The sequence below is a fragment of the Lepidochelys olivacea genome (genome assembly GCF_965140295.1).
Source record: "Lepidochelys olivacea isolate rLepOli2 genome assembly, chromosome: 11".
Lineage (NCBI taxonomy): Eukaryota > Metazoa > Chordata > Testudines > Cheloniidae > Lepidochelys > Lepidochelys olivacea.
Genome location: NC_140421.1, coordinates 43663471 through 43735559, shown reverse-complemented (window position 1 = coordinate 43735559; position 72089 = coordinate 43663471). Strand labels below are relative to the sequence as shown.

Genomic DNA, 72089 nt, shown 5'->3' with positions numbered 1-72089 from the left:
TGCTCTCCCTGCAACAATGGACACCAGCTACTCTGAGGATTGTTAGATCTATCAGAAAAGGCTTGAATACAACCACCCGCTTATTAACGTGCAGTCCCATCTCAGTTTGGATGCCTGCCTGATTCTCCCTTCGGGAACCCGTGATCAGTAGTATTGACCAACAGCCTTATTTAACAAAATATTTTTTATTTAACTGTTTAACAAAACATTAGCAATAAACTGATTTTAAAACAAGCAGCCTACCCACACATCTCAGGTGAAGCCTAAGACTAACTAACCAAAAGCTAAGTTAGATAGGCTTTCCTCTTCAGTTACAGCAACAGAACTAAATCAACTCACATTCTTTTACAAAGCAAAGATCCTCTTGTGACCTAACCTGGTCACCACTGACAGCATGCCCTACTGTTCTTTTAGCCCTCTTGCATTCCTTCTGTGAGAGTGTCTCAGGCTTCTTTACATGGGAAAATTGACCAGCATAGCGATAGCAAAATAAACTATTCTCCAGGTGGCCACTGTATTCCAGATAAAAGTGACTCTTTTTTTGGATATGTCTACACTGCGAAATTAGGTCAAATTTATAGAAGTTGGTTTTTTAGAAAGCGTTTTTATACAGTCAATTGTTTGTGCCCCCACTCAGATGCTCAAAGTGCATTAACTCGGCGGAGTGCATCCACAGTACTGAAGCAACCATCGACTTCCGGAGCATTGCACTGTGGGTAGCTATCCCACAGTTCCCACAGTCTCCGCTGCCCATTGGAATTCTGGGTTGAAATCCCAATGCCTGATGGGGCACAAACATTGTTGCAGGTGGTTCTGGATACATATCGTCAGGCCCCCCCTTTCCTTCCTCCCTCCACGAAAGCAACGATAGACAATCGTTTCGCACCTTTTTTCCTGGGTTACCCATGCAGACGCCATACCACAGTAAGAATGGAGCCTGCTCAGCTCACCGTCACCGTACGTCTCCTGGGTGCTGGCAGACGCGGTACTGCATTGCTACACAGCAGCAGCTCATTGCCTTTTGGCAGCAGACGGTGCATTATGACTGGTAGCCATCGTCGTCGTACTCCCGGGTGCTCTTTTAGCTGACCTCGGTGAGGTCAGTCAGGGGCACGTGGGCAGACATGGGAATGACTCAGCCAGTCATTTCCCTTTTTATGTTTCGTCTCATGGAGATTCAGTCCTGTCGGCAGTTGTACTGCACCGTCTTCTGGTGAGCAGCCAGATGACGACACTGGTCAGCAGTCATACTACACCGTCTTCTGGCGAGCACCCAGGAGATGACAATGGCTAGCAGTCATACTGCACCGTCTGCTGCCAGCCTAAGATGTATAAAGATAGATGAAGTGGATCAAAACAAGAAATAGACCAGATTTGTTTTGTATTCATTTGTATTCATTTTCTCCTCCCTCCCTCCGTGAAATCAATGGCCTGCTAAACGCAGGGTTTTGAGTTCTATCCTTGAGGGTGCCATTCCATTTCTCCTTGATGCAAAGCCACCTCCTTTGTTGATTTTAATTCCCTGTAAGCCAACCCTGTAAGCCATGTCATCAGTCGTCCCTCCCTCCATCAGAGCAATGGCAGACAATCGTTTTGCGCCTTTTTTCAGCACAGACGCCATAGCACTGGGAACATGGAGCCCACTCAGATCACCGCGGCAGTTAAGAGCACTATAAACACCGCACACATTATCCAGCAGGATATGCAAAACCATAACCTGCAACAAAAACGAAACCAGGAGAGGAGGAGGCGACTGCAGCGCGGTGACGAGAGTGATGAGGACATGGACATAGACTTCTCACAAAGTACGGGCCCCTGCAATGTGCACATCATGGTATCAATTGGGCAGGTTCATGGCGTAGAAAGCCGATTCTGGGCCCGGGAAACAAGCACAGACTGGTGGGACCGCATAATGTTGCAGATCTGCGATGATTCCCAGTGGCTGCGAAACTTTAGCATGCATAAGGGCACTTTCATGGAACTTTGTGACTTGCTTTCCCCTGCCCTGAAGAGCAAGAATACCAAGATGAGAGCAGCCCTCACAGTTGAGAAGCGAGTGGCGATAGCCGTGTGGAAGCTGGCAATTCCAGACAGCTACCGGTCAGTTGGGAATCAATTTGGAGTGGGCAAATTGACCGCAGGGGCTGCTGTGATGCAAGTAGCCAACGCAATCACTGAGCTGCTGCTATCAAGGGTAGTGACTCTGGGAAATGTGCAGGTCACAGTGGATGGCTTTGCTGCAATGGGATTCCCTAACTGTGGTGAGGCCATAGACGGAACCCATATCCCTATTTTGGCACCGGAGCACCAAGGCACTGAGTACATAAACCACAAGGGGTACTTTTCAATGGTGCTGCAAGCACTGGTGGATCCCAAGGGACATTTCACCAACATCAGTGTGGGATGGCCGGGAAAGGTACATGACGCTCGCATCTTCAGGAACTCTGGTCTGTTTCAACAGTTGCAGCAAGGGACTTTCTTCCCAGACCAGAAAATAACTGTTGGGGATGTTGAAATGCCTATAGTTACCCTTGGGGACCTAGCCTACCGCTTAATGCCATGATTCATGAAGCCATACACAGGCAGCCTGGACAGTAGTCAGGAGCTGTTCAGCCACAGGCTGAGCAAGTGTAGAATGGTGGTAGAATGTGCATTTGGACGTTTAAAGGCGCGCTGGCGCAGTTTACTGAGTCATTTAGACTTCAGCGAAACCAATATTCCCATTGTTATTACTGCTTGCTGTGCACTCCACAATATCTGTGAGAGTAAGGGGGAGATGTTTATGGTGGGGTGGGAGGTTAAGGCAAATCGTCTGGCCGCTGATTACGCGCAGCCAGACACCAGGGCGGTTAGAAGAGCACAGGAGGGCGCGGTGCGCATCAGAGAAGCTCTGAAAACCAGTTTCATGACTGGCCAGGCTATGGTGTGAAAGTTTTGTTTGTTTCTCCTTGATGGAAACCACCCCCATGTCCGGATTGACTCTACTTTCCTGTAAGCTAAGCACCCTCCCCTCCTCCCTTTGATCACCGCTTGCAGAGGCAATAAAGTTATTGTTGCTTCACATTCATGCATTCTTTATTTATTCATCACACAAATAGGGGGATAACTGCCAAGGTAGCCTGGAAGAGGTGGTGGAGGAGGGAAGTATTGGGTGAGGTGGTGGAGGAGGGAAGGACAAGGACACACAGCACTTTAAAACTTTAAGACTTATTGAATGCCAGCCTTGCTTGGGCAATCCTTTGGGGTGGAGTGGCTGGAGGCCCCCCAACCACGTTCTTAGGCGTCTGACTGAGGAGGCTATGGAACTTGGGGAGGAGGGCGGTTGGTTACACAGGGGCTATAGCGGCAGTCTGTGGTCCTGCTGCATTTTCTGCAGCTCAACCATACGCTGGAGCCTATGAGTTTGATCCTCCAGTAGCCTGAGCATTGACTCCTGCCTGCTGTCAGCAAACTGACACCACCTATCATCTTCAGCCCACCACCTCTCCTCGCGTTCATATTGTGCTTTTCTGCACTCTGAGATTGTCTGCCTCCACGTATTTTGCTGTGCTCTGTCAGTGTGGGAGGACAGCATGAGGTCAGACAACATTTCATCGTGAGTGCATTTTTTTCGCCTTCTAATCTTCGCTAGCCTCTGGGAAGGAGAAACATATGCAGCTGGTGGAGGGGAAAAAAAGGGAGAGTGGTAGTTAAAAAGACACATTTTATAGAACAATGGGTACACTCTTTCACGGTAAATGTTGCTGTTAACATTACATAGCACATGTGCTTTCATTACAAGGTCGCATTTTGCCTCTTATTGAGTGTATGCCGGTTTGGTGTTAGAGATCACTCACGCAGGGCCGGGCAACAGAATTCAGCTTGCAGGCACCCATGGTAAGCCACAGTCTTTTGGCTTCTTTAACCTTCATAACATGTGGGAATGGTTTCAAACAGCAGTGCCCTCATTTCCCATACGAAGTAGCCGTTGGGTTGGCCATTTAAAATGGGTTGGCAATTTAAAAGGAGGGGCTGCGGTTTCCGGGTTAACGTGCAGCAGAAACCCAACTAACCCCCTGCCACACACACACACACACACACACACACACACTTCTCTGGGATGATGGCTTCACCCCTCCCCGCACTGCATGGCTAACAGAGGGGAAGATTTCTGTTCAGCCACAGGCAAACAGCCCTGCAGGAACGGGCACCTCTGAATGTCCCCTTAAGAAAAGCACCCTATTTCAGCCAGGTGACCATGAATGATATCACTCTCCTGAGGGTAACACAGAGAGATAAAGAACGGATGTTGGTTGAATGACAGCAAACACAGGGACCATACGCTGCAATGCTTTGTTCTGCAATGATTCCCAACTACGTGCTACTGGCCTGGCGTGGTAAAGTGTCCTACCATGGAGGACGGAATAAGGCAGCCCTCCCCAGAAACCTTTTGCAAAGGCTTTGGGAGTACATCCAGGACAGCTTTATGGAGATGTCCCTGGAGAATTTCCGCTTCATCCCCAGACACGTTAACAGACTTTTCCAGTAGTTGTACTGGCCGTGAATGCCAGGGCAAATTAATTATTAAACACGCTTGTTTTTAAATTATGTATAATATTTACAAAGGTACACTCATCAGAGGTCCCTTCTCCACCTTCAGGGTCCGGGAGCCCACCTTGGGTGGGTTCGGGGGGTACTTGTTCCAGATCCAGGGTGATAAACAGATCTTGGCTGTTGGAGAAACTGATTTCTCCGCTTCCTTGCTGTGAGCTATCTACAACCTCCTCATCATCATCTTCCTCGCCCCCAAAACCCGCTTCCGTGTTGCCTCCCACTCCTTGAACGGAGTCAAAGCACAGAGTTGGAGTAGTGGTGGCTGCACCCCCTAGAATGGCATGCAGCTCATCATAGAAGTGGCATGTCTGGGGCTCTAAACTGGAGCAGCTGTTTGTCTCTCTGGTTTTTTAACAGGCTTGCCTGAGCTCCTTAATTTTCACATGGCACTGCTGCGGGTCCCTGTTATAGCCTTTATCCTTCATGCCATTGGAGATTTTTTCAAATGTTTTGGCATTTCGTTTTTTCGAACGGAGTTCTGCCAGCATGGATTCGTCTCCCCATACAGCAATCAGATCCTGTACCTTACGTTCGGTCCATGCTGGAGCTCTTCAGCAATTCTGGGACTGCATGGTTTCCTGTGCTGATGGGCTCTGCATGGTGAGCTGTGCAGAAAAGCTTGCCATGCTGGCCAAACAGGAAATGAGATTCAAAAGTTCGCGGGCCTTTTCCTGTCTACCTGGCCAGTGCATCTGAGCTGAGAGAGCTGTCCAGAGTGGTCACAGTGGAGCACTCTGAGATAGCTCCCAGGGGCCAATACTGTCGAATTGTGTCCACACTACCCAAATTTGACCCAGCAAGGCCAATTTCAGCGCTAATCCCCTCGTCGGGGATGGAGTAAAGAAATCGATTTTGAGAGCCCTTTAAGTAGAAAAAAGGGCTTCGTCTTGTGGATGGGTGCAGGGTTAAATCGAGATAACACTGCTAAATTGGATCTCAACTTATAGTGTAGACCAGGCCTTTGAAAGCAGATTGATTGTTCTGGAATAGTCACTATTATTCCAGAACAGTGTGTCTACATGAGGAGGTATTCCAGCATAGCTATAGTAGAATAATTTATTTCTACTATGCCAGTCAATTTCCCCATTGAGACAAGCCCTTACTCTCTCCCCAACCCCCATTATGCCAGTTAAATCCATTACCACATTGCTCAACAGTATTCTTTGTTTCAGGGCCAAGCTGTGAATCCTCCTGGTCCTTCAGAGAGGTTTGTCCCTGTTGGTCAGAGCATCCAGTTAGGCGGATGCAGAAAGATGCCCCTGTGATTGCTGCTCCATTGCTTTAGTGGTTGGACACATTCAGTCAGAGTTTGTCTTCACAGGAAAAAAGAAAGGGTGATTTGGTTTAGTTTTAACAGTAAAATAACTAACTCACTCAAGCTATCCTGCTGTCAAATCCCAATGAAGACAAGTAGTTTTTATTGTGAATATATAGGCAAGGTCAAGACTATATTCCCTGTTGGTGATTGACCTTACCTAGTTTACTTCATGGTCAAACTACAGACCCTGGCCTGAGTTAGGATTTTACAGTGGGATAGCAAATGTGTGTTAGTTATCTCATGGTTAAAACAAAACAACAACAAAACCAATCAAACAAACCCACCGCACTTTTTCTGGCAGTGAACACAAAGCCTTAATGGATTGTAACCCTGGCCTGAGGGCTGGGTCTCCTCCATGAGTGATGGTGATGAAACTGTGGACAGAGGACCTTCTCACTCCCTTTTGTTAGCTTAGCATCATCTTACACATCAAGTATTATGGCGGGTGTCATCCCTGAGCACAGCCCTTTTTGTGGTACAGCATGGTCATGCAGACCCAAGCCCTCTCCTCTCCCTCTTGGGTCTTGCAATGATTTACTCCCAGGCCAGTGTATTTAGGCCTCGGTTCCTCTTTTGTGATGCTTATTCATTAACTGTTGTACTGAGACCAAAACTCTTTGGGCCCTCAGTGCTAAACCCTTCTCCTATGATCAAGAATCCCACTTCTGGTCCTGGGTCCTTAAAGAAACAGTACTGTGGATTTTTCCTAAATACTAATCTCCTGGAACCACTTCTTCTCTCCCTTCATGTACACCTAAACTCCTGGAAACTTACAGGGCCATGCCATGGCCATGGAACAAGGATTGGCTGACCTTCTGCCCTTGAAGGGGATAGATCACCTGTTACATGCACAAAAATCACATTTTTACATAGCTCAACATATACAATTAATACAGAGATACTTAAGGTCATAGATTGTCAGAAACATTCACTTTGTCCTTTAACAGCTGTCACATAGGAGAGTTCCATTTTACCCCACTTCTAGCAATGACATGGGGAGTTGTTGAGATCTGCAGTTTCATATAAATGCGGTGATGTCCAGATATACATGTCTTTTTCAACAAACCTAGACACTGTGACCCAGACCCTTACAGGTATCTAGGTGCCAAAATGCATTTGAGGATCTGTGTCTGTTGTTTTTTCCTTTCCCAGGTGGGGATGAAAGCAAACTCACTCTCAAACCCATGTAAAAGAGGCGGTAAGGCTGATAGGCATGGGAAAACATAGTGTATGTCTGACCTTTAGAAATATAGTTCTCAGTCTCTGGGGTAGGTTGGAACCACCACTGCTCTTGGATCACAAATGACTCTAATAATACATAATACATTTGTTTCAGTTATGGCTAGGCCCACAGCATGATGGTTCTTTTTCACGTGGACCTCACATCACCAAGTCACACCTATGCAATCTCATGGCTCGATAACTGAAACATATTCACTTGAAAACCAGCAGGAAGCACCATCTGGCCCATCTCTTAAATTGCATATGACAACTGTGCTTCCATTTTCTGCACTGGCTACCTATTCACATCCAAGTGAAATTAGAGGTCTTGATTACAATTATAATATCATATGTGGTCTTGCACCCAGTTATATCCAGGGGTGCTGGAACAATTTGTACAGTGGCTGTGCTGAGAGCCATTGAACCAAACTGTAAACCCCATATGATGGAAACCACTTCAACCAGGGGGTGCAGCAGCAACCCCAACACACCTAATTCCAGCACCTGTGGTTATATCAGAGATCTCTTCTGTCCTGTGAAGACAGTCACAATCTATTGGTTCAATCTTCCTGTCAGTTCTTGCAACTGAACAATCTAGCACCCGCATTGGGGAGTTCTTAGTGGGTGGCCCATGTTTTGGGATCTACTCCCTCTGGCGTGTAAGGCCAGGTTTGATAAGCTTCAGGGTGCAATATAATGGAAGTTTGTTCTGCCAAGTTTTTTACTTGACCTCTGAACAGTTTTTAAGAGCAAGATAGATAGGTTTTTATTAAGAGCCTTTTTAACTTACATTTTGTGAATTTTATAATGATCTTTTAATTTTAGGCACTCATGTGATGAAGAGAGAGTCACCATTTATAAATCAGAGAATATATGAATGCATGGATTTTAAAATAATAATCCTATACCTATGTTAACCACCGGATTTAATACTAAAGATTACCAGAAACTGAAATTGCATCCATTATCTGAACAGTGGTTGGGCAAAATCCAATCTTTGGTAGTCATTAAAAAATGTATTGTTAGTGGGCTTTGTATCATCTATTTTCAAATACCACTCTAAACTTGATTGTGTTTAATCTAGCTTACTTGTTACGGGAACATAAAAAAGAACATTAAGAATGTAGATTTAGTGAAGCAAGACAGTTAAGATGAAGAATAATGGCTATAAAGCCTTCATTCTCAGGCTTCACTGATGCAGTAACATAACAAAAATCAGATTAGTAGGGTGCAGACATTTCTACAAAGGGTATATAAACAAAGTGCACCTTTTTTCCTCATAAAGAATGGTCCTGATCCAGCAAACACTTACCCATGTGAGTAACTTTATATACACTGAGCCATGAGTGAAAACAGTAACTGCTGAAATCATAGCTGACACTGCTGCAGTGAACTATCTAGAAGTGGAACCCCTCTGCTCATGTAGTGCCTATTAAAGTCAACAGAGTTTGGTGTGGGTGAAGAGGTCTCATTGCAGGGGTGTAGGCTGTAACAGAAAAGTTATTCTTTTGATAACACTTTGGTAAGAAATGCACTGTTTATGCCACTGTTGTTAGGGTGCATCAGTGGTTTCCATTATAAACCTATATTTTCTGGACTTTATAACTTGTTGTAACAATTTGCTCTGTGCTTAAGTGTAGTAGCAAATATATCTTTTTGGAGCATGGTAGCTGTAACTCAAATGATGCCGCTTCAGGTTGGTAGTTTTTGTTTGTTGCTACTTTGCAATCCATTAATCTCCAGTGGCTGTCACCTTTGTGTGTTTTAGGAAACAAAAACATAAATAAAAAATAAGCAAGTGAATTTCATTATGAAGCTATGTTGTGGAGATACCTACTAATTTCGTTCAACATATAAAGCCCTGTCTACACTAGTAAGCTTACAGCAGCACAGCTGCACTGCTGTAAGATTGCTCAGGTAGCCGCCCTATGCCAACAGGAGAGAGCTCTCCCGTCGACATAATAAACTACTTCAGTGAGCAGCAGTAGCTGTGTTGGCAGGAGAAGCTCTCCCGCTGACACAGTGTGGTGCATACTACCACTTATGCCAGTGTAATTTATGTCATTGAGGGGTGGGTTTTTTTCACACCCCTGAGCGACATAAATTTTGCCGACGTAAGTGGTAGTGTAGACATGGCCTAAGAAGCCTAATCCTGCATCCCATGTTCACACAAAACTCCCAAGACTACACCATTATCTGAGGTTTTAAGTTTATGTATTGGCAAAACACATAAATCAAAGATGGTCAAAACTTTGTGCAACTGAGGATTGCATTGACAACTTGCCAAGAGCACAAGGAAAGCAACTAATGTGTTTAAAATAAGGTAGATATTAATAAATTATAATAGTATTTTGCACATGTCTAGCATTCTCATCCATACAGTGCACAGTGGTTATTATTATCCCCATCTTACAGATGTGACTAGTGCACAGAAAAATTAGATAACATTCCCAAGGTTACAAAACAAGTCAGTGGCACAGTCCAGTATAGGACCTAGGTTTCCTGATTCCCAGCTTCTTGCTCAACCAATTTAATAAGTAAACATCACCTGTTCAGATAGCATCCTGGGACTTATAGTCTCAGTGGGTCAGCTTTCCGTATTAAAGAAGAGTGGAGCCATGGGTCAACAGCAGAACCTTGTGGGCTGCATTTTGTCCCCCCTCCTGCTATAAAGGCTTAGTGCAAACTGTAATTGATTTATGCATCACACTATAAATCTTTTCTTGGAAGCTACAAAGACCCACAGATGCAAAAATCATCTTAATCAAAAGTATTCTAATTGTATTAGCACAGAGTGACCATCTATTGGGTAAATAACAACTCATTTTATATTTGGTTTGCATACCCCATTACATACTTAATTGCCCTACAGCTTAGAACCACTAAAATGTCAATGGAATAAATAGTAAATTACCAGCAACAAGTATTTATTTAACTTCCTAACCTGAACTGAGTTGTCTGTTATGATGAAACAGACATGGGGCAGTTTGTTCTCTGTTACTGTGTGACGTAGACTGGTTGTTATCATTATAATTTATTTGTGTTATCATAGTGCCTAAGAGCCCCACTGTCCTAGGCACTGTACAGAGAACAAATAGATAGTCAATTTAATCTCTCTCTGATTCAACAAGGTGCCTTATCCCAGTTAAAAACCACAGTAATTATAAGTATGTGCAGTGGAAAAATCAGTCAAAACGGAAGGCCTACGTTTAAAATGCAAATGAAGAAACAGTTGACTCTAAACTTAAGGCATCTATTAATGACATTGTGACAATGTATATGGCTTATGGGTAGTTTTTCCCATATCTATCTCCCACTGCACAGCAAACAAATGGACTTGTAACAACTATAAGTATTTACTTAGCATTTAGGTTAAGAGGGGAATATAGTTTAAAAAGTATAAAAATCATCCAAGGTTTTTAAGCTTTTATGAGAAAATATTTGATACCACAAAGCAGGTCTTTCCATTTGTAATTTTGTCTGATAAGAATTTTTGTGAGAGGACAGTTAATAATTTGTTTTATTTTACTCTTTCATGTGTAAATTATTGCTCCAATTTTTACTAAAAAATAGAGTGAGGGCTCACATTTTTAAAAGGAGATAATAATATAGTCCGTATGTTTGTTGTCTGGTTTACCATTTTGTTCCTTGATCCTGAAAACAGAGCTATTTATGCAATCAACAGTATATTTCAAAGTAGTCTGTGATGACCCTAAAGGAAAGGTCTGTGGTATTGTAGTGCAAGTGGCCCACACACATTCAATTCTGTGTGACCATTTCAAACTTGATGTGTTCTTATTGCCTGCATCTGATTTCCAAGGAAACAAGACTTTCCATGATTATTTAAATAGCCAAAGCGCACATTATCCAAATGTTTATTTATCCCACTCAGACATAGCAACTGCATGCCATTTTTCCTCCATAGAAAATGACAAATGCACCTCCAGCCTTCCAAGCCAATGGTTTTGTTACATCTTCTCTGACAAAAATATATAATTTTTTTTTGGAGATCCTTTTGTGGACTGTGGGCTTAAGCCAATAGCATCTAGGTAGAATGTAATCTATGACTGATATAGTCATTTCTTTTTGGGTTTCTTTTTTAATGATGTCTGGGGGAAAAATAAAGCAAAAAAACCCCATAATATTAATTATTCTTAATAATGCAGAGCATGGTAAGTATTTGCTAAGGTCAGGCTGGAATACTGTACTAATTCCAATGAGAATTACGAACTGTGCCTTTATTCCTGTTAGCATAACCAACAACCTGTTTCCAACTGCTAGGCATCAAAGTGAACATATGCAACACCCAACTGCTGGGTTTAATGTTGAATGAATAAATGTTAGACCTTATCTATCATTTATTTGTCTCATGTGTACGCCCATGTATATTACAGACATTTTTATTCAATTATTCAGGAATTGGCACATGAGTTGCATTATCTCATTCCTCTGGGTATCTTGCTGACAGAATAATGCAAAAGAACAGGAACTAACATGTGTACAGTTAAGATTGTTCATGGGGATCCAAGGTGTCATTAAGCTGCCCATATCATTTGAGAAAAAACTATATTTAAAATAAGCACTAGGTTTTAGCATAGAATGTGATTATGTTCCTTCCCATGAATTTTTTCTGACTCTTGTAGAAGAGTTGTAGGGTTTAGTCTTAATTTGCAAGCACATCCCGATATTCAGACTATGTCATTCTGATAGATACAGAGCCATGCACTGCTACAATGCAAATGTGTATTTATTTATTCAGGAAAATATATGGCATAAGACAATTCATTGTAAGTGGCTTGGTGTGGTCAATGGCCTCCCTGGAATCTTTCCTTTGACTTCAACGGAACAGGAGCAGCCCCAAAATGAGGAATTTACCTGGCCTTTTTATAAAATTGATACATTCCTCAAAATCAAAGTGACTGGCATGAACATGGAAACCATTACGAAAATGAAAACCATGACAAACCACTAACCCCTAAGCCATGTGACAATCTTAGAGGCAGAAGCAAAAACAGCTGGTTTTGAAGTTTGCGTGAGAACCACATGCTGCTAGGAAAATATGTTACTGTGGCTGTATGTGCATGTGTATTTGTAGTTAAAATAGAAGGAATACTAACAGTAGGCTTGGTGGGGGAAATGTGTTTTAAAACAATAGAAATTATTTGTAAAGGAATCCAGTCATTTTAAATATTTGGATAAAAAAGTTTTGATTTGGATTTATTTCTCCAATGCTTGTTGTATGTCACTTGTTTTGGATCTTCCTTTTTTATTTATTTTCTCTTTTAAAGGAGCAGTCAGAAGTCAGTAGCTATTTTCCTAGTGTTTTAGTGAGTGATCAGCACAGGCTATGAACATTCGGTTTTGGTGCCATTAATTTTATAAGAAGCTGTAAACATTTATTTTGGTTGCAATTAGTTTCATGCAGGTAATCCAATGACTATGTTTTTTTAATGGCAACCTAAGAAGTGAATCAGCTATTTACGGATAAATGGTAACATCGTGCGTCGTAGAGGAAGTGTCTGTGCATGTGTGTGTTTGTGTTTGTAAGTATGTGTAATTTGGGGCTTACAATCTCATTTTACTTTGCAAATGCACGAAAAATACAATGCGTAACCTAACACTTCAATCTTGGGAGGTCACATCCCTCAAGTACTAAAGATACTTACACCATACTCATTGTCAAGAATCCCTGATGTGCCCCCAGTGCAGCCATCTGTCTTTCACCTCAACATTCAGCCTGAGATATCTCGTCTCTTTTTTACACTGTTTGGGAAAATTCTGTTTCCTGTGATCTCCCATCTGTGATCTCTCTATCTGTGTTAGCAACAATCAACAGAGCAGCCACTGGTGATGATTATACTTGATGCTTCAGAGGAAGAGAAGTTCCAGTGAAAAGAGAAAGGCCTCTATTTCAACCTTTTTCTGAAGGGCACCTCAGGATGGAAGATACAACATGGAGGTTGCAACTTCACAGCCTATCTGATCAGTCTAGTTCCCAGTCCTGGTTTGATTTCTACCTCTTGGACCTAAACAACAACAACAGCCATTTTTCTTCAAGGATGGGGCAGATTCAAGGTATGATTTTTGGCTTGCTTTTGGGCATCCAAGACATAATTGTGAACATTAACAACTTTCAGGGAATGTGTTCTGGGGCACAACAGTGTTAGCCGTGCCACAGAGTATACTAGAAGGTAAAAATTAAAATGGAATTTTAAAATCAGCTGTTGGAATATTTATAGCCCTTTGCCAGCCACAAAAAGACATTTCAAGTGAGGTGTAGTGCTAATCACAGACCAGCAGACTGAACTTCTCTCTCCACAGAACTGGCATAACAGGAGAAGTGCTAGCTTCCCCATGCTACCTAGACAATGTACTGCAGCCCTCATCTGCAGAGAAATTCAATCTCCAGGCTCATCAGCCCCTCAGAGCTCTCTGTCAAGATTATCAACAGAATGAAAAGTAGTGCCAGTTGTGATAGTGGTCATGTAATGTGGACAACTGCCAACTAGGAACCACAGTGAGACCACTACACCTATTTCACATAGGCCAGCGAGCTGCCAACAACAGACAATGACTGTTGGATCTAAGCTGGCTTCTACCCAGAAACCCTAAAGTCACAAATCCCCTAACATTCATCCCCCTTTAAACTGGGATTTTATGTTTAACATCTATTTAGTTTCATTTTCTATTTTAAAATTCTGTTATAAGCTTATTCTGACTTCTCAACTAAACCCAGAAAGGAAGAAAATCAGTGTAAAATCCGCCCTTTGAGATTTCCTTTGGCTCTGTTTTACCTTGCTCTTTATTTTACAAGCGCTGACTTACAGAAATCAGATGAGAGAGATCAGCCTTGTTCACACTTGGATGAACTTCACTTGGCTGTTCCTCATTTTGAACTTGGAACTGCACAACAAAGAACCATCAATCCCATTGGTCTTTTGCACAAAGAGATGTCTGCAGGCAAACCAAATCTTTCTGAACTTTAACAGTCGGAGGTTTTCAAATTTGATAAGATTTGATTGTAAACTAATTTAGTATGGAGCATTAATTTATCCATACGGCATAATCAAGAATCTGAGAACTAGAAGATGATATAAGAAACCAGATCAGGCTGCAAGTGCTGTGTGAGGCCTACGTATTTACCATTCTTGCCCAAGGGCCCCTGGGAGAGGGCAGGAGGTAAGAATCAATGGGGCAAAACAGAGTAGAATGGGAGCTTGTGACGCAACCCAGGGTTGGGACAAGGTAAACTCCAGGCCCCTTCCTAATATCATTGCATTTGTTTAGTTTTGCCTGATAGCCTCTCTCTTCGGTACTGTGTTTATGTCTTTTCAAAGGCTTATTCGAATTACTGTAGGGATTCTGGAGTAAGGCAGTCCCCTTTGGGAAAGCAAAGCAGGGATCCAGGAAATGCTACAGCCGCCCACTACACACCGGCATACATTCTTGCAATGGACCTGCGGAGAGCAGATAAGCTGCTCCGGGCACCTTTGTTTAAATGGGGACCTTTTAGACATATTGGTCTTTTTGGAGGTGGCAACGGATACCTTGCAAAGGATCAAGTATTTTCTATTCTTCCTTGTCTCTGTCTCTTCTCTGTCTGAACTCTCTCTGACCCTGCTCTCCTTGGAGGTCTTTGGGTGGGATAAGAGCGGTCTACGCCCCTTTTAAAAGTTCAGTTAAAAATGAAATTAGGGGACCAAAACTTGCTGCATTCCCGCTAACTGCCAGTCCGGTCAGTGGTGATGTTGTGTGATCAAGGCGAGCAGAATCTGGCCCTTGGATTCCTACACTGAGGCGAAAGGCTTTGAATGAGCCGGACTGCTAGGCAAGACACCATAACTTGGAGGAGATCAGATTTACTCCTCCCTCAAGATGTAAATGTGAAGCCACCGGGTGTTTTCATACGTGTGTTTGAATGGGCAGGCGAGAGACTTTCAAATAGCTCCCTCTGGAAAAGGAAATATAGATCAGGGGTTCCGTGAAGTTGTTTCTCTTTGCATATGTGTAGATTTCAGATTTTTTTCAAGGCAGGGTGCATTGCCATATCAAAGACTTCTGGAGGAGAGACCGGAGGTCATTGAAAATGCGTCCAGCCTGGAGACCCTTTGAAATACCGACACATCACTGTGGGTCCTCTGTTGTTTTAACCGAGAGCTAATTAGCATTATGCGGTTGAAAGACAGATGGCCCCAATATATAAGAATAATATTGACAACATTACATTGAAAAGTGTGACGTCGTTTTCCAATCAGGTTATTTTTTAATTTCTGAGTTCACTATTGCTAGGGTTCTGCTTTTATACAAGTGATTGCTTTTGAGTGACTGACTTTTCAGTAGTCTTTTTTTTTTTTATCAGGAGAGTATTATGAACATATTTCCAAGTGGTTTAGGCTTTTTTAAATAGGATTGTGATGTCCTGGGTAATTAAAATATTTCATCCATGTGGTTTGATACTAGGATGTTTTTCAAAGGTTTGTAGTTCAGGGATTTACTAGAAAAACAAGTGGAGATTCCCTAGCATGAGTCTTACTCTTGGTTCCATTCGAGACTGAAGGTCATCCATTGAACTTCGGAAACAAGAACATGCACGTGTTCCTTTTTGCTTCAACTCTCTTTTGTGATTCTTGACTTTGGAAGTGTGAATTCGGGCCTTCGCGCCCCTTTGATGTGCTGGTACCCTACTGCGAACCACCCTAAAAGTTTTTTTTTTAAATTAAAACTACCCTATTTGCAAATCACGCTTCTTTAGGCTTTTGCACTGTAAAGGTGGGAAACAGGAAATATGTACCTCTTGTTTTCGTAATCACATTGCGTCAAAATCTTTTTTGTAAGCCCCTGACATCGGAAAAGGGACAAAAAGCATTGTATTTACTGTTATAACTTGTCAAACATACTAAAGCAAAGTCTGACCCTGGCAGAAGGCATAAAGACAAGATAGCAATGACGCTATTAGCGTTCACCAAAACTTTCCCACATCCATTTCATTTGAATCTGTTCTGTAACTATGTATTAATTTTGACTAATTTTCAACTCTGGGTGATTGTGTATTTTATTTTTCAATAAAAACCAATAACCATGCTCTAGCACTTAATTAAATTCAGAATTATTCAAGACAAAGCCTGTTATTCACAAAATATAAATACAATGCAAATCCGGACACCGCGTTGATCACTCGGAGTATTGACATTTAACAGGTCAGTTAGTCCTTGATAGTACTGGAACTATATGAATGGTGATTGTCTCCCGCCCCCCCCCCCCCCCCCATTCAGGCACATTGAAAAGTAGGAGCAATTTAAAACACCTTGTAGTGCAAATGTTAAACTTCTCTGCCAGTGCAGAAACTCAACTGAACCAGCCAGTTTGCATCTTCTTTGGCTTTCTTACGAATAGCAATAATCCTCCTTTAACTTATTTTCGTTGTATATATATTACTAAGCTGGAGGACTCTGCGTGGTCTTGTTTGACTTTTTAAACAGACACAGGCTCAGCGTGTGCCGGCTACTTGACCAAACAAGTCATAAGACCTATGAGGAAATTAGCAGAGTGTTTTGACCGTCAGCTTTCCCTGATAGACCCATAAATAAAATGTAAACAAGTTGCAATAAAGAGCAATTGTATATTGTTACAGTCCGGCATTAAAAAAAAAATAGCTACATCTAATTCCTTAGGTAGACACAGCCCAAATATTTCATTGGCAGTGATAGTCTTCGTGAAATGATTATTTTTTTTGGCTCGGGTTGTGCAGGATTAACACTGTTGCGATGCTTTATGCATTCTATAAAGTGTCTGAAACGCGGCCTTCCTTTCCTGGCAAGTAGCTGTCACAACAGCTGGCGTTGCCGCGATCAGCAGGAGTCTTTGGCAGGGGAGGAGGGTGCAGAATTCCTGCCTGGCTTGGCGGGGCTTTGCACGGAGGGGGATGCGGCAGGTGAGGGGTTCAGCAGCCCTTCTCTTTCCCGTTTCTTTTGTTTCATTCTTCTGTTTTGGAACCATATTTTCACTTGAGTGTCGTTGAGGCGGAGCGAGTGCGCGATCTCGAGGCGACGGGCCCGGGTGAGGTACTTATTGAAATGAAACTCCTTTTCCAGTTCTGTGAGCTGCTTGGTGCTGAAATGGGTCCGCACGGTGCTGGGGGGGGCATGGACCCCGTGGGCGGAGAGTTTGCCTGCAACACAAAACGTTTGTTCAGTAGCAGTGAGAGCTCTGGGCACAGCGCACGGGAGCCGGTTCTCTGGGCATTACGCCGGCTCCAAGGGCGAAGAGGTAACGCTTTGCATGAACGTCTCACGCGGGCGCCCGTTGCTCACAGGTATTTGAGGCGAGAGAAGGAAACAATAAGTGACCCTGCAAGCGATCACATCCTCCTTTCGCTCTTAGCGCTTAGGGCGCGCCGCTCTCCTCCTCCATAAGCGCTAAGAGCGAGCTGTGCCCATGCAGCCCCCTCGCCGAGGTTCACACTTACTTTTCTTGGGCGCATTTCTTTTCACTTTCATCCACTCGAAGGTGCCGAGCGCGCCCCCTGAGGCCGGAGAGGTGGGCTTGGGGTAGGTCCCCGGGGAGGGGGAGGCGCTCTGGAAGCCCCCCGGCTGGACGCCAGGCGGTTCTTTGAGGCAGGGGTGGAAGTGGCTTTGCCCGGCCAAGGCGCTGTAACTCACCGGGAGCGGCGATCCGCTGCCGGAGAAGATGGAAGTTGCATAGCGCAGGTGGCCGCCGCCAGCGTCCTCCAGCTGGGCGCTGGCTCCGTAGGGCAGGGCGCAGCCTGAGCCCGGAGACAGGACGTTGAAGTCCGCAGCAGCTGGACCGGAGTCGTAAGCCCCCGCCAGAGCGCAGGCAGCAAAGCGAGAGGCCGCGGCTGGCAGCGGCTGCTGCGCAGGGCGCTGGGCCGGGCCGGGCGGAGTCCCTGCGCCTGGCACTAGCCGGCGGCCCAGGTACGCGCTCTCTCCGCCCAGGGGGCACGAGGGCTGCAGGGCGACGGCGCTGGGGTCTGCAGGGCAGAAGCTAGGCGGGGCGGGCAGGGCATCGCCGCGAGCCAGGTACTCCAGGTAAGAGTTCATGTCCTGGCGCGGCTCTGGGCCAGCGGCCGGGGGCGCGGGGCAGGAGCCCGCTGCTGCCCGCGGATGCTGCCCGGGCCGCTCTCTGGACCTGCCCTCCACCTCCAAGGGCCATCGCGGCGGCGGAGGTAAATATTGTCCTAATATAGAGCCAGAGGGCTGGCACGTGCCGCCCGGTGGCCAATCGTAGCCCTCCGTGGAGAGCCCACCTCAGGGATGCTGGGTGCTGCTCGCTGCCTTCTGCCCCGGCGCAAACTTCGCCCAGGGAGAAGCGCGCTGCGGCGCGCAGGACCCGGGGAACCTCGCAGCGCCGGTAAGGCAGAGGAGGCAGCGCCGGGCATCGCCCTGAGCCGACCCGGGCTGCCCCCGCAGAGGTACGGGGCCAGGGCCAGGAGGGAGCTGAAGGTGAGACTGGGAGGGAGGCGCTGGCCACTGGGCTTAGCTCGGAAGAGTGGGGTAAAGGCGGCTGGTGCTGTGGGTGCAGAACACACGCGGGCCTCTCCAGCGTGCCCCAGGGACGTCTCCTATTTTCATGTGGCCTGAGTCTTACCCATTGCCTGGCAGAACCACTATAATCCTGACTGTGGTTATAGGGAGCCTGGCTCGGTACCGTCTGCAGTTTTAGTTCGGGAGGCAAAGGGGGCTGGCAGTTCCCTAAACTGAAATCCTAGTCACTTTGAGCACTGCCAGGAGGCTTTCAAGTGCAAAGAAAATGCTCAGAAAGCTTTACTCCTACGCTAATGCACCTGGCCAAGCCTAGGTCGACTGTTCCAACTGTTTAGGGGGGGATAGGGCAGTAATGTTTTATGTATTTCAGTGAAAGGCGGAAGTTTCTTGTACGTTGTAGTGTATCATGTATTTTAGAGGTGTTCCTAGGTTTCCCTTTGTAGTTTAATCTAGCCTTGCTTGCAATAAATGGCGAAAACTGTCTTTTGCCAGCTTTGTGGTATCTCATCCTCAGCTGTACCTGTGTTTCCTTTCCGAGAGGATCTTCGTATATGCAGATGAGTTTTTAAGAAATCCGAGGTTAAAATGCATCCGGAAGACAGTTCAGATCTGGGTGGGGTTCGATGTTACTGCAAGTCACAGCAATTAATGGACCTGCTCCATCAGATAAGTGCTTTGTAGTCTCTTGAAAGTGAATCCGAGGGCTCACAACGTTAATGGGCTCTCATGGTCCCCAGGGTGATACAATAGTGTTTACTGAGTGTTAATGACTGGCCCAGAAATAAATAAAAGGAAACAGGAAAGAGATTAGAGTAAGTTCTCTGCTCTACCAAACTTTCTAACTTTGTAAACTTCATTTCCCTTTGGCAGAAGGGAATTAACCTCGTGGAGGGAAAGATTGGACTCCACAAGGCAAGTGATGGTGTTTTCCTAAAGTCTTACAATGCAAGTACTTCAAAATTTGACTCATTAACTATTGGGCTCTATTCCAATCCAAGTCTAGTAAACATGAAGTCACTACACGCTAAAAAGGCAAGTATTTTAAATATTTTGAGTACTCCTTAGAGTTCAAGACACATGACAGAAAAGGTGGCACCTGTCATGTAGCCCATGGGAGGAAAGGGAACGGAGCTACGGTTTAAAGTTTTGAAATATGCTTCCTTCTCTATAAGAGAAATCTACAAAGTTCAGAGGCAGACCCTTAAAAGAGAGTGGGGAAGCACATTCATAATTCAGTCCTACTCTCACCCCAAATACAGTAATACACTCTCCATTGGATACATACACCTCCCACCGAATACTCAGTTCTACCAACGGTCCAGTCCTGTATTCAGTTAAAAGGGTGCAGCTCCCACTGAAATCATGTAGTCGAGGCAGAATCGGGCCCTATCCCAGCGATTTTTCATGGGTCTTAGAGTTAAGGGGTCATGCCTAAAACTGACCCCTTGCTTCTGACACAAATGATGATCTACTCCCCAAAGCAGCAGAGCACCTGCAATTCCCATGAAGCAAAGTTGCAACTTTTATCCCAGTGCTCTCAGTGGAAGTTGTAGACCCCAGGCCCAATCCATACCTTGATGAAAGAACAGATTGCGTTAAAGAAGGCAGGGTGTGGGACATGGTCTTAGAGAAGGAAATTAGTAGGGCAGCAGAAGTGAAGCATTTAATTTAATAATAAACAAGTTTTTAAGCTTAGGAACTTCTGTTAGACATTTTAGCCATTGCTTATGTCCACTGAAAAGCTTAGCCAACTTCAACCCTTCAAAATAAGGACTTCATTATTTCCTCTTCAATAAAAAGGAAAATTGCTGCGATTTGCAGCAACAACCTAAAGAGTTTGTCTCTCCCCCCCCCCCCAAAAAAAAAAAAAGGCCCAGTATCCATTCACCTGAATAATCGGGTTTGTTGAGTAGCTGGCCATTCTAACAGTAGAACAATTAGAGCTCTGCCCCATTCTTTCTCACAAACCTTCGCTTTTAAGCTTTCAACTCAATCACAGTTGGGGCTGAAATTTATTTAACATCAGTTTTGTCCTTTTCTAATGCACAGATGGCAGAAAAACAGAAGTGTTTTGGATGATATTTTTCCTAAGTCAACATTTTCTAAAATAAAGTATTGCAGGGACACTGGACCACAATGTTGATCAATGTTTTTGTGGTGCAGTTAAATCAAGAGTTACTGCAGTTAGAAAAAACACAACTACATTAAAACTAACCAACTAAGTTTTTGGTTACTGTGAACACATTCCTGGATTAGATTTTCCCTGAATACCCACTGACAGTCCTCTTTTAACAGTTACAAACTATGTTGTCAGTGATTTACCATAATGAGAGTCTCATATTTCAGTTTGAAGAGGATCCAGCTATGAACTCAATCATTATGAGCTGAGAAAAAAAAATTATTTAACCAACTGAGGCCCCCAGCTGATGTGTGGTCAGGAAATTTAGTTTTTGGCTTTATGTCCATTCAAATCCAGACTGTGGTGACAATGAGGGTCAACACACCTGTCTGGTATAAACTTCCCAGACACAGTTCACTGAGATCAAAAGAGTTTTTGGAAAAAGGCATTTTCATTGGAGTCGGAGGTGCTCCGCAGCTCCAAGCAAGCACGGGGGTTTCCTAAAAGGGGGTTGTCTGGAAAAGAATCCTGGGAAGTTCAGGGATGGAGAAGGGAATCTTACAGCTAGGGGGAAAGGAAGTGTCCGTAGGGAGTGCTAGGGCGGCTAAGAGTGTGGATTGGGCGCACAGTTTCTGGCAGGCTTATTGAGTAGCTGGCACAGCCCAGAGAAGACCGTTTGGGTGAAGTCCTGGCATTTGTCCAGAATAGGTGGAATCTGGCCTTCCAGTGCCGCTGCGCCACCCACGCAGAGAACTAGCCTGGACCAAACTATGTTAGGTAAGGGTGCGAACAATGGCGCCAGTAATCTTCTCAAACGCAAGTCACGTAAAGGAATTCGCTCCAAAGCCACGATGGATTCATGAATAGTAACATAAAATGAGAAAGTCTGACAAACCCTTGGAGTGAAGGTACACATGTAAAAAGCATTGGCACTGAGAGCACACCTCCACTAAAGTCAAAGGTAGCTTTCCCAAGGAGAGTCAGAGGACTTCAGAATTTGACCCATTTGTCCTTTTGTTCATTCTCCTTTTTTCCCCCTCCAGGATGACTGTTTGAATCCTTTTCTCCAGAGGAAAACTTACATTTTCCAGGTGCCAGCTGAAAGAAAAGTGCTTTCCTTGCCCTGTCATCCTTGATGGTTCCAATATCATAACCTATATTGACACTATGATTATTTAAGTGTGACCTTGAAATGCGCTGAGGAAATTTTACACCACACTAGCGTAGATACAATAGATTCTCCCTGAAATCTAGGAAGTGAAAGCCCTAGTCCAGATATGCACTTGGATTCTCCCAGCTTACTGTCTGATATTTTATTTTTACAGAAGTTGTTTATTAGAGACGGTTACTGATGGATCTAGATCTATACTGTGTCACACACATTCTCATTTGAAAATACTCTTAGGAATATGTTTTCAAGTGGCTCTCCAGGAAAACTGACCATGTACATTTCATGAGGGGTAGATATGAAAAGCTAATGATAAACATTTCAGCAGCATTTGCCGATATTCTGAATTGTTGTGGCCCTGGTGTACAAGCAAATTATAGGTTCCAGGCTGTGAAGGTTAATAGTGGTATTTGGAAAAAGAAATTGAAACGCAGTGGAGGCGGTAGATTGTTTCTGAAAGTTTTGGATAAAGTAAGGACTACATTTGGACAACTGGCATTAGCAAAAATGAAGTCATCCTAGTGGAATCCAAATTCAGCTCCAGGAAAAGCATGGATGCCCTGTGAAGGCAGTTCACTTCTTCCGATTGAGGAAGTTGTATCAGTCTCCCTCGGCTGACCTTCAGAGTAGTTTTGAGAGGCTTCGGAGAGGATTTCGCCCCCCCCCCCGAATGTGACAGGTGAAGGTGAAAAGGGGAGATTAACGGAGAACCTCCCACGCATAGAGGGAAAATCTGTCTTCAGAAACTATCCTGTTATGCATAAATAGGGAAAGTCCCAGTAATTCTCATCAGTATCACTGAAATAAGACCTGGGCTGGTGACTCGGAGTCTTTGCTTTCCTTCATCATGTTACATGGACTTTATAGACATCTGTAGGAAAGATTAAGTGGGGCAAGTCCTGGGAACCAATGGCTTAACAACATGGGAAAGTCCTGTTAGTGGAGTGCTAAGAAGCACACCTTCCCTGTAGCACCCCTGCTAGCCAAGCATGAGGAAGTAGGTGCTACAGAGGTTTACCCTTTCTAGGGCTCCTTAAATAAACTCCACTACTCCAGAGGCCTTAAGACACTCCCCTACTGAATCTGTTTATATTACTGTTCACACCAACACTAAATCCTGGGGCTTCTCCCCTACACCCAGATGGGAATCCTCCATTCTCCAGCCTTCCCACCCAGCCTCTTTCCCCCCTGTTGTCTCAATGCAGACTAGGGTTTCTCGTCTTTCCCCCAGAGGGGATCCAATCCTTCGAGCTACACCCATGTTCTTCCCTGCTTTGGGAAGCCACTCCCAGCCTACCTGGTTGGTATATTGGTCCCTGAAAGGCCAGACTCTCCTACCGCCTTCTATTCGCTATAGCCCTAGAGAAGACTTCGAACGCTCTACAACTTCACTGTACCACGCAGTTCTCCTCTCCTGTTTCTTTCTACTGTCTTCATCTTCTTCGCCCCCACGCCCCTTCCCCCTTTATAAGGCCCAGGTGCTTTCCCTTAAGCCCAACTGGACAGCAGGTAACCAGTCACAGGTGCACTAACCCCCCTCCCTTTTAAAGGCAACAGGTCACCCTGTGACGGTGAGATAATGCAAAAATCTCACTTTACAATGGTCAGCTAACACACACACACACACACAAATTTGTTGGATTGTTCCTACATTGACAAATTCCTTTATTTTATTTTATATTAAAGAAACACCACAAAGTACTTTAGGCTGATCAGAGCCAAACCCCGGTGTAGATTCGTGGGACTCCCTGCCCTGAAGCAATAGCACAGAGCCTGTACCTCTAGGGAAGATTTTTTTAAATTGCTCTTAACAGCTACGGTTATTTTCAAGTCCAGTTACAATTTTTCCACCAGGGAGCTTGCCAGGCAAAACTAGAATAAATTAATTAATTGACTAATTAAGCGTTTTCACTTCTGTACACGAATGTGAGCCCCTTAATTAAGTACCCAAAAGTTTGGGGTTTTATTAAGGAAAACGTTTTAATGAAATCGTGTGTGCTAAATCCTTCTGGCTGAATTCCAGATTTGTTTTTATAGGTGAGATGGGGGGCAGGAAAATATGAGCCAATGAAGATGTTCTTCTCAGAGCTGTCGCTTAGAGCGGTGGCTCTCAATCTTTCCAGTCTACTGTACCGCCAAGTTTCGCCTCATTTCAAAACTACTTGCTTATAAAATCAGACATAAAATACAAAAGTGTCACAGCACACTATCACTGAAAAATGTCTTACTTTTGCATTTTACCTTCTTCTTCTTATTAAATAAATCAATTGGAATATAAATATTGTACTTACATTTCAGTGTATAGTATATGGATAGGTATAAACAAGTCACTGTCTGCATTAAATTTTAGTTTGTAGGGACTTCACTCATGCTTTTCATGTGGCCTGTTGAAAAACGAGGCAAATATCTAGATGAGTGGATGTACCCCCTGGAAGACCTCTCTGTACCCCTGCTTGATCACCGACTTACAGGTTCATAGAACCTATAATGGCTTTGTATAGAAATAAAGTAGACAAAGCCCATCTTGCTTATCCTGGGCATACTTGTGTATTGACTTCAGGGGCAAGATTACCGGGGGGAGGAGGGGTCACAAAGTCTGAGGAGGCTGTTATCCCGACCACAGGGTCACTTTTTGCATTTCGTTTTTTGTCACTAAAGGATTCAGTTGCATCCTCCCTGCTGGAAGCTGAATGCCGAGCGTCAGCCCGTGAATATTAGATTGCGGTGTTCTGAGCTTCGGTTTCTGTCTCCTCCGGCTGCGGTTTCTGGTTGAATCCCAGCTGGCCCAGACTCGAGCTGAAGTAGGAGGAACCGCTGTCGAGTGAAAAGTGCACATTGTGTGATTGATGAACTCTTAATAGAACCAATCCCCCTTTCCTCCCCCGCCAGCCCCGCTCCCAGCAAGGACCACAGCCTGCCCACTGCAACTGCTCGCTTGGTAATGGAGAGTTGTTGTCTGTTCAGTGATTAACTTGGTATCTAGTCTCCAGCAGTGTCAGGGGCCAACGTAACTCTGGGCTAGCCCATCTACCGACTTTTAAAAATATAGGTTGTGGGTTCATAAATATATAATAGCACGTGGTCCTAGAGCCAACCACCACGGCCCGCTAATTGTACACGTAGAAGAAACCGGCTTTTCGTGCCGCCTGTCTGCCACAGAGCTATTGTTTCTAGCGAGGGATTTCCAACCTTCCCTTGGATAGACGCTGGCCAGCGTTAATGCAGTTCTTCTGAGACTATAGAGTATTTGCTGTGGCTTTCATTGTGTCTTATTATTGGCAGTCTTTGGAAATATAAAGAGACAGGAACTAAAATTGAGTGTCCTTGTCTCTTTTCTTCTTCTTCTTCTTCTTCCAGCTTTTATTTAACTGCTCAGACATCTTTCTTTACCAGCAAGAGCCAAATTAGTCTGTTGTAGAATTTGAACCAGAAGGCAGAATTTCAACAATTTGCATATTGCAGAATGTGGATCAGCCAGGGCCAAATCATGCTTGAGCTCAGCGGATTGAGTGGAGCTATTAGCATAAATCCGGAGAGCAAAACTGGGCCCTAACAGTGACCCTTTTTTGCTATATGTTCCTTTGTTCTTGTTTAATTCTCGCTGAATTAACTTTTGCTCATGAATCTACCTTCCAATCAATGTCAGATGGTTTCCTTGGTTTTCCACCGGGCTGACTGAGTGCAAGGAAGTCTGCTTTGTGCGCTGGTTTATTACTTACAAACAATTCACTACCGAGGTTTTAAAATTAGCCCCCTCTCTTTAGCCCCTTCTACATCAATAACTTTTGCAGGGTTTTACAGCGATTTACATGCCAGCTCTGCAACCCTGACCTTATTGGCACACTCTTAATAGATAGATTTTTAAGACTGTTTGTTTGGCAGGGTTGTCTCCCTCCAGCTTCCTCTTTATGTTGCTGCTGTGCAAATGATTTGATATTTATTTTACCCTGATCCCTCCTGCTATTTTAACTCCATTCGCCAAAACTTGCCACGTCCATCTCTTAGACCTGAGTCCGTGCCAAATCTGCTGCAGCCTTTTCAGAGGGTTGCGAAGTCTGTTCCAGCATCAGAGGAGCCAGTTCCCGCAGTCCACGGGGCCTTAGCATTGAAAAGGAACGGCAGCTTGCAAGCCAGAGAGTGTGCAAACATAATGCGGGAGTGGCAGGATGGCTTTGAAAAGCCAGGGCTTTCAAATCTGGAGAGCTCCCGCCAGTTTTAGTGTGAGGCTGTTACTGATGCGTTCTTCTAACGAGCAAGCTAGGGAGCTAATCATAAATACATCGGAAGGAGACTCAGAGTATGATGAACCCTGCAACAGTAGACATTTTAGTGATGTTTCTAAAACAGATATAAGCGTCAGACACCGGTTATAAAATCATCTGGGGGGAAATAAGGTTCCCGGCGTCAGCTATATGAGATAACTGTTTCATGCATTATTTCTTTTTCTATGGGCTTGCATTGTATTTTCCTACGGACCATTTTAAGATGCACTACCAAATACAAACAGAAAGAAAGGGTTTCCAGAAGAAGAGGACCACGTGATAGGCAGGATACCGGGATATAAAGAATACCACTTCCACATTTATTTCCAAACAACAAGTTACAGGAATTGTGCCTATAAAATATTAAAGTAAACGATGTAGAGCTATTAACACAGAGATTATGACAAAGTCCCCAGCCAAAAGATTGGATGTACAGATAGGTATTTCTCCGAGCTTTGTCAAATACAGATAGGTCATGTGGTCATTTACAGAAGTTTTAGTCTCCAGAATTTTTCTCTAACCCTCCCCCCGTCCCCCAACCGAGAGGACATTTAAACTAACTAGCTGCTTTCCAGGGCTTTGCAGAAAAGTCTGCTGCTTTTGCAAGGGTCCCTCTGTTGAATGTGAGCTGTGTAGGAGCCGTATCAAGTGGGATGAAGGGAATAACGCTTAGTGAAGGTGGTCAGTAGACATGCTAAATATCTTGCAGAGTGACTGGTTATTACCAGCCCGTAGAGCCTCAGACACCAATTCTTTCTCTGGTATAAATGATCTTTGCGGGGGGAGAAGGAGTTGATCTTTACAGTCCCTACATTCAAAGGCATTTGCTGGTAACGCACAAAGGGTATCTGTCTTTATTTTTCCATGATATGGTTTAAAGGCAGGTTCTCGTTTTCTTTTAGCTTGTTCTGTGGATGCTAATGGAGTTTTCGGGGTCTAACTGGATGGCTGTGTATCAGAATAGTACAAACAAGTGATCGCTCTCCTGTAGCTTTGTGGCGATCAGGACTCTAAGCAGTCTTTGTACCGATAGAAAATATTATTACAGCGAAAAGAGCATTGAGCATAATAAGTGATGATAAGCACTAGTCCAGCCTTTAAATCAGCCTCAGTATACAGGAATATCCCATTCAGTTCAGTGTTTCTATGACCACTGAGGTCGCCTAACTACAGTGTGTAATTCAAAAACAAACAAACAAAAAAACCACCCAGGGAGGAGGTACTTCAAGGTGTAATTTCGGAGTTCTTTTTCCTGTGCACAGCTCCGTTTGAAATGGTAAATAATAAGTGGGTTATACTGGACAGAAGGTTACCTGCTTCTTACATTCAAAAATAAAGGAGCTTTTTAGGTCCCATTTATTGACTTCAGTGGGGCCAGGATTTCCCCCGGTGAGTTTTGCTACTGACTATATATGGACTAGGATCTGGCTCTAAACCTTTTACTTTAGTTTATTACTAATTACAAGAGGTCTCCACAATCAAAACGCTTAAATAGAGGTCACATTGTTCCGTCAGCTCCACACTAAATATCTTCCTTTAGCAGGAATTAATCCCTATCAAATTAATCGCCCCCCTTCGCTCAATGAATAACCCAGCAGAGATAGCAGGCACAGTCACTGATTAGGTTCGGGTTATTTGTTTAAAACTCTCAGTTTCTCTGGTTGTTATTTTGAATGCCATTTTTAATCAAACAAATAAACAGCGAGCGCTATTATAATAAACTCATTGGGGCCTGATCCAAAGGCAAGTGAAATCAACGGGAGTCGTTCCATCGACTTCAATGGGCTTCGGGTCAGACTTTAAGTAGCCTGACATACAACGAAGCCATCTTTGTCTCTTCCTCAGTAGCACGTCAGAAGGGGTTGTTTGGTCCCGCTTAGAAATGAATTTTCAGGGCTGATGAATTGTCTGTGACTGTCACTGTACCAGGCGTTATTGAAATGATGCCGACAGGAATTGAAAGACCAACTTCAGCCTTCCTGACCTGGTTTGCTGCTCTTAGGCTATTGGTTTCGCGGGAGGTTGGGAGGGAGGTTCATTCCTGGAAATGAATGAAGGTTTGGAGCCTCACACAGCTCAGCCCTTGCACTCGTGTTTTGTTTCATCTAGGTTACCATGGCTCAGAAAACTAATTGCAGGCTCAAAGGGAACTGAACGCATGTTGAAAGTGAAAGCGGGTTGTATAATTTATGAAGGTTTAAACTGCGGGCCAAGGAAAAGGAGGGCTTATGCCAAAGTGTCTCTCTCTTAGATTGCTGGTGCTTGTACAAACACTGTAAAAATGCCAACACTTTAGACAAGGTAACATTACTTCCCATAATTAGGTTGTGACCATGGGGTTCTATCGCAGTTGCATCAGATTTGCCTCTACCAGAATAAACCAGAAGAAACGGAATTTATTTATCACCTGACCCCTCTCCCACCTCACCTCCCACACACAACGGTCAGAACATTCGGAGAAAGAGATTTGCAAGCTTTGCCCCCAGGCCATACAAAGATATGATATACCAGTGCTCACCGGTAACATTATGTTTTTATTCTAAAGCACTTTCTTCAATCCCCTTTTTTTTAAGGGGAAGTGTATAATAATTTCCCTGGTTACATGAATTTTAAATGAACTAATAATAATATAACCCAGCCCAGACACTATGTGAAGTCTAGCCCATAAAACATTAAACAGTAGACAACACTTGGATTGTAGACACCCGCAGACTCAGAAAATGCACGTTGAGTAACATAAGATACTATAAAATGCCAAATGGAATACACTGGATTATTCATTTTTTATTTATAGGCGGATGACGTGAAATATACTTTAGCCTGAAGAACATAAAACTAATCTACATGTACCAGTTCAGTTTTTGATCTATTCCCTGCAAACTGTAACACAAAGCATTGGATCTGTATAATTCACGAATAGAGATTATTACTATTTATTTTATTGATTATTTATTTAAAATATTAATAGCTTAACTCTGACGAAATAATCGATGTGTGTGTCATAGAAAACAATGGTAGGTCTCGAAGTGGTTAAAATATGTCTTCGCTCAAAGTAGTTTATTCTGTTTTGTTTACAGATCTACAACACGTATATTCAAATCTGCTGGGGTAAAAGTTGAAACTTAACAAAAGGATACACTTCTTTTCTCAGCGTAACGTGACACTTTAAAAACAACACAGAGGGAAAACTAAATAATATTTCGAAACATTGTTGTCCAGCGAAACACAACGATCAGAAAATAAAGATTTCCCGTGTTGACCAGAACTCTCGGAGTTAATATTTCTCACACTAGGAATTCCAGGTCTTGTCATCAGGGGATGGCGCAGGGGCGGCAGTTACTTGTCAAACTAAAAAGTGATGCGTCGGGACGATTTTGCTGGGAATACAGAAGATCTGAATCTTAACTGAGCATTTTAAAGGCGGTAAGAATAACGTCTTCCTGGAAGGACATGTCTGGTTACTAACCTTGCTAATACCATTTCTACGTTTACAAAATCGTTGTAAATCCGGCAAGAGATTAAACACAGTTATGTAAATAAAAAGGAGGAAACAAGATGTTTGTTTCTTTTATGAAATAATCTGTTAATGGCAGTAAGATTTGTTTTCACAAGGAATGTATCAGTGTCTGTCTGCTACAGAAGATTACGCGGATGGAGATAACTTTCCTAACTGAAAGCTATTGTGGAATAGTTTGTTTACCTACTACTGTACCTCAGTTTCTACACTTAGCGGCTTCCTTTCATTTGTATATATTTGATTGTCAATTTTCTTTCGTTTTTTTAAAATGCGCGAAATTAAGCTCGGGCTTCCAATGGTGTCTAAAAAAATTGATTTATGGTTAGTATAAAGACAACAGTATAAATAACAAAGGAGACGGGCAGCTGCAGCTCGGATTGCTATGGAAACCCTAATTAAATTATCACTATTAGGCGGTTTCTATTTTTTTGTTTTTGCATTCTAAGCTTTTTCTATTTCAGATAGTTAGAATGTAATACCAACAAAATAGCCCACCGAATTAATGTGTGCAAGAGATAGCGAATCAATAAATAAATGCCAACCTCTCGGAGGTTTTTGTATGTAGAAGTTTATCAGAAACAAAATGGCCGAGTGTTCCGCTTTGCAGCTTGCATGATTAAAACAGACACTTCCAACTTTAAAAAGTGGCTTATTTTTTAAATCTAAATAGATGTTCAAACGGCCCCAGACAATTTGAAATAAATACACTTTATAAAAATGCATAAGGGCTATTTGTGTGATGCCACAGTTTGTTTTACTCTATTAAAGACTTACAGTCTTAATTAATCCTTACATAAACTACAAACACCAGCCACTGTTACAACTGTTCAAAACTACTCTCTCAACTAGTTCAGACCAAATATACTAAATAGGTGAAATGCAATAGTCACCAGGGACCTGAATCAATCTCCCGAAGTTATGGTGAATAAATTCTACAAATATCCACATAAATACAGTAAGACGAGGATAAATAATCAGTGATACAAAAAAATGTCTCGCTTAAAACAATAAATACATATCATTTAGTCCAATGCAATCCTTGCATTACTGAAGAATTCATAAATTAACTTCTCTGAAATAAGTTTATATGCAGGCAAGATCCCATCGTTCACAATTGGTCTAAAAACACCTCAGCATGACGCGCTGCTACTTCTAATTGATCTATAAGACTTACCTTCAAGTACATCATTACCAGATTATTAGCCCCTTGGTTTGCAGTATATTGCACTGTCATGCTTTAAACAGCTATAAAAGAAAGGATCCTTTTCACTGACTTATTTAGAGTCGCAAAAAAAGAATGTGGCTGTTAGGGGAGAGAAATCCGCTAATACTGTTGACGCTCAGAGGAAAGTAACGCTGTAACGTCAGAAAAGTGAGGTAATTTAAACGTGAGTACATTTCGCTCCCTCAATCCGTCCCGGTCCACTACAGATGCGTTAGTTTGGGTGCTTCCTGAATCCTTCCCTGAGATGTGTGGTGAGAAGTAAGATCTGTGTATGTAGGATGAGGGTCACAAGGTCCATGGTGATGGTTGCCTGGGATCTGAGCAGCGCAGCTGTAGTCCACGCTAGCAGATGAAGGATGAGAAAGATGGCCGATATTGAACATTGGGCCAGGAGCTGGCATGGAATCAACAAAATTACCTCCCACATAAACGGGGCTGCCCTGCAGATTGGGATTGGCAAAGCCGCCGCTGCTTTGCATGGTGTGATGGTCATACTCTGCTCCCGGGTACCGTTTCTGCTGGGGTAAGCAGCTGCTGAGAGGTGCTGTGTAAGCAGCCAGGCCATACATGTTTTGCTGTGATTTGGCAAAGGATGTTGGCGAAGGCGCATCATAGCTAAGACTATTTACAGTTGGAAGCTGGCTGGAATATCCTACGTGATTTGGGCCACTTAAGGGTGGACTTCGGTCAGGGGACTGTCCTACAGGAGAGTGCATGATCCCTTTGGCTTTCTGGTCTTTTTTGTACTTCATTCTCCTGTTCTGGAACCAGATCTTTATCTGGCGCTCCGTCAGGTTCAGAAGATTGGCCATTTCCACCCTGCGCGGGCGGCAGAGATAGCGGTTGAAATGGAACTCCTTCTCCAGCTCCACCAGCTGCGCACTGGTGTAGGCGGTGCGGACTCGCTTGGAAGCCGGGCCGGGGGGACTTTTATCTTCGCAGTTGTCTCCTGCCGAAGGAAGAGGAACAAAGAAAGGGTGATTCCTGTATAGACCCTGACACAGCAGCCCGCTAAGGACGGGCCAGTGCTCTAAAGATCGTTCTGTACAAACCAAACCAACACAAGCCACTCTCCCAGTTCCGACGAGGCAAATGACCCGGCTCTTGCCAGGAACTGGAGCGGTGTGCCTGGCCTGCCTATGCAGACTCAGTCACACCGAACCTGTGCCAGTGGTTTGACTAGAAACGGATCAAATCCCCTGTACTTTGGTTTTGCTTTCCCCTGCTCTCTTCCAAGGGTGTATATTTACCACGCCGATGCGTAGTTGATGTAACATAGCCCTTCAGATATTACCAAACTGGAATTCAAAGTAAAACGAGACTTAATGGGCAGAGTACTGACCGTTTTAAGGGAAAGGCTGCGTCAGAGATTGCTGATGATTTCAATATAACCTCCTTTCATATCACAGTAATTAACGATGAGCTACACACTATTCCAGCTTTTGATAAGTATGCCCTGAGTATGAGCACCCTGAGGTACCCTTCAGAGAGGCTTTGGTGGCATCATATCCAAGTCCCTCTGTCCACGGGTCTCTCTCTCTCTCTCTTTTTTTTTTTTTTACTACTAGACCCAACTCCCGATCCTGTTCCCAATTTGCACAAGGTCAAAACTCCTATTACTTCAAATGGGAGCAGGCCAGGCTACTTTATCCGGATTCTGAAGCACCAGAGGCGGGGGAAGTCATTAGTAATTAGCAATAGTGGATAATAAAAGGGGTGAAAGTAAATTAGACATTGGGGGATTTCTGAATAGACTCAATTTAGCTGAATGGAGAAAGAGGGGGAGGGATGAGGGGTCCCCCTTTCTTTTATCCCAAACCAGAGGAAAGGCCAAATGGCAGGATTTTAAACCAGCAGAACTGCTAGCAAGAGTAAAACAGACGGGGGATTGGCTTTATCGCTTTCAAATCAGAAGAGATGCTCCCGTTACTGGAAAAAAGATTGGGGACCTTTCCAGGGATGAGTGTTAGGAGTACGTGGTTTTCAGTGCTTGTGCTGTCTACATTTCTAAAGACTCTGTACTAGAAGCCATTTCGGAGTCAGGGAGAAAGGACAGATTGAAGCGTTTAGACGGAGGGCGAGGAAATGCTGTTTTCCTCTGCACGTCAGACTGGCTCGAATGGCCAGCAGGACTGTAAACCATAAGTCCAGTGGCCCCTCCCTGTAGCACTGCATTGCCTCCCCGAAAAGCCTCGATCAAAGCGCAGGGGACCGAAGCATCCCGCGAACTCAAGTTCCAATGGACAGAGTTGTTATTTACAGTGAAACAGGCCCCCAGCTGCAGAGGACTTGGCTAAGGAGCCCCTCACTCAACTATGCCAGAAGCCACAGAGTCGAGCACGTCAAAGATTTTAGGGGCACTCTTTCCCCGTGCTTCATTGGCCCCTCTGCCTCGCTGGGGAGGGGCTCTGGCCAGGCTGATCAGTGTGCTGCTTAGCAGAACCAGGGACAGCTGGACTTGAGGGGGACGTGAAGGGGTGACCCCAGGGAGGGGAGCGTGTCGGGTACCTGAAGCAGCGCAGGTGTTTTTCTGCTTGGAGTTCTGCCGGGACTCTTTCATCCAGGGGAAGATCTGTTTGCTAATGGTGGCCGTGGAAGAGCTGGAGGAATTGGGGCCGCCTTTGGTTTTTTTCGGGGGGGCCGCACTGGTGGGGTTCGGTGGGGAGGAAGGCGGCAGCGCAGGCGGCTGCTGCTGCTCGCCTATACCCGGGGGCTGACTGCCTGCTTGGCTGCCGCCGTTGGTCCGCATGCAGCTGCCATTCAGCTCGCTGCTCTTGTGGGTTGGGGCTCGGATGGGAGCCGAGCTCTGGATGGAGCAGGCGGAGCTCGGGTAGTCTGTGTCCAGGGCGGCTTGTGTATAAGGCTGGTGGGTCGAGCTGTAGCTGTAGGCGTCGGCTTTGCTGTACGTGTAGCCCCCGAAGAGCCCCGAGTTATCGTAGTAAGCGGTTTTCTGCATCTTGCTCTCTGGGATCGCCAAGGCCTGGGGACCCTGCTCAGATAACATTGACTAGGTCCCAGCGGCTCACGTGGTCGGCCTGGGCCACTCACTGCCTAGGAAGCCACCTATGGGGAAACAGCGAGAGACAAAAGAAACTTTAATTGAGAAGAACTGGTGTGATTTCGTATATTTTAAGGCCAGAAGGAACTATCCTGATCATCTAGTCTGGCCTCCTGCACATGGCAGGCCACAGAACCTCACCCACCCACTCCTGTCACAGGCCCATCACCTCTGGCTGAATAATGAAATCCTCAAATGTTGATTTAAAGATTTCAAGTTACAGAGAACCAGCCTTTTACTCCAGTTCAAACCAGCAAGTGACCACCGCCCCACATGCAGAGGAAGGCTGTAAAACCCTCCCTAGTATCAGGAAGGCAGACATCTCCTTTAGCCACACACACCCCTTACAAACACACTCCCTCACATGCTTACATATAGACTCACATACACGAACTCATTCACTCATCCTATACTTTGACACTCAGACATGCTAAGATTTGGCTAGTATACAGATTCTTTTCAGACCCTTCATCTGTAAATTGCACAGGCTTTCCTTTCAGATCTTTTATCTTCAAGAAAGAGGGAGACTATGGATTAACTTGACTGAGAAGCTACACTGAACATAAAATGGGTGAAAAATACATTAAATACTTTTTAAAAGAATCCTAATCTAGTTGAATAGTCAGACAGATGCCTCAAAGTCTTTGAGGAGTTTCCTTCTTTCTCTCTAACCAAAAAGCATAGATCAAATCACCTAAGTGAAGGGATGAGCATTAGGCCCCATCTCTTTAAAATCTGAACAGATCCTCTGATAATGGCGGATATAATGTGCGAACAATCGCCCAGACTTTAGGAACACATTTCAGGATGTGTTTAATTTCCTCTTGTTCTAGTTTTTTTAAACTTTGAACTGACGCTTAATACATTTACCTCAATACACCTGAACCATTAAAAATAAATGTGTTAGGCTTTCAGTGAAAATTGTGAGGTTACATTGTCCCCCAGTATCATTCTAGTATAACTTTAGAGCGTTTAAAAATCCCAGACGTACGGAAATGAATTAACTACTGTATTTCTTTAGTGTATTATATCTATGCATTTTTCCTTCCCTGTGTTTCCCAGAATGTGTGCAAAAACCACATTTACCTCTCTCTCTCTCTCTTTTTGTTTTTCCGACTGCACTGTCATATTATCATTTATATTGTCATCATATATGTGTATATATTTATCCATAATATGCATGCATCCTATACCATTTTGGTATAAAGATTAACCCACATCCCTACTTTCCCTCCCCCCTTTTTTTTCTGGGCACGCAGGCGCAAAAGTGTGAAGTGTGAAGCCCCAGATGACATGATGGATTGAACCCGAATTAGAACCTGAAAAAAATAGAAAATTCCATCTCTATTGTAAATTCTGCCTCTTTTTTCCTTGAAAGATTCCTAGGAAGTTAAAGTATAACTAACACCATTCAGTAACTTAAGTTTGCACTATAAAGAAAAACGCTTAGGTCAGCTACCCTATCTTAACTCTTTGATTAATTTTACCCTGCTCAAAATCTTTCACCCAACGTTTCTTGTTAGTTCTTGTCAATCGAATCAATCTGAGACCATTTATATGGTTTGGTTTTCATTACAAACCATGTTTTGTTTATGTACTAGCATGCAAAAGTTATTTCAGATTTCAGTATTTTCCTATCAAACTGCTTGGTCTGGAAAATGTAGCCAAATGAAAAGTTCTCCATATAATCAATATTTTTACTCGGATACAAAAGCTATATACAATTTGTTGAATGTAAATCTGTATTTTATAGCTTACAAGATGGGAACTAACACGTAGTTTTGATAAATGCTATAATATGGCTGATACAACTTCTCTACTGGTACCCTTAGTATTTTTATGCGTTTTTTAAAATTGCATCTTTTATCCCGTCTAGCAAAATAAAGTACGGAATATTTCACCTGACAATGTAGCCTGTATTTGAGAAAATCTCAGGCGTCTCTCTTTATTATATAAATGTATTAACATATTACAGGAAAGTGGTTCTAAAATATTAAAGCAGTCTCTGTTAATTGTTATTCTTCAGTCAATATTTATGCAAAGCTTTAGTAATATGTTACCTTTAATTTTATTTGTCTGCTGCTTCCCCAATAGTAATTGCTATAACTAAGTAGCATTGGCATTCTTTCTAAAAGTTACCAGAATATCTATTCTGAACTAAAATAACGAAAATTCGAGGTCACTTTAAATTGTTTATCCTGCCATCTGATCTTAAATACAGCTTCACCAGAGGAGTTATTTTCTTTCATCAACATGGGCTGATAACTCTTTGGGAAGCTGGTAGGGGCAGAAAACCTGCGGCTTCGCCCCAACCCCATCCTGAAGAATGCAGTAACCAGAGGCCTAAGAAGTAATAAGCGAAGATAATTGTGAGTGCTAAGAAAATACAACGATCCAGACTAGGCCATCTATGGTTTAACTGTCTTTCATAATTTACTTTTTGCAAATAATCCACTCAATTAATAATTTTCTACCTTTATCATTTACATTTTCAGGCATAGTCTGGACTGAAGCATTTTGTTAACACAACACAGCATTGTGCCTATTCTTTTATATACAAAATAAAATATAGTCCCCAAAAGAATACACAGAATCTTAAGAAACAATATTACTGAAAAACTGTTAAAAGCCTTATTTCTTTTCTGAAATACCAACTACTTGTGAACTCTGCTTGAACCTAAAAAGGAGGCAATGGGCCATAAATCACACGGACAATGCTCAACTGTTTGGTGGCTCATCTTTTAGATCTTTTTTTTTTTTAAATCTTTACACTTTTTGACTTTACAAGTGCAATGCATAAGGCGATGTTTTTGTATGTAACACCAAAAGCACGGGCTCAACACTTCTTGGTTTGGCCAAAGACAGTCTGCAGCAAAGTAACCTCCAAATGGTTTGCTAGCGTTGTGGGGGGTGGACTGAAATGCAGTAGGGCTAGGCAACCACAAAGTACCCATGTCTGTGTTTCGAGTTTCCCTTCCTACTATCCAGAGAGGTTAACCTCATCTGAACCGTTATACATTACATATGGTAATGGGGCTCTTTGTCCTGTCTCTGTTTTCCAAACGCTTGGAAGCTACTATGCTTCATACAGTTATATCTGGAAATCAGACTAGATATAAGAGACGCAGGTTTGTTAGACAAAATACCCCATTCTTCCACTTACACACACACACACACACACAAACACATCCCACGTGTGTGCACAAAATACAACAACCTCAAATGTTGACAAGTTTCCAGTCTCACAATTGTGTTCGATCCGACACCCAAACATATTCATATTAAGCAGTTCTCTACTAATACTTCCACTACACTTAATTCTGCTTAGGATCAATATCTAATATGATACGGAATAAATAACAGGCAGTAAGAGCGGCCAGTGGAGTGGTTATTAAGCAGCCGGAGCTCTCACGGTGCATATCAATGCACCTGTCACTGTGGTTTGTAACAAAATTTATGACTGCTAGTACTATGGCAGTAAACGCTTTAGTAAGGAATGAAAAGGAAAACACTTCTCAAGACCTAGCACTTTCAGAAGGGTAAAACAGGCTACGCGTAGGAGGAAGACCAGCAAAAGAATTCCCTACTCCGCAAATTTTCCTTATTTGCAGCCTGGAAGGGGACATATATATAAAGTAGTCAAACAGTTTCCTTCTTTACTGCGTCTCTTGTCAGAGCACAGACTATTTTCCTTCACGTTTCCAGGGACTTTTGAACCCCTCTCTGCTTATCTGTTGTTATTGTTTTTACCCTGCTTCCCCACCTCCCCCAAATCACGTTCTACTACTGGTCGTTGGATTTGCTGGAATATAGTTTACCAAACGGACGGATAGACTGCAACATGAAGACTTCCAGGAAATTAACTCTCCCTCCCCCCAATTTTTGTGCGGGAAGAGTGACTGATGTAATTTGACCATGGCTGCCACTGATACTGAAATGTATTCGTGTTATAGATTGTACACAATGGCTCACAGAGGGAGCCGCGTTTTAATAGGTGTATGTTCTGTTTCTCTTCCAGTGATTTAAGACTCTGTGAGCCACCTAATAACATTGGTAAATCAGGATCTAAATGCTGGTCTTTCTATCTGACCGATTTCAGAGTTCTTCTGAGCGAAGCAGAGGTCTTCCTGAAATATTGTTTTGGAGCTTTAATATTACTATTTGTAACCAGCCTTTGGTACATAAAAGCAGCATTAAAATGTTACTGGCTTTTAAAGAGCCCTACTGAAGATGGTGACAAATTCTCATTCGGTGGGAGCAGGACTGGTTCGAATGTGGTTCTATTAAATGCTTTTTTTTGTTTTCCATTGGAGTTTAAATAGGCTTAATAATGAGCTACTTTAAATGGGGCGACAGCATTTTAAAGAATGTTATTTAGGTGAAATAGCTTTTACAGTAATAACATTCTTCGTGTTTGAAGTTTGGGGTTAACGCTATTAAACAGCAATAGATTTGGAAATCGATCATCAGGTACCATGTTATGTATGTTAGCTTACACTAGAGAGATAAACTTTCAAGCATTTTTGTTCTTTACATATGATAAATTATCCGTGGCAACTACTTCTGTAGCAAGAGAGGTGACAAACTATAGAGACAAAAGTAAAAACTCACCACGCTTATGTTTTTTCTTGATTTTTGACTTTAACTCTTTTTGTAGGATCTTCGGATTCCTTTGGATAATCCGTTGGGACGTACCTGAAACAAAAGTGAGAACTTTCAGTGGAAGCTGCTTTGTTTTGTACTTCCTTCTTGATAAATATCACAATAAATTCACGCCTTTTATGTAGCAATTCTCTCTGACTCCAACTCCACATTAGCTCTTTTACTAGACAGATAACAGGTGCTTCACATGTATTTACTGTACTAACAACACTTTGAAAAGAAGCCTTTGGTTTTTATACGATTCATCGGCAAAACTTTATAGAGGCCTTGTTCGACTTTTCCAGACAATACAGTACATACAGGGCGTGAGTCTAGCGCTCACGTAATCAGAGCCCCAAAGCTTTTTAACCATTTGGCGGAACATTTGATAAAATAGCTCCAACTCAGATCGAAATAAAAAACAATTCCACATTCTCATGGCTTCTTTAATGCTTCCAGCACCTCCACTAGTTACTAGCTACTGTACCAACGTTCTTTGCCTCTTAGGGGGAGGAAGTGCAAACATGGCAATTATGAATTGTAACCCCCCCCCCCCAGCAAAAGGATGTAAATCCATCTAGCGCTGTACAGTGTAAGTGATAACTGCATGCATTTGGCATGGGTAAGGAAAAGTATGCACAGGTCCAGTCATCACACTAAGAAGAATGGAAATTTACTAGAAAGACCACAGCGCCATTACCACGGCGCTCATACATTATGTATATCTGTGGTTATCTCGGGTTTGTCACACCAAGAAAAAAACAAGGCACAGCACTACTGTACAGATCTGCCACCCCCGGCTCTGATCTACTAATTTAGGAAAGAGGTATAAAAATCCAGTTGGAACTACCTTTTAAATTCCCTATTTAAGATACATAGAAAACTAAGATAGAAATTTAGCCTGCTGTACACACACACAACCAATATTTGTGGATCAAAATGAACATTTTGCATTTCATTCTGTAATGTGTCGACTAAGGAATTTGAGAACATGAAGAGTGTCAGAAAATCCCCCACAAAAAAAACCCCAGGTCATTATAAAGACGATATCTAGCAACCATAAGCCTTTGAAATGACCTTTGGCTTGTAAAGCAATAACTCACCACTTAATGAACAACCAACGGAAGCGCCTCCAATAGCTCACAACATAACAGAGCTTGCAACTTTCCACCAAATCTTCTCTGTCCCTGTCCAAACCCAATATGATGCAGCATTCCCCCTCCAATTCACCTTAATTTATGCTGGCAAACTGGAGTTTGGGAAGTAGAGCTTCATGATTACACACGATGTTCTACCAGGTTCCTGGTCCAAGGCCTGTCCCGGTAACGTCTTATATAATATATTCACGTGGGCGTACGTCAACTTTAAGTGCTTTATTTTTTTTTTATAACGGAGTTCATTAGAAATAGAATAGTACGTTACAGTGTGTAAGAAGAAAGCATAAATTCGGTACCCCTTAGCTCTTGACCGGAGAGATCATAATATTGTTATCAAGTCATTGTTATCCGCTGTTGATTAATATGGTAAGTTTTCATTTTGTGTCTAATTAATTATCGACTTCTGATCCTTTTCGCAGCAGCACTTCAGCAGTTCAGTGATATCATCCTTACTCTAGACAGGGGTTACTTTGCAACCAATTTTGCAAAGATATATTTTCTACCCTAACTGCCAGCAACATCCGAAATTTGTATTTGTAAGCATCTGATGGTTAAAGACGTTGGCTTTATACCATCTTACCGAAGCTTCGTCAAAGAAAGAGAACTGAGCTCTGATAAAAAGTTGCCAGGGATAAATCTTTAGAACTATTCAGGCATGGACCCAATATAGGTATTATTGAAATTTTAGGTGAAGTTATAAGTGAGTGCTTCCATCGAGCCAAATGAAATGCTGCTTGCAGTAATTGGATTCAACTGACTAACTTGGCAGGCCAGCAGCTTGGAGGCATCCAGCTAAGAAAAATGTTCCCTGCCTTTAAGTTCTGATCGAGCAGAGCACACGCAATTGACAAAACAACTTTCTTTCAGTCTTTTCACTGTTCTGCATAAATATGGATGAGCATCTAAAATGAAGGAAGATTTGCCTAAGAGATATAAAGACTTCTGTTCAGATTTTGTCCAGCAGTGCCTTATTCTGAGCTTCTGTTACCCAACACAAAGGTTGGATGTTATATTATGCTCATTTCAATAGGTATAATCGGGAAAGATCTTCCATAATTCATACATTTTAAAAGGTAGCAAGTTATTTAAAACATGAACTTTGCATTTAGTGGGAGGTTCTGGCTATTTTAAACAGCAAAAAGTTGAGTTAAGGTTTACACATATTTCTGTGAGATCCATTTACTTTTATTAAGCAAAATAGGTATGAAATTTGTTTGTATTTTATTGGTTTTAGACCCCAAACCCTCCACTAAATATCCTCACGCTCTCTCATTTATCACTTGATCAAACTGTGGAAATAGGCTTAAAGAAAACTTCTTGGTGCATGAATAGCAAATAGTACTTCAACAGCATGTGTGACTGAAATAAATAAATAAATAAATAAATAAATAAATAAATAACCAGTAGCTCAGATAGAAATACAGCATCAAATGATAGGTATGAACCAAAGGCTAACCATACGTGAGTATGCGAGTGGATTTGCGAAGAGCATTCAAGAAACCATATGTGGAGGCTCCCTTACCGGTGAATTTATTTCAAATCGTACAGTAAAGATCAACCCGGCTGCACCCTGCCCAGCAGTCCAAGTAAGCGAATTAATAGGATGCTCTATAGTATTTTGGCAGTGACAGTACATGACAAAGTTTTTCTTTCTTTTATTTGTTCAATTGTCATTCCATACTTGAAACCACCAAAAACAGGTCCGGGGCAAATATATTCTCCTGAACGTTTGTAAAATGTTTCGTTTCCAAAAACAAAACAAAAAAACCCCCAAAAAACAAAAAACAAAAAAACAAACAACCCCCCCCCACATATCATTAAGATGATACTGCTATAAACGTAGATGGAAACATATTTCTATACATATTTTTCAGTCAGATCACAGATTACTAGCCAGTTATATTTAGTCTCGGACTAAAGGCGATAATGCAGATCTATGGTTAAAGGTTCCATTTTGTCATGCAATTGCTTACCTGTGTATCAATTTATCATAAACCTGGGCTCCTCGGTCTCAATATCTGTGCTTGCAGTTGTTAGAATATACCCTTCACCCTTTGTCCGCAGACAGTCCTGTCCTAAGCCTGGGCTTGCGGTGTGACAGGCATTTTCATACACCAGCATTCCCGATAGAATGAACAGAGGTTCAGCCTCAACTACCAATAAACGAGGGCGAGTGGAGTTCGGAATCTGTTGTTGTTATTGTTGTTGTTGTTTTGTTTTTAATTCATTACAACAGTCCTTGGCAATCAACCCCAAGGAATAAAAGTCAGCAATTGGCCGGCGAGAGTGCTTTGTTTTGGTTTTAAATCGTGCGGCCATTTATGATTTTTTTTTTAGAAGAGCAACAGAAACCCCTTTATAATCAGACATATAGGCGCTGCCTTAAAATACAAGCATATTTGTTCACGTGACCCTGAGAGCAGATTGTTCTGATTGAGGCTGGAACTTTCACAATGTCCGTCCTCTCTAAACCCCCCAGAATTCACATGTTTGGGGGTATTACACAGGGATCCAAAAGCACCCATAAGCTTCACTTGAAAGCAAGGCAGCAGTCCAATGCAAATCCGTCTCACATTCCTGGGTTGTATTATTGTTTTAGGTACCAAATGGCAACAATTCCTTCCTGACGTGTTACAAATCCCTTTGGATAAATTGATCTTTTAGGTAAAGTACTTTGAAGACCTTCTCTTCCTAGATAAATCAAGCATTCTTAGAGCTTCTGGACAAATTGAACTACCACAGCAACCCCTCAGTGGAAGGGTCCCTTAGTCCATGAACACTCTATAATCTCTATTATGTCAATCTTTTTTCCTTGTGAGTAAAACAAATACACAAGACATTAATTTGAATGGTAGATTTTTTCAGCCATTGCCGATCAAATACATGATTAAATCAGAAATGTCCGATAGAAGATGAAAATAATGTTTGGATTTTATGTAACCGAAAATATGGTTTAATAAAAACTCTGATGCACAAATGTACACTACAAAGCTGTCTGAAATGTTCTAGGTTTTACTAGTATGCACTAATCTTTGTTTTCTCCTTCTCTATAGGAGGAAATATTTAGGTAAACTCGGATTTTCCAGATCGGAAGACTAAAGAAGCCTTAGAAAAATCGCCTTACTTTTCTGTTTGTGCACTGAGTCTGATCTCGCTCTCTCTTTCTCTCTCTCTCTCTCTCTCTCTCTGTGTATATGTATATACATATATACACAGAGAGATAGAAAAAGCACTATATGTATATATGAATACCTATACATGTACACACAGAGTTAGAACACTCTTTCTATATGTAATGAGTGCATACAAATGTCCTGAACAGCTCAAATTCTGTAAAAATGTATTTTAGTTCTTTTGTTTGATTTTCTAAGGTGTCTGTAGCTATAAATACACCACATCTAATCTAGGATCTACTAAGATTTCATTACCATCCAAAGCATTGAGATCTGACAGTAACGTATTACCTTACAATACTACCCTTAAGTGTATTGTAACATTTATCTAAATTACTTTGCTTTTCCTGACTTTGCAAACAAGTTATAAAAAGATTGCAGTCCAGTAACTGAAGCACGCGTTCAAGGTAAATTATTGTTTCGGACTCCGGATTTGTAATCTTGTATTTCTTGGAAATGATGTACTTGAATCTTGCATCAGGTAAAAGTCAATTGTTCTTTGCATCATTTTCTGCCAGCCATATATTTCACTACCAGTGTATCTATCTGTATATCCATCTGTATTTATATAGAGGTATGTATGTATGTATGTATATATGTATGTATAGAATAGGTTCACACATTTTCTAATGACGAAAATCTCGTTTGCTCCTTTCACAAAAGTGAAAGTGCAAAGTGCGCCATTAATCAAGTAAAGATCAAGAGGAGGGATTGAGAAGGAAAATCTCCCTTTTTATGCTTAATTTGTAAATATCTCTTAGCAAAAGTCACACTCCACCGACGGGTTCATTTAAGTTATACTGCATAAACATAACAACAACAAGAACAACAAAAATTAAGACAGTGAGCGGGGACAGCAAAAGCAATAAAGAAGTGTGAAACTCCCGCCATACTAGGACTCAAGCTTTGAGTGAATTTGTCTCCAGTAAAGGATCTGAAGACTCCTTCAGTCGGAGCATATGTTCATAGAGCAATAAAACAGAAAGATTTACAGTCTTCGCCCGCCCCCCAGCAGCCTCGCACCCTTTCAGGAATTACTTACGATGATTTATAACAACAACTCTGGCAATTGTCAAACTGATCAAATATCCCAGGCTATATACAGGAATAAACGTTATTATTAAAGGGTTTCAATTTATGTTCGGGGCCATGATACCGCGTGGCTTTATGGAGTTTGGTTTCTTTCTGGGCAAAGAGGATAATATAAACTTCATTGATGAAAACAGAGGAGTTATCGTGAAGCAGCAAAGCTGGTTTTTAGTCACCACCAACGCGCATACGCGTTTGTCATCTTTGAATAATTGAATTAATGTGTTATTGTTTGAATGTATAATTCATAACAGAGGAAACTTTGCCTCTGTCCTGCCACCGAAACGGAAGTCATAAAAGCTACAATCTGGGTTTTTAGAAATTACTCCAGCGAGGGATAATAAAGAATATCCTGTTCGCAGAAAGTATTTCCAACTGACTATGGGGTTTAACAGAGAAATCTCAGCCTTGCGGTCTGTGTTTTATAGGATGGGGAAACATGGTTTCTATATAAAAACTGCAACCCTCAGTTTTCTTTCAGCGTGGACTACTGGTTCAAAGTTCTAAGAGTGTGTATCTCCCGCAAAATGACCTAAAAACTGGGGGCTTTTCATAGGGTTTTTTCCCCGTTTTCAACATCCTCTCCCCGCCCCCCCCCCCGCCCCGCCACTCTCTCTCTCTCTCTCTCTCACACACACACGAATGCTCTGCTAATCATTTCAGATAGAAACCGAAAAGGACCAGATCAAAACTGGGCATTTATCTGACGAAAATAAAAATAAAAATAAACCCTTCCCTTTGTGTAACGGTAGCAGTAATGTCAGGGGAGGGGGAGAAGCAAGCTCGGAATTCATTATCTGCTGCTTAAAACCTGCCTTGGGTAAAATTTCAACTCAGTTTTATAGCCTTCTATTATGACGCAAAGAAAAATTTACGACCCTTGCTTGAAAAGGAGTTCAGGGCCTTTTCTCACCATTTTAAGAATGGGCAGCAGATGCCCTGACAGCCAGTATTGTTCCCAGTAAGACATAAGCAACCAGTAAATCTTCTCCCATTTCACCACACATACAGCTCTTAGTAAACCCTTTCCTTTTCTTTTGCCTTCTTGTTATCTCTACGTATACACGCACACACATAAACAAAAAGAGAGCCTTTGCCCAACATCATAATTTTTCATAAAGTGTAAATCTTTTCCTCTGAATCTAAGGTCACCACACAAGCCTAGACCAACTTCTGACTATTGCATGGTTCCAAATCGGAAAGCAAAGGGTCCTATTTGTCAAGCATTTGACAGCTAAGTTCATTAAGGATTAAAATATGAAGGAATAAAAAGTAAAATGTTTACATACCAAGCTTCTCTTTTTCGGCTGCTACCAAAGATATAGGTGCGCAGGGAAAGAGCCTGCACCCTTTGTATATTATATTCTTGGGATCTCTTCAGTTTTCAAGTCTGATAGAGTCCTTTGCTTGGCAGATTAATGACGACTCCGTGTTTCTTAAGGGACGTGCTGAATTAATTATTTCGTAAATCACGTGGTCAGGACTTGTAGAAATCTATTCTTATCATCTTCCTTGCACTTTGAATTCTGCCTGTTATGACTGTTCCTAGCAAGACCGTTTTGGTCTATACGGTTACAAAAATCAGGGGGGAAGGATAACAAACATGGCCGTTGGAAGCTCTGTGGCTCTGCATTAAAGGTCCCTATTTACTGTACTGTACAGTGAGTGGTGTTTGCTATTGACTCTGCCTTTGCTCCTCATTCTTACCTTAACGACTAGTGGTGATATAATATACAGAATTGTATTGATGTATTGGTAGTAACAGGAGGAGCCATTAGACACAAGAGGGTCAAAGTATAATCAGAAAATGTGTCTGAATATTTAAACTTAACGTCTGGGTACTTAAAAATACACGTGCACGCATATCTTCTCCCCCTGCATTCCATTGTGTTCAGGGCACAAGCCTTATTTATTGCATGATGTTCATTTCACATTCCAAGAAGGATAATCTATTTTTGGACTCATGCCTTGGCCACTCTTCAAGAAAAGATAAGTCATATGTGACATATATCTGTGCTAAAAATAGTGCAATCGACCTCTTGTAGTAAGAAATTGTTGTCGTTGTTGTTTGAGGTGCTTATATCAAAAAGAAAGGAGGAGTCTGCTACAGGTTTATAGGAAAGTTCAACACTCTATATTTGGCTTTTATTTGTGTCTTATTGAGATCAGCAGAAATAATTAAGCCTACTTCTAATTTTAAAAAAACCTATCCCCTTTCACTCCGATTTTTAATTTAAAATTAATTTATGTCATCACCCACCTAAAGTACACGCCACTTGTGTAGGGTTCGAGGTAACTTCAGGTGTGGTTTCTTAATACTTACCAAGCGTGCATGCATCCGTGTGTCACTTAAGAGTGGCTTGTTAAATGTAAAACATTAACAAATGGATGATGGGCACTTTCACTGCGGCCTGAATGTAAATACAAACTTTAGTTTGTCCCAAAGTCACACCATTCTAGTCAATGTCATTAGAAAAACTGTTCAAAGGGACAGTTGGATATATTACTTCGGGATTATAGATAAGCTTCCATGTTTTTACTATATTATGCAGGGGAGGGCCTGTATGATTACAGAATGGAGATCCATATGATAAGGACTATTTGGCCAAGGTACAAAACAGAATGTGTTTCTCTACACCTTTTATTATTTCAAATATATATATGGAGGACTTACATCAAAACTACAGGAGACAGTTAGTATAAATAATACTTTAATCAATGGCAGCAAAACATTGATAAAGTCCATAAAAAGATCCACACGCTGACAGATATCATAGTATTGTTGGACAATGCATTCTTATAACAAAAGGTTACACAACATAGTATCCGTGATAAGCAAAAAGAAACGTCTTTACTTCTTAAGCTATATAACGTAACCTCTCCGGAGAGTTAAAAACACTTCTGTCTTTTCTATGGAGTAAAACGGGGATAACAGCAAATTAGTGTTTGTAGTCATCGGTACACAGAAATTTACATTCCTGAACCTTCAGAACACTGGCAGAAATATAACTAACATATTTTGGTACACTGGTGCCTCAATTCAAGTATTTTCAGAGTTTACTAATGTGATTGTAACCAAGTAAACTTAAATTCCTGCTCAAACTGGACTGGCACATAGGATTTTAAGAGCTGTATCTGAACCAAACATTCGTCCAGAAGATATTAACATTTCAAAAGACAATGGGTCAACTTCTGCTCTCAGATATATCCTTGTTTTACTTCAGTAGATTTCAAAGGGGGAGCGGGGAGAGGCTGCACCTGAGAGCAGAATTTGACCCTTTCACTTTAGGTATTCATCTCAACCTAAAACATACAAAACAAGAATTTGTTTCTCTGAGCAAGTTACTTTAAAGAATATTACACAAAGGAAGCCAAAGTTGTGGACTTCCCCCGCAAAATAACGTCTGCATGGTTCACAATGTGCTCAGCACAGACATTAGGTAAACAATAGCAGGATTTATCTTAAATCAGACTAACCGGGGCTTCTTTTTCAGATTAATTTTGACAGAAAATACATGATTTGTGACAACTGTGTAGAGTTAACCTTGATTTTAAAAAGAATTGCTTTCAGCAACTTCGAAACTTGTCTGAGGAAAGCCCTTCCCAAAGGCTGCATCTAACTGCTCTCCATGTTAGAAAAAAGGAAGAGTAGTTAGGGTCCAAAAGGTTAAGGGTTTAGAGGTCACTCTTCCCGGCTGAAATACAGCTAATCGAATAGAAAATTTGTCCTCTGGATGAACCTGTTTCTGCAATTTAGCCGAACTTCAGTAAAATACCTTTTCAGCTTCTCAACGTGAAAGCTTCAGAAAAAAGACGTCTTTACTATGTATGAACTCTGTGCTTTTTGTATTAGAAACAATGATGCGAATAATGCAGGAATATCCATCTTTAATATCACGACGTGGAGATTCAAGTATGGCCATGTGCAAGTCTGAGAACTAGGCTAACCCTAAGGAAGAACAAAGAATTGTCTCCAGGCTCTAATACAAAAGACCAAGGCTCGTAAGATACTTTACTGAATTCTAGGGATGAGCAAAGGGCAGAAATTAATCCCTGACCACAGTTAATTTTGCCAACTAAATTATTTTTGAAGCTCTTGCCTTTTTAATTTCTAACCTATATTAAATCATTTTTCCTACTGTTTTCTCAAGTAAAATGTCCAGATAGTAGTTTATTGTCAACATAGTCCAACTAGAATACACTTTTGAACTTTCGAAATAACTCAGAAATGGCTCTCTTTTATATCTTTGTATAGAAATAAGAAGGTTAGGTTAAAAATAGAAGCAATGTCCAGTTAAAATAGCTGGTGCACTGGTATAACCTCTTGACTGTTTTCAGAGTGCAAGAGTAATGGACTGATCTTTAAATCCGTCTATATTAAGGTGTAAGTTAAGAGGGCAAGTTGATTTTGCTCAGTTTATTAGCATTTTAGAAAAGAAATAAGAAAGGCTCATTGATAAAAACTTTTCAGTGGTGCAAAAGACATCCCCGAACAAATCAAAGTACATTAGATTTGTTCAGTTATTATAAAAACGTTACATTTTCCCCTGAAAATAACTTTATTTCATTTCTAAACGTTCAATCCAAGCTCATTTTTCTTCTTAAAAACGAACACCCCTCCCCAAATCATATTTCCCATCTCTCCTAAAAACAATACTTTAATTAAAAATAGGACATGAAGCAAAGAGTATGTAATCTATTATGAAGATAGAATGGCTTAAATAATGCCAGAAATCGCTTTGGTTTTCACTCTGGATGTTTATTTATCTATTTTACAGCTTTCTGTTTGTTTTTTTCTTAAATTAGGAAACGCTGCTTTAAAGTATAGCGCCGAATAAAGCAGGCATTTAAAATACAATATAAAGAATGTAACTTCTTGATGATACATTTTTAAGATTTAGGAACGCTTTCCTATTTACAGAAAAGGAAATCAGTAAAAGAGACAGAAAAGTTCTGTATGTTCAGGTTAACTGATCATGATGCATATGGATACAGAAAAGAAGGAATACTGGATTTCACCTCTCCTCTTGAGTATTTTTGGTTTGACTGTTTTTCTTTTCTTTCTTTCTTCTTCCTCTTTCTAATTAACAATAAATAAATACGCTAACATAAGCAGAAAAAAATAACCCGTTTTCACTTCATGTCTATGCATTTGTTCTGAGGTGTTATGGAAATGAGCAAGTGTTTTCATCACACCATGAAATGTAAAGCAGCACAAAAAGTTCACAAATACTAGTCTCCTTAGTTTAAATAAAAAGACTAAGCCATAGATTTCTGTCTTGAATTTGCCCAAACGCATAATCCCAAAATTGTATGGGGCAGAAAAGGCAACAAAAGCAAAATACCGGAATAAAGCATTAAATCTCAACTTTAAAATTCAAAGCTGAACACAGTTTCATTTTCAATGATTTAGTACTTTTTTATGGACCGAAGATCTCACTTAATATTTTTCCACTTCCCACTACCTGTAAGAAGAGTTTTTAGGCTGTGCTAACGTAGGTAATTCAAATAAAGTCCGAAGTATTGTCATTTTGTCTCCTTTGTACAACAGTACCTTAAAGCAAGATGACCCTCTTGAGTCTTTAGCTGCTACATGCAGGTTCTGCTTGGATAATGGCAGTTATGTACAGTACAGTTCCGAATCAAAGGATGAAATGGAAAATTTCACCTCTTCTATAAAGTTGTCAAGTCCGTCTGATGGTCCTTGGAAACAGTCTGTAAATGTTGGTTTGAACCAGATGAGGAAGACCTGCCCTTAGTGTTAGGCAGTTTGTGGTCTTTTTTCCACTTCATTCTTCTGTTCTGAAACCAGATCTTGATCTGGCGTTCAGAGAGACACAAAGTGTGGGCTATTTCAATACGACGACGCCTAGTCAGATACCTGTTAAAATGAAATTCTTTTTCCAGTTCTAGGACTTGCTGCCTTGTGTAGGCTGTTCTGGAGCGTTTAGGTTCCCCTCCGGTGGAATTGGGATTCACTGAGGAAAAAATACGTATAACTTTAAACAATCTAATCTTGGCTTTCTAGTTACACTTCATAAAACAAACCTCCCAGGCTACCAAGTGGCTGCTATGTCTGATCACATTTCCCTACAACAAGCGTGCATGTTTCCTCAGTCTTTATATAGATAGATACTCTGGAAATCTCTTCCATGCTCCTAAAATGGAGTTTTCTCCTGCACAGAAAAGAGCCACATGGCCAACGGCCTGCTTCCTCTGCAATAAAAATTTATGACGAGTATAATTGGCTACCTCAGTTTAAAAACCTCATCTCGTACTAGTCTTGGAAGGACTTTAGTAAACATCTAACCGGATTAGCTTAATCGGGGTAGAAGAGCAAAGTAGGAAAATAATCCTTACCCGAGTTAACATGGACTTTCTTCATCCAGGGATAAACTACTGCTGGCTGTTTAATTGCTGACCCGTTTGGGGTTTTGAGGTTTTGCTGCTGGCTGCAGGCTCGCGAGTTGGATATTGGAGGCGGCAGACAATGCTCTGCTTGACCGGGGAAGTGGCTCGGTGGGCCGGATTGCTCCTGTCCATGACCCCGCGGCTGCACTGCAGAGTCTTGGGCATTGGTACAGCTAAAGGGCTGCTCGCTGTAGTTTGACCGTGGATAGATTCCCTGATGCTGAAAATCAGCGCCCTGCGATGCACTGTAATAGTCGGAGCCCTGCTCAGCTAAGTAGTTATTCTGTAAATATTCCTCGCAAGGAGGAAATTTAGGATCCACATACTTAGAGTTCACCATATACGAACTCATGGCCATTAATTTCTGAAGGTAGAAAATACTAATTTTTCTCGTGTTGTCTTTTTTTCTCCTTCCATAGAGCCCTCCTACTTGCTGTCAACTGAATAAAGTTAGGTATCCATGTGACTGGCTCAGCCAATAGGGAGGCAGGGAGTTTATCACCGGATTTGTGTGCATCTCATAATTTCCACCAATTTAACTAAATATACGTGTAATCAAGTGACCAAAATTCAATATAGTTTATTTTCAAAAGCAGATATTAATATGTTAAGAATATTCATCAAGCGATGACCGCTGCATTGACCCTCAGGTAAATCAAGCTTTTTGTCTGAATTGACTTTTCTAACCTTTGATGCCCTTTAGTCTAATTCACCAGCAATAATTTCAAACATGGTTTGTTACATTTGTCAAACAAAATATCGAAATAAATAAAGACCGAGAAGCTAAAATAGCATTAAGGGGAAGGAAATTGATAAGGAAACAAGAAAAAGAAAAGACATCAAAGAAGAGGGTAATATGATGTACAATAGACTTGTCCTGTCTTTGTCTTGCAGAGGTCATCCAAAAGTTACCAGAATCTAGTTCTGTTGAATAAAATTAGGCAATCAGTAACTTCTACTTCACTTTGCAAGTCTCAATATTTTTAAAAAAATCACGCAGATAACAAGGAAACATTCATTTTTAATCACTAAAGTCCAATCAATTGAACTCGAGATGGCATTTAACTTTATATACAAAATTCACAGACGTAATTAGATAAATGCAGTCTTCATTCGTCAATAGCGTTCTTGGGATACAAGTAAATACCTTTCAGTGTTTCCAATCCTTCCGATGCTATTGTCATAAATATTTGGATGAAATCTGTATACTTGATATGAAAATTTTGCTAACATCTGGCATATCAAACTAACTTTTTAAGTGTCTTTTAAATGATTAATTAGTTAATTGGTATTTTCCAGAAAATTTGTACTGATCATGTGATTAACTTATTAAAGTAACAGACTATTAGTAATAGTTACTACTGGACAACAAATAGATATTAAGCATTGTTCTACTGAGTAGTTAAATATGATAGAGGCAGCAAAACTTTTAGAGTTCCCAGTATTCAGCACGCACGTCTTTTGATACCTTCAATATTTAAACTTCTAACCATTTGCAGAAAGGTGAAGTTTTTGCATCGACCATATATTCCCCTAGAATCGAATCTGTGACTATGTGAATACCACACAAATTCGGTTCTACAGGGTATATATAGACAACGTAATAACATTCTGTTTTCATCTACAATATAATAGCCAGGATCATTGCAATTTCTTTATTCCTTACTGTCTTCTGAGGAATGCAAACTATTTTGTTGTGATAAAGTTCTGAAATATGGATTTCATGAAGGATGTGATTTCAGAAAAGATTCAGGTATATTATTATTGATGAAATGGATCTTTATAACTTTGTAAGAATTTGTAGCCACAAATTTCTACTAACATTATTACAAATGATCAGTGAGATCTGGTTATGACTTTAGATGCTCTAAAAAAGAAAAAGGAGGACTTGTGGCACCTTAGAAACTAACAAATTTATTTGAGCATAAGCTTTCCTGAGCTACAGCCCACTGCATCGGATGCTCTGTCATTTAAATTTCCACGAAAGCCAATGGATGTTACTAATCAAATTAAGCTATTTTAAAAAATTAAAATGAAAAATAAAGAGGAATTATACATTTAGGCTATGGATCTGAAGAAATTTTACCTAATTTGATCACTTTTCCCCCCCAAAGGATTTCTTTTAATAGAAACAGGAATAAAAAAGGAAGCAACAGAGAGAGAGAGAGAGAGAAATGGGTGAAAAGAAATTTAAATGATAACTTTTTTGCTTTATTAAAATAGTTTCCAAATTTATCTCCATCACATTATGCTGTCTCTATTATTCCTGTTAGCGAAATGTGAACCTATCATCAAAATTCTCAGCTTAGACACTCTCTTCAGGTTTCCCGTGCGGTAGCGTTTATGGTGAAGGACAGGGCGAGAGGTCATTCTAAATCATTTACAAACATATCACAAAGTTTCATTATTTTTACTTTGTGGACAGCAGCACACAGGAGTACAAAAGTTCATGAATTGTGTCTGACCCAGCTCCTCAGTGCTGTCCTGTGGTCAACCTCTTCTCCTTCAGCTATTTAGTACAAGGAACATCAGGACAAACAAGAGTGTGCGTGCATATTTCGGGGGTATTGCGTTTATCAAAGTAAGGTTTGCTTCGATGACACATTTAACGTCAAAAAGAAAAGGAGTACTTGTGGCACCTTAGAGACTAACCAATTTATTTGAGCATAAGCTTTGGTGAGCTACAGCTCACTTCATCGGATGCACTACATTTAACGTCTACTTTTGATGTGTTTGGGGAAGATATTTTTAAACATCTGCTTTCTAATTATGGCGGTGCTAAGCACTCAACAGCAAGTGCAACTCCAAACGATTTTCTGAGCAAAATCAACTGTTCCGGATTGCTGATATTTGCATCTAAATATTTTAATATAGCTTCTTTGCTTGCTCTTTTTATTAATAGTGCTTAACTATAAAACGCTTAACAGTTCAATATGCTCAACAAGCCAACGCTCCAGAATCTGGTTCAGAGCTCAGCAGAAAGTTTTGGTTTTCAAAAATCGTGTATAGTGTTGAACAGAAAGGATCGATAGCGTTGGAAGAATCACCTCCATATTCTGTTAAATAGTGCCCATTTTCATATTTGTTAGACGCTGTGACCTGCGTTTCACCTTATTGCACGACTTGCTCAGACAGGTCAAAGCCAAAGAGTTATTGATGAACAAAAGCGTTAAATATTCACCTCCTGTTCAACTGCCCATACAAATGCTTTTGATCTATCAGCCTTTTTGTATTCTGGTTCATAATCAGTATGCTAAATGTAGGTTTGTAAAAAGAAAGTAATCCATAGATTTAGGGTCGGCCACAGAATTATATGGCAAGAGCATTCATGCAACCCAGGGCTGAGCTGTGTAAGAGAAATTACCTATGGAAGGGAATTAAAAACCCTACAGCAGAGGCAATTGCGTAGTTCAGTCAGAGAGAATTCCAAAAATAATATTGCCATGAAAAATCAACGTCAGAACGATCAGCCTGGTATTAAGAAGTAAAAGAGGTCGTTGGTCAGATTGCATGGAAAGGAAGCAGAGAAAAATATAAATAAGCACAGTTCCACTCCTGCACATTACCCCATTCCGTTCACGCTTTGCAGAAATGGTAGGAAATTTAAGTTTAATGAATCCTTAGCAATCTTAGACTTTATTTTTCTCTTAGAAAAAACAAGTCAATCTTCTACTGAAGCATGAAGTTAAAATGCATTTAACTAAGACCTTTGCCATTATTTCAGTCATAAAGCGTCAAAAACAAGCGTTTTCTACTTTAGATTTAGTTGTTGTCTTCGTCACAGATTTTCCCCCCTAATATTCCCTTGTGTTTCATTTCATTTTGAATTATCAAAGATTGGAAAATCAGTAACGTTTGATGTTCCTCCACTGAACTCAAATATTAGCTCTATTCCACTTCCTCGTGTCATTTAAATAAATGTCATATTTTCACTGGCTCAAAAAGACTTAATTGAATCAAAGGATCAGTGATACTACTTAGAATAATATAATTACATCACTAGGCAAACAACTCAGCTCACTAATGCTAACAACATACAAATGCCATTATGCCATTCATTCATTATGCCATTCCAAACGAGTTTAAAATTAGATAACAAACGCAATTGTATTTTGAATCCTTTCCGGAAAAAGAGGAGTAGCCAAGCTTATGAGCAACTGTGGTATAACATGATACATTCAGTATTTGCACAGGGAGGCGCTGTATAGCTCGAGCACGTTAAAATGGTATGACTGCTAATTAGTTTATGCTACTTAAGAGCAGCATAATATGACACCTAGCACCTGGACTGCACTGTAATTATCTATAAAGAAACTGCCCATCAACTTTTAATATTGTATGTGATTATAACATGCACGAGGACAGGCTTAAATAAATTGAAGCCCAAGAGTCTTTGTATACAAATAAAACAACTGTGTAGTCACGTAAAAATGGCATCTCTTCTCTGATTTTCCCAGTCTAAGGAAAAGAATCAGTGTTTTCACGCAATGCTAATTTTGTAAGAAATTAGGAGTTACTTACTGTTGACGTCTTTCCATTGTGTCGAACCTGTTGCAATAAAAAGGTTTGGTTTTGTTATATTTAATAGATTAATAATATTTCTTTACAACATTTATGGAAACATATGACTTGTATACTTGTAAATAGGCTTGTCAATAGGCAGAAAAGGTGATGGCAAATTCTGAGAACAGGCTAGTAGAAATAAGAATAATATTCTCCAATGGCTGAAGTGTGCTGGTTTTACTTTCACTGTTCATTTACTGTTCATATTGTATCCTTTTTATTTCAGATAAGAGGGAAAGGGGAGGAAAACCCTCTACTTTCACCATTGGAAAAAGAATAACAAAGGCCTTTTTTTCTTTTGTAATTCACTCACATTCAAATGAGGTATTCAGGTCCACGTTTGATAACTCAAACTATAACGTGTGGCAACACGTCACGAAAACATCATATCCATTCTGAGTCTAGAAGGAACTATAATTCTATTTCAATATGACAGGAGTTACTCCAATATCCATACCCTTTAAGGCCGCCAGTAATTATCCAAACATTAACCAAGGTGTCTTCATCTGCATTACCAGAGGGTATATTTTAGTAGAATTCACCTTCACTTTTCTTTTCTTTTTTAATTAAATAGAGTTAAACAGTAATTTAAACCAAAATTTACGTGCATTCAGACTGATGCTCATTAAAACATATATGCTTAAGGAGAAAATGTCGGTCTGGTTTTATTTTTAACAACTATTTTGCATCATCCATTGCATTGCTACCCCATCTTGGAGAAGTGTTCTATTAATATACAAAGCAATTAACTTGGTAATAATAGTTCACTATATATAGCTTTCCAAGCGCCCCCACCCCCGCCTTTTTTTTTTTTTTTTTTTTTTTTTTTTGCTGCACTACTCGGTTTTCCTCAAGCATAACAGCTAGAACTTGCAATAAGAGTGGAATCTCGGCAGCTAAACACTAAAAAAACACCTTCCCGGGATAGAACAGGGTTAGTTTCAGAATGAGATACTACATTATAATCAGAAATCTCAAACATGGAAAAGCAACCTAATTCCATTCTCTGCCTAGTCCTAGCTACTGGAACTGTACCCGTCCATGTTTACAGTAAATCTGATTCAATCCTTATAATACCAGGGCTAGTTTCAGGAAGCATAAAAACAGCGGAGCCTCTCGATCACGTTTTTGGTCGTATGAAGAGTAATAACGGACTTACTGTGTGCTTTTCCAGTGGAAGTGGGGGACCTGAAAGAAGAAATGTCTCGATGTTCGGATTCAAGCTGAATGTTCCCTGCTAACACTTTCCCTATTACTGCTTCCAGGAACCGAAGCATCTGCACTTGTATGCTCTTAAACTAATTTATGGTGGGAATTATATTTTGGCTTGTCAACTCTCAAGCCATAAAACAAAGTTTATTGGAATCACGTGCCTCTAAATAGCCACTCAGGGCCTATCTCTATGGAACCATAAATAACCTTCAGCTTTAAACTTTTATTCACTAAATAAAGGTTCGCTGAAACTGTTCTATAAAATGTAAATAGTTCAAAATATCAAGGCTGCACGGAAGGTCATAGCTGTATCAATATGACGGCCTTTAAAATAGTATGTTGCAAGGAATACGACTTAAAAGTGGAGTTAGCTCTCCAAAATAGCTATTGGGAGAAGGAGCATTTCTCTGTGAGTATCAATTCAAACCTTTATTTGAATATGTATGTAGCGCTTAGGGACTGGGAAGCAAATCGTAAGGAGAAAAGAGACGTAGTTCATTTAGGGGATTTTCTCCCACCCTCTTTAACCGGAAGTTTATGGCATTTTGGTCAAGCGCCCATGGAAAATGGTTTTGACTGATTAATCTGCTAAACTGTTTCTCTGTGGATTGGTGCCAGAAAGCTGAAGTCTCCCAACACATGTATGAAGCTTCTAAGAAATGTTTGTCTGAAAGGCTTTCGCAAGTGACCAAACTGCTTAAAACAGCAAGGGGCTGGGGCTTTCTCAAGTGAGAAATCGCGAAGCCTGCCACAATGAAATCTTTGATAACTGAAGCTGTAAGGAGGGCTATAAAACAATAAAACAGCTCTGGTGTGAAGGGAGCAGGGTGTGAGTGAGCAAATGAGGATTTCTAAGCACAGGAAGTCAAATGTCACTAGCAGTCCCCCAGCCTCCCTTTGCATAAGGGAAGCTGGGCACCAATTCATAATATATTACCGCGTCCTTTTCAGATTAGAACGTCAGGTAGTAAGTACAGCAGCGTTGGTGAAATGGAGAGGTTTGCTGATTCGTGGCAGAGGCTTGGAGCCTTTTCTTTAGTAAAGTCTAGGTCTGAAAAGAAACAGGCAACTGACGTAAAAGTGTTTGAATGGAGCAGGGAGCTCTTCTCTCCCCGAATCACGCATATGCGTATCTGAACCTCATCGCAGCCGCATATATTATCAAAAATTATTCAGCTATAGATTCAAGATGGTAGAATAATGTCTAGCACGAATGATTAAGTATTTGTTATTGTCAGGAAACCCAATAGTCTGTAAGCAAAACCTAGCGCCATAGTCCGCAATCTGCCTAATAAAGGCATATTTACATCTTATCTTAGAATCATAGAATCATAGAATATCTTCTTCAATAGTCTCTATGTTTCTAAGCATGGCTTAACAATTTGTCTTTCACTAGGCACAGAGTATGAGGAGTCCTGATTTTTTTATTTATAATAATGTTCCTCTCTTGCTTCCTTTCTCTGACAACTGGTTATTTTGCACTCTGCTGTTCTGCTTTTGCATGGTAAAAACTTGGATTCAAATATAAAGTTTTCGTGTATTCATAAATAGGACAACTCTGTGAAATAGTTTGTTTCTTTTTATGCTCTGTACTGCCTCTGATTCCTGAGAGAACTGTGACAGTTTTGGTATTACATTCAGCTATTTAATGACGCAATTAAGAAATGAATGTCAAAAGAAACGTTATCAATCAACCAATGCAATCTAAGCAAGCATTCCAAAAATAATATTTTTCTAGATCCTATCTGTGTTTGGACCAAAGGAGCCTTCTGGATGGTTTGCTATATTCACACTTTCAAGGATAGGCCGAATTATAGAGGAACTACCATATTATCTTACTCCAAGAAAGCTATGGACCAATGGAAGTTCCGAATAAATTCTTAGCCAGTACAGTTTGTGAGATTTTAGCTATGTTCATCGTTTTAACATGAGGAGGACAGGAAGGGTTAAATCCTCGCTTACCATATAGAAAATATATCCCTCAAGGGCTATTTCTTCCAGATCTTCATCTGGGCACTATCGTACCCCGTGAGCAACAGCCTTGAGAATGACAGACCGATAGAATGGAATTGGACAAAATCCTAGAGAAAGTCCTTCTAGCTGAGAATAGGCCAGAACCTACATCGCCTGTCTACCTAACAAACCAAATGACTGCAAGTGGATTTGTGGGGGGGAGGGGAATGGAGAATCAAACCAGCTATGGGATTGCAGAAAGCTAACTGTAGGGAGCAAAACAAATGCAGATCTCTACAAAATATTCAGATATGTACAGGCAGGTTCTTGTCTTACTATAACTTGGGCACTGTAACATTATGGGTCTTTCTGCAATGTAATGAATTGATGGTGAGTGACTATCACACACACCCTATATGAGATGTATCAGTGTACTAGTGAATATACGCATACACATTCTGAAATAGCATTATGAGCCTTGTGTAGACGATTTAGAAGAATACAATCAATACCAAGTTTATTTCAGTCTTCCTACTAAAGCACAGCAGCTAAAGCGTCAAAAGTGCTGACCAGCTGAAGCATCCAAAGTTAATTACATGAAAGTCCTACAGGTAATTATTACGTGATACCTAAAGGTAAAAGTGAGCTAATCACAAATAGTTCCATTGCAAGGGTGGAGGAAGTGATTGTAGATCAGAATCTAATGGGAAACCGTCATTGTCTAGGCAGGTCAAAAAATGAAGGCACCAACTCATGGAGTCTGAGAATCATGTTGTAGAGGAAATATTTTCTTAATACAGCAGGGAAAAATGCGTTTGGAGCTGGCCAGATCCAGAGATCCACTGAGATCATTGTGGTACAGAAAAGAGGGGAAACATTATTGAACTGAAAAATCTGGCAGGTTAAGATCATGAGTCAACTCAGCTCATTTATTAACAGTGTAATAAATCAACAGTGTAAGATTTTCCCTATCGGCATGCACAATCACTTTAGCTACTTTTGCAATAACCCGGACAATATAAGAGAAATGTATAAAGTGGAATTTGGCTCTATAAAGAGAGGAAAAAGACCAAATAAGCTGTGGGACAGGACGCGTGTGTTCACTAAGATGGCAAAGAACATCATCAGGAAGAAAACATGGCACAACTGGACGGTTCTCAGTGAAATATTAGAACATTGAAAAATTGTGCCGTTCAAAGCAACACACCACTATTAAGCAGCTAAAAAGGTGTAGCAGACAGAATGCACGTGCAAAGGCTGGAAGACATACATTATTTAGCCTTAACAGTTAAGAAATCAGAATGGAGGCAACAATTTTAGGCATGGATACAACCAAGTGATTCAACTATCCTGAAAGACGCATAGAAGATCCAGAAAAATTGGGAGCTAGGAGAGACTGGGGATGTGAGGTGGCGTACATAGAGAAGTTCTACAGAGAGTAAATTGGAATATAAATCTTACTAATTGGGGTATGGAGATACTTTGCATGCTGCTGAATAGCTCCAGTCCACAGATTTTAAACAAGGAAATATGAAGTTCTTCCTGCCGAACTCATTATGAAATGCTGGTGTGTCTTTAAAGCTCTGGTCAGGGAATACGGAAGGCAGATTTTGTTGTTCTAATGAGAAAATGGATTTTGGAGGATTCCGAATAGTACCTGCTTTTCAGATACGGATGTTGCTGATCTTAAAATGGAACAGAGACAATAAAACACTAGAAATAGTAACGATAAAGGAGTGGGATTACTGTAATGATTTGTATAGAGTGCGACTGGCTTTTATGGTACTTGGTGGACATACAGACAAGGATCCTACCTCGAGGAATTTACAATCTAAATGCGACCAGGAGCTGTGATGTTACTATATCACCTGCGTCAAAGCTTTCAGCTCAACCTATTGTGCGATCTTTATGATGGCCAATAAATTAGGTTACATTATTTTATCAACATTTATCCAGATATAGGAATGTGTACTGCTCTTGAAAGTAGATGTGAGGGCTTTCAATGAATGCCTATGAAAGTAGAGGTCCTCATCCCCAGCAGTAAGCCTTTGGAAACAAGTAAAGCGAACAGTGCCAGTGAGCGGGGAAAGTGGGTTGAGTAGGAAGATCAAAAGGTCAAACACGTTGACTCTCGCTGAACATCTGAACCGGTGTAAGGGTTAGGAGTGAGGATGAGGTGGAGCTCTACATGGAGTCCACAGGGTGTGAGAGCTGCTGTAGGAGACCAGGCTCACCATGTACTGTGTCTATACCATTGAAGGGCACTGAGGAAAGAAGGGAGGGAGCTAAGTGACCAGGAAGGTCGTGCTGGTACAAATACTTGTGGCATGACTGTGAAAGTTGAACCCTGAAGGATTTACCAGAGAAGGAGACAGGGCGATTTGTGGGTGAATGGGCTTTTACCACCACTGTCAGAGAGAGGAGAGTAGACAGATAAGTGGGAGTACTAGCCCAAAGTGAGACTGAAGGAGAAATGCAGTAGGGGGTGCTGTAGCCGAGATCAAAAGGAGAGCAAAGGAAACGGTGACTGAACAACATCAAAGACCTGGCTGATGACACTGGAGAGCCCCTAATCGTGAGCACTGGTGAATCATAGTACAAAAGGCAGCCTATATACCCTCATAAATGAGGACTGCACGTGATGATAGTGGAGGCTGGTAGTGTTTTAAATGTCAGTGGCCTGCAGCAGACTGGGCACTGCTAGCAAGACAGTGAATAGCTCTTTGTATGGGGAGGTATAGTGCTCTTCTCATATCCTTTAGGTAGATTTGACTCAGAGAATTGGGCCCCCTGTTGAGGTGTATGTTGGAGGGTGGGAAGGGAGGCTGAGTGTAGCTTGAAGAAGGGTCAGCATCAAGAGTTTAATGACTCAGTTGATGATGATCAGTGCAACTTCATTACATCAGTGACTATCTCAGCGTTAATCACAGTGGTCCTACCAACCCACTGTCGAACCGGATTGAGGGGGACAAAATGGATGTGATAAAGGAAACGGATTTCCCCATTTACAAAAGGTTTGCATCGTACACTGGACGATTCCCTGGGAGGGTCAAAGGAAGGGAAAAACGCATCTGAGTCTTTCCCGACTGTAAATAGTCATCAGGAATTGTATCTTGATGGCTGTTTCTGCTGATTGCCAGATGAAAGCGTGGGCGAGCGTAATATGCACTTGGCAATGCTCCTGTGAGGCTCAGGCACGGTGGAAGCTCATGTAGAAGGAGGTCTCCCTGTGACTGCGAAACAGCAGTAGTTTTACTCTCTGGCTAAGCTAAGGGCAATTCTTAAAGACAGAAAACGGAGGCTTGTCCTACAGCGCCTTCTCCTGGACGAGAGGCCGGAAAACAAAGTGGTTACACGCACCCAGGGAGAAAGGCCTCCTGGTTTCTCAGGGACAGGTTCCCCAGTGAGACAGCTTTGAATGATCGGGGGCGGACGGCGGACACCGAGGGAGAAGGAGAGGGTCTGTGGGGAAAATGTTTTCTGAAAACTTGGCCTTTTTGACGTAGCCTAGATAAAGTCTGATGAGTTAATTCGCACTACACAGATAAACACATAAAAATATCAGTTCTCCAAATGGTTTACAACATTACCACATAAATCAAGGGATACTACCTCTCCTCCTCTTTGATTTTTCTATATGCTGTATCCAAACGAAGTGATAAGCAAGAGTCCAGGGATCACATAACCGGCAGGGGCGGGTTCTTGCCCTTGTTTTCTGGGGTCCCAATGCTTATGCATGCCAACACTAATCGGAATTATAGTTTATTTTCGACACAAAAACTGAGAAAGCCGATGCAAAAGGCAGAATATGATTGTATAGCTTTGAAAGACAAAAAGATATCAAACATCTGGAAGGAATATGTTCATCTGCAAAAAAAAAAAAATCTTCCTTGTACTTAGGGGCAGACTCTGCCAATTTATTCACTTTGAGTGGCACCTTACTCTTCGAGTAGTTCTATTGATTTCTGGCCTAATAAAATGCCAGGAGGAGAAAAAAGCATAGGACTGAAAATAACAAATAACTGATGTTTAAAGTAAACATGTCTCTTTCCTGACAAAGGAGTGAACGCCGGGGCACATTTTGCCAGCTACTCTGAAGGAGAACTCCCCATTGCAGGCAGTGCGGGATGCTGCTTTAAAGGTGATTACACTCTCTGGCCCAACGTCAGGTATAATAGGAGCCTTTGGAAAACAGCGAAAATGAAAGAATGTCCAACATTAGCAAATATAGAATCAAAAGCGCATTGGGCTTTTTTCCATTTTTTTTCCAACTTGCTTGGGTTTATTTTTCAATTTTTAAAAATTTATTAGCCAATACCTGCCTATAGTGTAGATGGATCTATCTGTCTATCTATCTCTACACATACAATATAAACACCCATTATCAGAATGCACGTATGTATGCACAAACAGAGAGAGAGAGAGAGAGAACTAGAGAAAAATAACATCTTTCCTAATAATGAAACAGGTAAGAGTGCATACATAGATGTGAAACATTGGGCAGTTTTCCTTTTCATTAAAGCCTGCCAAAATAAATTGTTCTTCTTCCCACCTTCACCTTTGCAAGCACTTGAAACCATTTTTCATGGGAGCTGATATAATCACCGGTTCCCTCTGATTGGCAAACTAAGTTCAGACACTGGAAATCACATGTTTCTTGGAGAATGTAGAACGCTTTTATTATTTTGTTATTTCCCCTTTTAGAATTAGAGATTTGAGATTCCTCCCTTTAACAAGCAAAATTGACAACGTGCATCAATGAAATATATATTTTGTTGTATCGTATCTACTTTGGTGATTCTTAGTACAAACTGTACCGAGCTGAATGGTTGAAATGTTTACTGTGCTTCATCTTTTCCTTTAACTTCCAGTTTTTTTCCTCTAACACTGCCAGCAGCATTCACTGCCGCACTGCAGTAGAGCAGTAAATACCTTTAACAGCTGCCTGCCAGCCAAGGAGTGAAATACTGTCTTTGTTCTGATTTTTTCTGCCCCAAGAGCTCATAAAGCAGTCCATGAGAAATATATTTCTTCGAGAAAACATGATTGGAAAATAAACAAATCGCTGGATTCTAAGGCTCAGGGAAAAAATCTTGTATTAATTTTTCCTATTAGGTGCTTTATGTTCGCATCCCCCCGCCCCCCAAGGATATTCACCAAGCATCTACGGACACTCACTCAGCTCATTCATCTATGTTTTTCTTCTAGACAAAAAGTGAGGGAATTTACTTACAAAAATGAAGCATGGGCTATAACTTTATCTTTAAATATTAAACGAGTGTTAATGAGGTCTGGATAGCACGACTGGTTCCTGGTTGCAGTTTCCTTGATTATGGTTATTCTTTGCAGAGTGTACGCCATTAACGTCTATTTAATGAATCCTCTATTTCCTTTCAAAGATTAAATTAATTATAGAAATCAATATTCACATTGTACTTCTCACACCTGCTTCATGTTACATTATGAACACTTTGCAACCAAATAAATAGACACACAGATAAACACATATACTTTCTTTAAAATGTTTGCAATTTAGAAGCACACACACACACACAAACTTAGCAGCATGTGTGTGTTTGTGTATTTTAAGAACAGAAATATATCGAGAGAGGTAAAGAGAATTGAATGCCGTCCCTTTTCGGAAAAAAGCCACAAAGTACCAAAGAAACTGTTCAAAGGGTGTGTATATAAATACAAACCCATTATCTGTATATATAATATATACATGAGCATATTTTTAAAATTCGCCCTTGCAAAGTTATAGGGTATTCTCCCCACCCACCCAGAAGCTGCTAATAATTTGAAAACATTTTTAAGAGAGTGAATTTTACAAAATTTTAGAGTTTTATTACTAATCGACTGCATAATATTACCTATACTAATAACTATATCACATGAGGAGTCATTCTGAGAAACAAATTATTAGCTAATGCATATTTTTCCAATTGATATTGTAAATTGTTGCTGTGTCAGAAGTTATTTCCCCAACCTGTCCTTTTAAATCAAACGTAATTATGGTGTTGCGAAAGGAAACATATAAAGCACCAGAAAGTTAAGAGTCTTCACTTTACTCTTTATAGCAAGCTTATGGGATAGTAGACCTATTGGAAGGCACACACAGTGAGGGATTGACACTGTTTAATTCTGAAGGCTTCAAAATAGCTGTTCTGAACCCAGTAGAATCCTTTCTATTTTCATAATCAATTCTGAATATTATATACAATGCTTATATTTGACATCATAAATGATTGCTTGTCACCTAAATAATGCTGTTGTAAAATGTTCTATGTATATATTATATAATATGTCTTGACCTTTTCCCAGAATTGTAAACATTAGATGCAATACAACATTTCTATCACTGAGGATAAACAATTACATAATTATTATATATACATTTCAAAATATAGTTTGTAATAGGTAGATTATAAATATTTGCATAACACAGAAAATATATATTATTTATGTATAATATCTATATATTTTTAAATTAATCTGTTTATAAAAGTATAATTAACTTATATATGTAATTTTACCATTTACAAATCGTACGGTTAGAACTGTTGTACTGCATTGCATTGTATTGTATTGTATGTTTACAACTCTAGAAATGGTATACGTGAGTACGTTTATGTGTATTCCTTGTATCAGTATAATACGTGGTATGCAATATATTAATAAAATATAATCAAGACAATATAGATCTGGAAAAAATCGCCCTAGATAGCCCTGGAAAATTAAACACACAGTAGACAGTTACTACAAAGCTTCTTTAAATTCTGAAATATTCATTAACTTCAGAGTCTTATATTTTCATTATTATAAAATTCTGCCTTGTGATGAATAAAGCTAAGCAGCAAGAAATAATCAGATCACATACACATCCTTTATGGTTTGATATAATTAAAAGCATAGAGAGAAGAGTTGCTGTAAAATATTTATATTCAGTGTCAACGTCACTCGTAAATTGCTAACAGCATAAATCCAAAATAACTGAGAACTGATAGCATTATTCATCCAGGCTCAACACTGATAACTTTCATGTGTCATTCAGCGTTGCAAATTATTAATGACCAAAATTCTGGTCAGAAAAACACCTGTTAATCTGTAGTTATGCAAATGAATTCTATAATCTGGAGCACACTACAAAATCATTAGACTAAGCAATGCGTCAAAAAGCCCTTTATTGGAGCAAAGCAAAGAATATCACACACATTAAATTGTCTGTTCTCTATCTTTGAGTAGCGTACACTCTGCTTCAACTAAACTTCCTGCTTCGGCAGTCAGCAGAGTATTTTGATCACCTTCGCCACATTTTCCTAGAGCTTGCTCTTCGAGACAGCCCTTCAACAAGACCAAATACACCCCAATAAAAATAGTTTTGAAAGTGGTGCTTGCTTGTGGCTTAAAGGATCAGAAAATGCCTCTCAGACAGGTGACAAAACAGGCAGGGGCAGTTAGCAGCCACATTCAGTGCAGTTAGTGACCTAGACTCGAAGATATCTGAGTGCCTAAATGAATGCGACGGCTATTACTGTCCCGAACACTTTCTTTTATGACTTCTCAAGTCATCTGGTGGCGTCTGGGTTCTGGGGAGCCCTGTAATAAGGCAGAAATGAATGAATTCCTTACCCGCTTGCTGCACTGGAAGAAGGCAGGGGAGCCGAGGAGGATCGCTGTAATCCATTAGACTGGTTGGTAGCAATCCGAGCCGCATAAAATAAAAAGGCAAAAGACAATGGGGCTAACAGGTACAGGGAGAGAGCTCCGGGAGCCAGCCTGGCAGACTGGGACCTTGCCGCTCGGCAGCGAGATGCTCGCTTATGAGTCCTCAAAATAGCTGGAGGCTGACAAGGTAGCAGCCCGCAGGAATCGGGCGAGTTTTTTTTTTAAAGAGCCCTGATCTAAAATGGATCAGTACACAAACATCATAGCGACTATAATACACCTCATCGGAGACAAAGGTTAGAAAAAGAGGGGTTGAGGCTCTCAGAAGGCAGAATGCAGGGGGAAATTCGCCAGGGAAATCAGGAAAAAGGCCATGAAAGCCATCACTGCCTGCACATGACCAGCCTCAGCCAATGACGAGCCCAAATAGGTCATAAAAAGGTCTATTACCAAGTTGTAAATTTTCTTCAAACAAAAAGGAATTTACTGCAATTCCTTGCGGATTTTGCACATACTGCTTACCAGCGCCATGTTTCTTTTGCCTGCTCTCTCGCTCTCTCCCTCTCCCTCTCTCTCTCTCTCTCTCTCTCTCTCTCTAGCTTTATTTCCTGTCTTTCCCCTATTTTCCGTGGCATGGCAGATCATCTGTGCAATCTGACTTGGTCGTGTAATCAACCCCGCTGAAGAGTCGCACTCCCAGGCAGAGAAGTTATGGAAGAAAATGCAAAAGAAATCCGGGTTTGTTTGAAGCGTGCTTATTTCCACAAAAACACAAGCCTGCGTCCTAAAGTCTCTGGAGTCCTCCCAGAAGTTCTGGTGCCAGCGCTATACAAAGGGGAGATCCTCTTCCCTACCTGTTATCTACATTTCTTGGTTTTCATATACCAGGAGTGTTGGAATTTATTCCTAATCCGTTTTTTAATTTATGTAATTTATATTTTCCCCAAACAAAAAGAAACAGAACTGCTTTAGCGCCCCTACTGAACTGAAGCTCACTGATAGCCTACAAATAAACTGAGCTGGAATAATTTCTTCCTAACTAGTCTCAATTTTTTAATGCACACAGGTTGCTCAGTGGCTTCTTTAATTCGAAGGTGGAATCTTCCACGTTGTTTAACTGTTGTGTGTTTTTTCCATTTTTACGTGAGTTTAATTAACCCGTTTGTATCTGGAGAAAACAGCCACGTGTATGACATTTGCCGCTCAGAAAAAACTTTGATTTCTTAAAAATTGTCCCTGGACCTACATATGCAGATCGGAGCAAAACCGCCAGACATTCCTGGGTGTTTCCTCTTCACGTTTTGACATTAGGACATTGCTACGAATCCTCCCCTATCAGCATCCAAGATAATTGTGCAAACAAATGGAAAATAGAGTTTACAATAAAGTATCCTGAAATATATACACCCCCTTCTTTAATATTCTACATGAGTGAATTACAGGTGAGCAAAGGGACATCGAAATGAATGTCACACAAGTGCAATACACACAACAACGTCCATGCATAGAGGTATCAACAGCAGTGATATTTTGTAATTCACTCTTGTAAAGCACAGATGTTGAAAATTGAAATTAAATTGCACAAATAAAAGGTGCCATTTTCATAAACTGCTCTGGGGGATTTGTTTGAATTGGCGCTGCATCCACTAGCACATCGAAAACACTTTTCATTCCAAATGTTGCCGCTCCCTCTGTAAATCACAGGACCCGGATTTTACGGGGCTGTATGTTGTCACACTGTGGGCCATTTTGTGCCATCGATGTATTTAGCGGAATTCCACATTGATATCCGAGAGCCAAGGGTACGAAATAGCATTATAAACTCACAAAGTCAAAATTAAAAGTGTTTTTGGGGGCCCCTTTCCCCAAGAACGAACGAGATGGATATACTCTGGGGTAATATTGCTAGCCCACTGCAAATAAATTGTACAGAGTGCGTTGACGTTAGTTCCTTTTCTTTGCTGGTAACCTGTTTATACACCTCTCTAGAAAAACATGCGAACAAGCAATTTTTAATAGATATTTGTATTTTATTCTCTCTGCTTTGAAAAATAGATTTATTTTAGAATCAAATATTTGTCCACAAAAGTCTTCATCCAGATTGATACATATCAGTGGGATAAATAGCCACTTTAAAAAGCAAGATTCGGGTTTATAGACGACGGTAGTCATTGGTACGCTAGTTCAGACATTCCTGGCCTTTCAAAATGGCTTTCCCTGTGACAGGATTTTCCTACATATAATTTAGTCAAGCCAGTTTTGGTCCGGAGGAAAGATGTTCATGTTGTCTCCGGTCAGGGAGTATATTTTTACCCCTGATATTAAATATATATATATATATATATATTTATATAATATATATATATTCTGTTTCCGAATATCAGGTTGCCTGTAAGTCTACATTACCAAATCACACAGCCTTTGCTGACACTAGGGGGGTACTGGTGTATTTATGCAAATTCATGCAGCAAAATGTTTGCTTCATGGATTTTCTGCAGTTTCCACACGTTTAGGAGTTTTAACCAAGTAGGAGATCAAACTTTTCACCTTTATAAAATAGATCAGAACAATAGCTTTGCTTGAATCGCTCTCCTTCAAGGCTGTTTTCTTTAGATGAGGTTCAGTCTGAAGTATACAAGTGCACCGGAGTAAAAGAAACCAGTTAACCTGAATTTTATAAATCCTTGCCCAGTGCCTCTCTTTAGGCCATATTTCACACCTCCTTAGATCGTGTCAAATCCGGGAAAACTGCACTGCGTTCAGTTGAATTACTATGGATTTTCAGGTTTCAGAGCAGCAGCCGTGTTAGTCTGTCTTCGCAAAAAGAAAAGGAGTACTTGTGGCACCTCAGAGACTAACCAATTTATTTAAGCATAAGCTTTCGTGAGCATCCGATGAAGTGAGCTGTAGCTCACGAAAGCTTACGCTCAAATAAATTGGTTAGTCTCTAAGGTGCCACAAGTACTCCTTTTCTTTTTGTGGATTTTCAGCGAAGCAACTGAGATTGGAATTTGTCCCACTAATACAGTTCTCACTCCTGGCGGATCCTGCACCACTGAATCAAAGGGAGCAGGATCGGGGCTTGTCTGAACTAGCAGTTTGGTCTGAGCAAACAGCGCAGCGCAGGGCTGCACACAAATTGGGCTGAAGTGTGGGCCATTTCAAAACCCCCCTACACCCTCCCCCCCACCCCAGTATACATTACAGGCAACTGGTATTTACACAATTTTAGATTTCTGCTTCCGCGAGGACACGTTTGTTTATCAACTAGATAATTTAAGAGCGGGAAGCCATTTGTTGCACCACTGAGTGCGTTCCTGTGGTTTCTTTGCACGAAACATAATTCATGTAATGTGGGAGGGACTGTGGGGAGGAGAAGAAGGTTCTAAGCAAAATCTTGATGGAGACTATGAAATAGAAATCTTCAGAAGACAAGGATTATTTTCACTTGGTCCGATCAGATCATGAGAAATATCATGCCTGGGGGAGAAAAATAGTATTTTCTCTATCAGAACAAAAAGATATCGAAGCATTATACTAAAGCAGGGGGACTTGCTTTTTGATCAAGTTTGCAACTGTCTCTCAAGCAAAAACACAAGTAGCATGGTATACTTTTCTTATGAGATCCTGGGGACCTTACGCCTTTTTGGAGAGATCCCTTCACATCGCCTGTTCTAAATATAAGCATTTTCCTCTGGGCTGTTTTATATTTCTAAATTTCAGGATTAATGAGACTACACGATACCAATCCCCAAGGGTTTTTTTTTTTCAAACAGCCCCACACGAAATGAGAGAAAACCAAAAATCAGAAATATACAGGTAGCTTTGTTTAGGGGTTAAAAGGGCCTTTCCCTTTTCGTTTGTGCTTATCTCGATCTGCACTGGTCTAGGGCCGGATCCTGCAAAGATTTACTTACTTGAGTAGCTTTTATTCATGCTTCCAAACCTAGTAGACACAAGAGTACTCATGTGAGTAAAGAATACCCAGATGAGTGAGGTTTAGCAGGATAGGAGTCCTGTGTTTGGCTGCGTTTTCCTTTAAAGATAAAATAAAAGTATACCTGTCCAATAGCATCGTGCGGTTATGTGCCAGAGACTGAAATAGTTGATGGATAAGATTTTTGAAACCTGAAAACTCTTAATTAAAACTGGATTGTCATTTAGCAGTATCATATATATGTTTATACAAATTCCCCTTCTTACTAAATGAAAAAATGGAAATAAACTTTATTACCCTGCTGACGTTGATGTTCTGTAGTATTACAAAGACCTATTATTGTGGAAATGCAGACAGTACATGCCTAACTAAAGCGATCTACATTTTATGAAATAGTCAGAGATGTGTTCTACTATTTTGAGTTCTGATCACAATATTCATTTGCAAGAGGCATTGCTGTTTTCAAGAATAACAGTATGAAGACATATGGACCTGCACCACTGGGGAAAAAAAAAATCAAGATGGATCAAATGATTTTACTAGGCCCACACGGGTAACACAAATAAATATGGCGACCCTGCAATAAACAAATATTGTAAAAGGTAAATAGACCAATAACATGCAATTCATGAAAATTACAACAGCAGCTGAAAATGAAAATACGAGGAAAATTCATGGTGAGATGAATGGTTTCTAAGTAACTGTGAAACAGTAGCAGTGTTGGAGAGTTAATGGGCATGGACCAGATCCTGCATTACCTGTGCACCCCAAATGCCCAATGACTTCAAGAGACTAAGTATCAAAGAAATGCAGGAACAGGCCTTCTGAATTATATCATCGGCCTTTCAAGTATTAATTCAATAGACGATTTAATTGTCACAAAGTTCTCTCTCTCAAATTAACTATGGCAAAAAAGTAAAAGTCTGCTATCATTGAAATCAATGACAAGCTTCCAGTGACTCAGCCAGAACAAGATAAAGCCTATTTAAAAACAAATAACAACCAAAACAACAACAATCTTGTGGCTATCGCAGTTTCCATAGACTTCAGGTCACCTGTTCTTTGTCTAAAAGAATGCCGTTTTTCGGCTGTGCTCCTTAAGTCTTCGACTTAAGCTCTCCCAGCTATACCATATATAGTGAGAAACGATGAAAGGAAAAAAGTTACAGTAATTGCAGACCTCCAGAAGGTTATCGAGCCAATGAATTACAAAAGGGAGATAAGAAAACGGGTAAGTATTACATTTGAATAAAATTATGTTTATTTTAATCAATATCAATAATAGAAGGTAAATATTTTAATAAGATAATTTCTTCAAAATTATTAGATTTCTTTAACTTACTCAACATAATATAGGAAAAAGTTTAAAATAGTACAAGTGCACTTGTTCTGATTAATAAAGCATTTTATATGTCTCGCTTATTGGTACTTATCATTAGGAAGTTTATGTCGCTGACAGTAATCACCATCTTTTAAACTTTGGAAAATTACAATCAAAATATATTGCTACATATTCGGTATCAAATTTCCATGTAAATAAGAATAAGTGATCTAGAGATTGGGCCTGATACAGTAAAAACAAAACAAAAAACAAAAGTACAGAAACGTCAAGCCTAAAGACACAGGATAGCCTGAAACACAGGTAAGGACCTTTACAGCAAAGAAAACCGGCCGTGTTTCCCAGCATGCGTGGATCGTTATTTTCAATAGTCTTTTATTAATGTTTAAAGGCAAAACTTAATTCGTCTGGCCTTCAGCTCTGTCTTCTTCCAGATCATGTGCTTCCTTTTTGGCCTCCCCTTCCTTTCCCTCCTGTCTGGAAGCTGGGAATTTGTCTTTGTTGTTTTCTTTTTTCCATTTCATCCTCCTGTTCTGAAACCAGATCTTTACCTGCCTCTCGGTGAGTCCTAGCGCGTGGGATACCTCAATCCTTCTCTTCCTTGTCAGATAAGGGTTAAACAGAAATTCCTTTTCCAGCTCTAGCGTCTGGAAACGACTGTATGTTTGTCTTCCTCTCCTCCTACCAGGCGCTGCTGATTAAAACAAAAACACAGCATTTTTCAAAACAAAGAGCTCATTGCCCTGGGCTCTTATATGTGTCTGTTCATCTAGACATAAGCATACAGCTGGGAGACTATCTAGGTGCATACAACGAATACATACAGATATGTGGCTATTTAGATATGGAGTTGTGTACAAGGGTACAGAAAAATAGCTGTAGACATTTCTTACACTACTCTGCTTTCATTACACATCAGAATTTACTGTCTTACTTTATGATCTGATCTCTGGAAAAACATACC

At 40.9% G+C, this 72089-nt stretch overlaps 4 protein-coding genes across 11 annotated transcripts in view; all 4 read right to left on the bottom strand.

Annotated features, from left to right (window-relative positions):
• Window positions 1–16401: 16401 nt before the first annotated feature.
• On the bottom strand, window positions 16402–18189 carry HOXD1 (homeobox D1; the record flags this gene model as incomplete). The annotated part of the gene is made up of 2 exons (XM_084643266.1): window positions 16402–17300; window positions 17598–18189. The coding sequence occupies 2 exons, from the start codon at window positions 18187–18189 to the stop codon at window positions 16981–16983; spliced, it is 912 nt and encodes a 303-aa protein (XP_084499392.1). The 3' UTR covers window positions 16402–16980.
• Window positions 18190–29155: 10966 nt separating this feature from the next.
• On the bottom strand, window positions 29156–66487 carry HOXD3 (homeobox D3). 6 transcript variants are annotated; one of them, XM_084643253.1, is made up of 5 exons: window positions 65814–66487; window positions 54975–55001; window positions 38594–38677; window positions 33433–33987; window positions 29156–31873 (listed from the first exon to the last, which is right to left on the bottom strand). In XM_084643253.1, the coding sequence occupies exons 4-5, from the start codon at window positions 33926–33928 to the stop codon at window positions 31125–31127; spliced, it is 1245 nt and encodes a 414-aa protein (XP_084499379.1). In that variant the 5' UTR covers window positions 33929–33987; window positions 38594–38677; window positions 54975–55001; window positions 65814–66487; the 3' UTR covers window positions 29156–31124. The 6 variants fall into 6 exon arrangements, with proteins under 6 accessions (XP_084499379.1, XP_084499378.1, XP_084499380.1 ...); XM_084643252.1 differs by lacking the exon at window positions 65814–66487 and adding an exon at window positions 56176–56285; XM_084643254.1 differs by lacking the exon at window positions 54975–55001.
• On the bottom strand, window positions 49062–56221 carry HOXD4 (homeobox D4). Its single transcript, XM_084643267.1, has 4 exons — window positions 56176–56221; window positions 54975–55001; window positions 50403–51377; window positions 49062–50020 (listed from the first exon to the last, which is right to left on the bottom strand). Exons 3-4 carry the CDS (start codon window positions 50809–50811, stop codon window positions 49716–49718), a joined length of 714 nt encoding a protein of 237 aa, XP_084499393.1. The 5' UTR covers window positions 50812–51377; window positions 54975–55001; window positions 56176–56221; the 3' UTR covers window positions 49062–49715.
• A 4632-nt stretch (window positions 66488–71119) lies between the features above and the next one.
• The window catches only part of HOXD8 (homeobox D8), a 2425-nt gene continuing 1455 nt past the window's right edge, over window positions 71120–72089 (bottom strand). Inside the window, exon 2 of one of the 3 annotated variants that reach the window (XM_084643990.1) lies at window positions 71120–71816. In XM_084643990.1, the coding sequence (XP_084500116.1) occupies window positions 71524–71816 (293 nt within the window). In that variant the 3' untranslated portion in view covers window positions 71120–71523. Of the gene's footprint in view, window positions 71820–72089 lie in introns of all 3 variants that reach the window. The other 2 variants (XM_084643989.1, XM_084643991.1) reach the window with 2 other exon arrangements.

Coding starts and splice junctions, on each gene's coding strand:
- HOXD3 (XM_084643253.1), bottom strand. CDS start 33,928: ATGTTATCTGAGCAGGGTCCCCAGGCCTTGGCGATCCCAGAGAGCAAG. Junction 31,874..33,432: donor AAACACCTGCGCTGCTTCAG/GTACCCGACACG, acceptor TTCCTTCGGCAG/GAGACAACTGCGAAGATAAA.
- HOXD4 (XM_084643267.1), bottom strand. CDS start 50,811: ATGGCCATGAGTTCGTATATGGTGAACTCTAAGTATGTGGATCCTAAA. Junction 50,021..50,402: donor GAAAGTCCATGTTAACTCGG/GTAAGGATTATT, acceptor TTTTTTCCTCAG/TGAATCCCAATTCCACCGGA.